The sequence below is a fragment of the Platalea leucorodia genome (genome assembly GCF_965183815.1).
Source record: "Platalea leucorodia genome assembly, chromosome: 4".
Classification (NCBI taxonomy): Eukaryota; Metazoa; Chordata; class Aves; order Pelecaniformes; family Threskiornithidae; genus Platalea; species Platalea leucorodia.
Window position 1 is genome coordinate 44,614,168 of NC_138826.1, and position 70,812 is coordinate 44,684,979.

At 43.0% G+C, this 70,812-nt stretch overlaps 5 protein-coding genes across 8 annotated transcripts; 3 read left to right on the plus strand and 2 right to left on the minus strand.

Annotated features, from left to right (window-relative positions):
* Positions 1-2,128: 2,128 nt before the first annotated feature.
* Positions 2,129-3,064, plus strand: LOC309589005 (olfactory receptor 10T2-like; the record flags this gene model as incomplete). The annotated part of the gene is made up of 1 exon (XM_082308840.1): positions 2,129-3,064. One exon carries the CDS (start codon positions 2,129-2,131, stop codon positions 3,062-3,064), a length of 936 nt encoding a protein of 311 aa, XP_082164966.1.
* Positions 3,065-8,412: 5,348 nt separating this feature from the next.
* Positions 8,413-8,919, minus strand: LOC309589346 (histone H2A-like; the record flags this gene model as incomplete). Its single annotated transcript, XM_082309408.1, has 1 exon — positions 8,413-8,919. The coding sequence occupies one exon, from the start codon at positions 8,917-8,919 to the stop codon at positions 8,413-8,415; it is 507 nt and encodes a 168-aa protein (XP_082165534.1).
* Positions 8,920-23,800: 14,881 nt separating this feature from the next.
* LOC309589589 (C-type lectin domain family 12 member B-like) lies at positions 23,801-33,074 on the plus strand. Of its 3 annotated transcripts, none has more exons than XM_082309861.1 (7): positions 23,801-23,942; positions 27,278-27,376; positions 27,633-27,776; positions 28,963-29,117; positions 30,600-30,715; positions 31,520-31,714; positions 31,812-33,074. In XM_082309861.1, the coding sequence occupies exons 1-6, from the start codon at positions 23,852-23,854 to the stop codon at positions 31,683-31,685; spliced, it is 771 nt and encodes a 256-aa protein (XP_082165987.1). In that variant the 5' UTR covers positions 23,801-23,851; the 3' UTR covers positions 31,686-31,714; positions 31,812-33,074. The 3 variants fall into 3 exon arrangements, with proteins under 3 accessions (XP_082165987.1, XP_082165988.1, XP_082165989.1); XM_082309862.1 differs by having other exon boundaries at positions 28,963-29,048; XM_082309863.1 differs by lacking the exon at positions 27,278-27,376.
* A 3,043-nt stretch (positions 33,075-36,117) lies between these two features.
* Positions 36,118-44,559, plus strand: LOC309589588 (C-type lectin domain family 1 member B-like). 2 transcript variants are annotated; one of them, XM_082309859.1, is made up of 6 exons: positions 36,118-36,483; positions 38,990-39,088; positions 40,359-40,445; positions 40,720-40,904; positions 42,870-42,982; positions 43,342-44,559. In XM_082309859.1, exons 1-6 carry the CDS (start codon positions 36,261-36,263, stop codon positions 43,460-43,462), a joined length of 828 nt encoding a protein of 275 aa, XP_082165985.1. In that variant the 5' UTR covers positions 36,118-36,260; the 3' UTR covers positions 43,463-44,559. The 2 variants fall into 2 exon arrangements, with proteins under 2 accessions (XP_082165985.1, XP_082165986.1); XM_082309860.1 differs by having other exon boundaries at positions 36,123-36,483; positions 40,720-40,874.
* Positions 44,560-62,131: 17,572 nt separating this feature from the next.
* LOC309589258 (C-type lectin domain family 1 member A-like) lies at positions 62,132-67,684 on the minus strand (the record flags this gene model as incomplete). Its single annotated transcript, XM_082309224.1, has 6 exons — positions 62,132-62,294; positions 62,572-62,690; positions 63,644-63,795; positions 65,446-65,595; positions 65,924-66,022; positions 67,594-67,684. The coding sequence occupies 6 exons, from the start codon at positions 67,682-67,684 to the stop codon at positions 62,132-62,134; spliced, it is 774 nt and encodes a 257-aa protein (XP_082165350.1).
* Positions 67,685-70,812: the final 3,128 nt, after the last annotated feature.

A 70,812-nucleotide genomic window follows, 5' to 3' on the forward strand; every position in this document is an offset into this window, starting at 1 on the left:
TCAGTTGTCTCTCTCGGTGCCTTCCCGCTTTGTGCCACTAAAGCCTGTGGAACACCCCCCCAGCTGTAGGAGCTCTGAAGTAATGCATCTCCTTATATTTCTTGCTATCGAATTATATTAACCCAGAAAACAATGCTGGATATTTTATGCTGGTTTTTTTTTTTGTTTTTTGTTTTTTTTTCATTTCAGTCCATTCAGTTTTGGAATCTGGAAAATCAGAATCTGGAAAATAAGGAAAATGTAGTTTGCTAAAAAGTTAACCAAGAAGTTACAGATGAAGGCAGGTCTAAGCTTACAAGGAAGGTCGAGATTATGAACTGTCAAACAAATCTAAATGACAAGGTCTGAGAGATGGCATTTCTTTGTATTCTGAACTCTCCAATGACAATGCTGACGGAGTTAACTCACGGGTTTCCATTTTATGTCATAACGGCATATTGCGTTTGGTTGACTCATTGATTTCCTGGCCCAGAAGTCTGCCTTGTGACTCGCAACTCCAGTTGCGCTAACAAGAATTTACCGTGTTAACGTACTCTGCCCTTTACAAATAATTCCGAAGAACTGTTAATGTATTCTTGAAAAATATGCATTTATTTAAGTTTGTGTGTTAGACTGTGTGGAAGGAATCTTCCCTGGCCCCCACTTGAAAATGAAACAGTCTTCCAGTCATAATATTAAAAAAGACACTTTTGATAATTTTGAACAAAACCTCCCCTCTGTTAGGGAGAAGAGCTTTGAATTATCATTGCGTTGAAGTGTTCCTTCATTTGTCTTCTTCAATTTATGAATTAAAACTGTGAAGTTCACAGTATTTTATTATGTCCCATTGATGATACTGTTACCAATTAGTCCTAGGTTTTGATTTACCACAAAGACTATGTCCCAGAGGTCTCACAGGACGTATAAAGGCGTGACTTGTTTGAATTGCAGGTATTCAGAAAACTCATTCTATACCCTGCATTTCTAACAGCTAGTTTTTCTCCTAGTAGGAATGGAGTTACGATGCCTATCCCCCTTTTTTTCCAGTCCTTGTCAGGGAGATAGGAAAGACTGCTACTGACATCTCAGGCAAGAAATTAATGGCGAGGCTGAGCAAAATTTGCATCAATCTGTGACTTTAGAGTTGTCATCAAAGGTATGTTTCTTTAGGTAAGAGCTTCCAGCAGCTTCTGCAAGTCGGCATTCGGTTTCTGATGTTACACATGTAAGTAAGCTGAACTGTAGGGTCCTGAGAACTACCAAGTTCCCAGCGATTTCTAGAGCAGTGCGACTAGTGTCAGTGACGAAGGATTTAGCCCTGTTTCTCTCTTTCACAGCACTATTGGTGTGAAAGAAACAGTTCCCTGGTTTTGCCTTTCCTCATATTTCACTCTGCGTTGTGGTGAAGCTGTTCGTTATAGCTAGGTTTTCCTTAAAACATTAGAATGTATTTAAATGGGTTGATACACGGCACTAATGGCACTAATGCTGAAACTGAATGAATCAGCAGTTTGTTTCATCTGACATTACGTGCTGTTGAATATGGAATTATAGAAAGAAATGGCTTGCTGGTTTTTAGTTTGCAGTGCTAGATGAACAGTGAAGATTTTGTCCAAGCGTAAAACCGTCTTTTCCTTCCCCTGTATTTAAACTGTCTGGTTTTGAATACTGTTGCACTTCTAGACCCTCTAGTCCCAGAATACCAAATTTTATTATGTAGTGAGATAAAAACCCCTGGGATTTCAGCCTCAAAAAAGCCTGAAGTGATTTTTGCCCTGCGTGTTCGGAGCTGTTAGACTAAGCTGCTACTCTGACTTCGGAGTAAGACACCAAACTTGGTTTTCTTACCCTTTTACTTCCTACTGAAGGAACAGCAAAGAAATGTTTCGTAATGCTACACTGAATAATATTCCTAAACTGAAAGGAGAGCGTGCAAAGAAGCAGGGAACTTAAAAGGAAACACAGTTCTCTGGCTTACTGTTATTATTGCTTCGCCGTAGAAGTACTGTCCACGTGTGTCAGAGGACTACTCCCCGCTGTTAAACCATGCTTTGGGAATTACAAAGGGAAAGTGGTTTTGTTACTTTTCTCACTATTCATGTCAGATTTCTTTTTGACAGTGACCTCTTTCTAGATCAGAAACTTTACGATGAATGAAACCAAAGTGACGGAGTTCGTCGTGATTGGATTTTCAGATTTTCCAGCTCTTCAGATTCCATTATTTGTGCTTTTTTTCCTGACTTACCTGGTCACCCTCACTGGAAATGTCCTGCTAATGACAATTATCAGGCTTCACCGTCACCTTCACATCCCCATGTATTTCTTCCTTTCCACTCTCTCTTTTTCAGAAACTTGCTATACATTTGCTGTCATTCCCAAGATGCTGGTAAATCTAATAACAGACGAAAAGTCCATTTCTTTCACTGGATGTGCTGTTCAGATGCTGTTCTTCAGTGGCTTTGGAGGCACTAACTGTATGCTTCTAACAGCAATGGGGTATGACCGATGTGTGGCTATATGTAAACCTTTACATTACAACGTCCTCATGAACGACAGAGTCTGTAGCCAGCTAGTGGCCTTTGCAACGGTCACAGGCTTTACCTTGTCCCTGGTAGATACCTACTTTATATTCACGTTGCCTTTCTGTGGAGAGAAGGAAATTAATCACTTCTTCTGTGACATGGCTCCTGTCATTCAGGCAGCTTGCACAGAAAATAATGGATTTGAGACAGTAATTTTTATTTTTTGCATCGTGGTTGTGTTTGGCTCATTCTTGCTGACTCTCCTCTCGTACGTTTTGATCTTCAACACCCTCCTCAAGATCCCTTCTACTGAGGGGAAACAGAAAGCCTTTTCCACTTGTGCCTCCCATCTCACTGTGGTTGTTGTGCACTTTGGGTGCGCCTCCATCATCTATTTAAGGCCCAAATCCGCCTGTTCCCTAGAGGGGAACACTCTGATTTCTGTCACTTACACCGTGGTGACTCCCTTGCTGAACCCTGTGGTTTATAGCCTGAGGAACAAGGATGTGCGCCTGGCCCTTCGGAAAGGCCTGGGAAGAAAATCGTGCACATGGATGAGGTGAAGGGAGCTCCTTGAAGTTCTGGGGTGAATGGGCTCTCCCCTTAGGCAGATGGCTTTTTTTGTACCTTGGCACTGAAAAAGCAGGGTACAATTCGATTTGGAATAACGCTGGATGTCAACCTGGGTAATCCTATGATAATCCATAATAGGAGAAATTGCATTACTAAAAGCTGACCTGCAGCCACCACTCGCTGCCAGCTACGTTGCTTCTGGTTTTGAGCTGGTAAGGGAGATGAAAACACCATCGTGAGGTACTGAAGAGTAAAGGATTAGCATGGTACCTACACCATTTGGATAACCGGGCCTGTAAGAGAGCTTCGCTGCCTTTGTTATCCGTTCTTATCCCCACGTTGGCTTTCCGTTCAGAGCCAGAGGTAATTCCTGCACACACAGACTCATAGAAGTTAGTTAGACTGGAAGGGACCTCTGGGGGGCACCTGGCCCAGCATCCCATTTCGGAAGCAGGGTACCTCCTGACAAATGCTCCTTTGCACGACTGTGTCATTCTTGCCAGGCCCTGAGATCATCAGTGTGGTCCTGAAGAACATTTTTCTGCTCCTCATTTCGTACCACCCTGTGGAGGGAAGAACGGTCTTGTCCTCATGACCCGGGTGGGTGTAGAGCCCTTCAGTGAAGCAGCAGTCTCCTTCAGCCCAGCTGATGATGGCCTCTCCTCAGGGAACAAAGCTCCCGGACTTTCACCGGACCTATGGCACAGCATGCCCCGGGGCCCTCGAGTTGGTGGCCGTTAGCTCCATGTCCATTTATGCTCCATTCAAACTGAGACTGTTGGAGAACATACCTGGGCTTGTGGCTCTTCTCCTCTTGGCCGCTTGGTGGGAGACCGAGGAATGCCTGGTTCATCTGGAGCGTACCAGTTCTCTGAACACAGGGAAACAGACTGGCTCTCTTACACCCTTCCACTCTGTGTCTGTTAGTTCCAGTCAATAAACCTGAAGCACGGCCAGAGAAAAGGACAACAGCGACTGTGACTTGGTCTTGCTATAGTGACTTGCGCCCATTGTCTTGGTGGGAGAGAGACAAAGCTGTTGTTAAGTCCAGCCGGGGAGCTGATCTGTCTCTGGTGCTCCTCTATCAGAAAGCATCTGCCCCAGTTAGGCCACACAGCAAAACACCGTCTGACCTCATGGTTGGGCTGCCTGCACACACCCATCTTAGAGTCTGAGGGAGCGGTATATAGCTCAGCGATGGGGATCCAGCATCTTGCTCGGGGGCTGGGGCTTTTTCTGCTCATGCCCAAGCCTTACTTCCACTTCCCTCCCTCAAGTCCCTCCTGCCCGGTCAGATTCAGCAAGATCAGAAGCAAACACCAAGTCACTCGGTGCCCGTGTGAGCACCTCTTTCCCATCTGAGAGCAGTGCTGTTTGAACCTCACGTTCTCCCTTCCTGCACGCGCGCAATCTAAGCCCTGCTAAAATCACCCTCTTTCTAACCACCACATCGCAAACCACGTTAGAATAACTCGCTCAGAGCACGCACTTTTGCTAGCTGCTTCAAGTGTGCCTCAAGATTTTCCCCGTTCCTTTCTAAAGACTGCTGCAGAACCTAAACCTGACGCATTAGCACAGGGACAGGGGTCACTACGAGGAAGTTTATCTTTAACCACATTTTGCTTTGGAAACTATCTGTGAGCTTAAGCCCTCCTGAGCTTAAGTCCTAGACGATATGGCTCCCTCTGGCCAAAAAATGTGAGCCTGCGCTCCACCCCACTGTTACGGTCCCCTGGACTCCCTGTGGCTGACCCAAGCCAAGCGCGCAAGATGCGGGTGCCTTTTTTCCCAGACCTTCCTTCAAACCACAGGGGGTATGATTGCCCCCACAGGCCAGGACTGCAGGAGCTTCACCTTTCTCAGTTCCACAAAGGCCCGGTCCACAAGGGCGTCTAAATTGCAGCTGATTTTTGCTATGCTGTGCAGTCAGGTGCTTTTTGCCCCTCTCCACTTCCCCACAGTCAATTGCAGTTTTCTCAGCAGCCATCTCTGTTTTGGTCCTTGGGGGCCAGCCTCTGGGGTTTGGGGTTTGAGGAGGGATTTCACAGTCAGTATGCGATAGGAGTCGCTTCATCCCTAAGACGGCAAGGGAAGCACAGCTGAAGAGCAGCACAGGGAAGGGAGGAGCAGGTGAAAATGGCTCTTCCAGGGAGCAGCTGTAGATGGAGAGGTGGAAGGAAGCACGCATGAGGAACTGGCTGAGAAGGGAACTGAACTTGAGCTAAGTAAAGGGTGAAATCCCAACTTTTATCTGACAGCGATCGGGCAACAAATGCTACAGCAGCGGCAGCAGTGGCTGTGCCTGACCTGCCACGCAGGCAATACGCTTGCCAGAGCCTGAACCGAGCACGTGGGTCACGCAGCCCTGCTCAGCACTTTGGGTAACAGAGCCTGCGGGCCGAGGCTCTGCCTGTCCAAATGGCACAGGGGAGGGTCCCATGGTGCCGGGAGAGGAGCCACGCGAGGTGTCATTAAGGTGTCAGCGTTTCAACGATAACAAGTCTGACGGGGCCTCTGCAAGTGGCACGGGTGATTCCCAGTGCTGCTGTTGTGCCGCGACACAGGCCACAGTGGGGGTTGTTAAAAGTTAAGATTTCTTGTTTTGCAAAGCATTTACATGTCTGCTGGAACACAGGCACATCAGGCGTAGTGGGGGAAGAAGGTTCCAGGCCTTAGCTGTGATTCCCACCTGCCTGCCTACCCAGGGACACTCATCAGTCTCGTAACACGCACAGGGGAAACACACCTCAGGACTTGCCTTGCCCGCTCTCGCGTCCATAATAAGTATCACCCTTCCCATGTTTGCAGGCATGCGCACAAATCCACCCACAAGTTTATTTTAACGGCAGCAGTCGGGAATAAAAGCTTGGCTCGTGCTGGCGTTACACTGAATCCAAAACTTTGTTACTGTGGTTGGGATTGCTGAACTGTGATCAGCACGAAGAAACAAGGGTCACCCTTTCAGAAAGACCAAAACTGCCCCATTTCATTTCTTTGTGTGTGAAAGGTGTAGCACAGAGGGCTCTTCCTGGTCACTGCCTCTAGCTCTTCCTCTGTCTTGCCCCAGAAAATACGGGACTTTGTCCTCTCACACTTTCCCATGTTGGCTGTGATAATTCTCTCTATAGCTCCAGGATCCCCTTTCATCCAAAACATTGACTCTGCAGCCCTGTGCTGACGCCTTTCCCTCTCTGCACTCATTTCCTTTCTTCCTGTGCACCTGTTTTCTCTCCATTCATGTGCCTCGAAGGCTCTGACGTGCCCCCTCTGAGTCCCTCTGCTCTGCCAAAGCTTGACTGTGCCCACATCCCCCGTTCGCTGGCCAGTCCCACTGATAAGGTTTCTCCCGCAGTGCCCTGCGCAGTGCAAACAACCCCTCTCGTTTGGAGTCGCCTGCTTCCTTCCGTCACCCCTAAGATTGAGAAAGAGTGCTGTTCTTCTCACGTCACGCAGAATGGGGACAAACTGCAGAGAGGACGGGAAGCCACTGAGCCAACAGGACCATTAGCAGAGAGGTTGTAAGCAGTGACAAGGCCTGCACTTTGAAAGTTTCAGAGGCAGCATCCGTTCTCCCCTCCTCCGCTCCAGTCTTGCCCCACAGCTAGAAAAAATCCCTTGTGATTAAACAAACACAGAACATGGCTATAAAGAAAAGGAGAAAGCAAATCCTTGTTGGAAATAAATGGTTAGAGAGATCCTCACCCTTGAAAAGTTTGAAAATTCCTTTCATAAACAGGAAATCTAGCGCAGATATTTAACACACCTCAAACTTAAGGGTCAAACTTAAGGATATGCTCTCCTGTATGCCTTTCTCATACCGGGTTATCTTGCACCACACACCTCAACACCAGGAAAGGAAAGAGCCACAACACGGGTTATGCGTGGCTTATTTTCAGATTTCCAGGTGTGGGGTGCCTTTTTTAACCTTTGATTGCCTCTATATACCGAAAAAAATTTGAATCTCCTAGTATTGCAGTAGTATCGACTTTGTATTTGACTCCTAGTATTGACTTTGTTGCATTTGGAGCACTGATTATTAGTCAGGAACACCTGTGGATTTTATAAATTCCCCATAGTATCGGTAGTTATATCAGTATCGTTTACATCAGCAACAACAAGTGTGTGGTGCCACTGAGATGATTTCCCAGGTATCTTAGAGGTGTGTTTATGTGCTACCTGTTGTCTCTGAGGCTTGAAGACAATGGGAGATGGATGTCTCTCCCCCCTTGCCTCCACTGGAAACCACTTCTGGAACGTGTTAGCAGAGCGAGATTGAAAGAAGAGTGTGTTTCAATCGTTCCTTAAGCCAAAGCGCTTCATGCCCCGAGTTTCTGTAAAGTCCCACAACGAGCTGGGTCACCTGTTTGTAGCAGTTTGGAGTGGAATGCATTTGCCTATGGAAACCAGGCAACACACTTCCCTGCGGCACGTGCGCCCTTCCTTTCTCTTCCCTCTCCTCCCATGGAGTTCCAGAGAACGCCAGCTTCAGCCTAGGATACATACTTAACATCCAGAAGACCTTGCAGTGTGGAAATAAATAGGAAAAGTGGGGGAAAATGAACAACAGTCACTGTCAGAAAGTGGCTTTTCCTGACTTCCCAGGATCCCGAGTGGGGACACGCCCGATGGGAAGATCCCACAGGAGGGTCTGTCCTTGCGTGCCTCACCTGCAAGAAAGGTGGGCAGTGTGCTCAGGCTGGATCCAGAACCTGAGGGCCCTGCGAGAGCCATGGAAAGAAAGGTGTGGAAGACACCGCCCGCCCATCGGGCTCTGCATGGGCAGGCAGCTGTGGGAATTGGGGTGATGGCTGTGATGAGCCCAAGTGCTTTCCTGCCCTCCCCACCCAGGAAGGGCAAACGCGGCTGGACTGCAGGGCCCTTGCTGTCTCTCCCGTATTGCCCCTTGGGATGGCGCAAGAGGAACCTCCAGGGCCCTTTGCTCTTCCAGAAACGTTCATCCTCAGCACCCCTCACAGCCTGCGCCCACCCTTTGCAGGAGGCAGATCCCTTCTTCCCCTCTCAGCTGCTTTCAGACCAAGTGCAAACCTGAGCTGGAGGCAGGTGCTGCCCATCAGGGCCAGTTGCCCTCCAGGCAGGTTCCTGCCCTCTTCCTCAGCAAGGGCTGCTCCACAGCCTCCCTCTGCAGAGCTTTCTGTCTGCGTCCAGCTGCGTGCCCTTGTCCAGCCAGGAGACGCTAGTCCAACACACAGCACAAAAGGCCCCGTGTCCCGCATGGCATTGCAAAAGCTTTTATTGTACCCTTAGAACATAGTGCCTTGCACATGTAGCAGTCCTTGCCTTGCCTTGCTGGTGTGCGGCAAGAGCTTCTACCTTCTTCTCACTTGACAGCAGCAGCGGTACGGGCAGGTGCAGCCCTTGGCGTGGGGCCTCTCTTCTTACTCTTGCCCATCTTCTTTTTGGAGGCTGAGGCCACGCGCTGGCTTTGGGGGACAGCCCTCCCGCGGCGCCTGGGCACGCCGCCTCGCAGGAGCTGCTTGAGCACAGAGCTCTTTTGCATCGCCATCTGCAAGTGCGATGGAGAAATGCGCTTCTGCTTGCTCTTCTTGGAAATCTTGCCAGCCACGTCCATGGTCTTGTGCGTCACCCACTGCAGCACCGCAGCCAGGTAGACGGGGGCCCTGGCTCCAAAGCGCCCAGCGAAGTGGCCTCTGCGCAGCTGCCTGTCTACGCGGCTCACAGGGAAGAGCAGCCCGGCCCGGGAAGACCGGGAGGAGCGGCTCTTCTTGGCCCTTCCTTCACTGCCTCCGGAGGGGCCCCCAGAACATGTCGCTTCAGGCTCTCTCTCCTGCTCAGGCATTGTGCAGACCTCCTCTGCTCCAGACATGCTGCTCACAGCTTGCTCCCGCAGATATCTCCGTGCTGCGCCTTCCCGTGCCCTGCCCGCCTTGCCCGCCTGCCCTTGCTTTCCTTGCTGGCCCTCGCTGGTGGTTCCTGTCTCTGGGCTTGGGCTGCCTGCGCTTGTCCTTGCTGGCCTGGCCAAGCCTTGTCTGTGGCAGGGCAGCCGGGACAGACCCTGCTTTGACCGAGCCCCTCGGAAGAAGGGCTCTGGCTCAGGCCCTCTCCTGCACCGGCTCAGGCCCTTTGCTCACCTGGGCAGCGGGAGCAAGGGTTCTCCTTGGGTGCAGGGACCAATAGGGAAGGACTTCCTCTGTGACCTCACCTCCCTGCTTGTGACATCATCCCTGCTGGCTCCGCCCTTTGCAGGTGAGCTCAGGGAGCAGCTCTGCCCCCCAGCTCTGCTCCTGTTTTCCATGGCAGAGGATTTCCCAGCGCTTGGCATGGGGGAGCCACTACAAGGCTCTCCTCTCCTCTGTGTTCCCCTCCCTGGCCCTGCCCTGCGACAGCTCTCTCTTCAGTGCTTGCCTCTCCTCTCTGACCCAAACTTACATTGCCACTCTTGGGGATAAGTTCTCCTTCCCTGTGTCCTGGGATCCCAGAGCCACAGGCTGCCCAGACATGGGTCCTGTTGTGTCCTGCCCATCAAGGCCTACCACCAGACCAGTGTCATTAATAGAGACGTATTAAGCAGTGACAAAGACTGGAGATTGAAAGTTCCAGTGCCAGCATCCATTCTCCCCTCCTCCATTCCAGTCTTGCCCCTTAGCTGGAAAAAATACCCTATATTTGTGTCAGGTGTGTGAGAGAAAAATGCAGGGACTCGCCATGCAAGTTAAGTTTCATCAAGTCATTGACGTTGTGTCTGAGAATTTGCACTTATATGAGACAAATTTTCAAAGATCTGTGATGAAGGATGTTTAAAAACAAACCTTTGGGTAAAGGAAACAATGCCTTATCTTCCCATAAGATATCAGCCTTGGTTTTGGTCTTATTTCCTTTGATTTTCATGTAAGCTTCCTCATTTTTATCTTTTTATGTAGGCCTTCATGTCACAAGGTTATTAGGTACATCACTTAAACTCCTCTGGAGTCTTAGTTGGGCAGCAAGTAAGTAAGAACCTGCAATAATTTATTATTACTATTATTACTCTTACAGTTATTGTCATGTGAAGGACTATTTGAAAGTGTGAAATGTTTTCAGTCCTTGTAACATTTCAAGGTATAATGGTGTATATGGGAAAAGATCACCTTTTCTAATGGATTAAGCTGTGATACTATTATTTCATTCCTTTGTCTTATGATTGTTCTTTGCAGCAGAACATTTTTGCATAAGTGAGAAAAGGAAATCAAACCCTCAAAACAAAATTAATCCTGCTCAAATTTTCCAGTTTTCTGGATGTGCAGCTTGTGCTTATCCTAATGTTTTTCATCATATACCTACTTACAATTGAAAGAAATGTCACCATTATGGTAATTATAAGGATTGACTGTACTCTCCCATTTATTTCTTTCTCTCTGTTCCTTCATTTTCATAGATCTGTTATTAATTAGTCATTGTCCCTACTGTGTTGGCAAATTTCTTAAAAGAAATCAAGACCATTTCATTTATTGCTTGTCTTATGCAGACATTTTTCTTCATTGGTTCTTCATGGTCAGTTTGTTTCCTTCTAGTAGCAATGGGTTATGATTACTGCTTTGCAATATATAAGCTTTCAAACTCATCCTCATGAACCCCAAAGCCTATACTCATCTGGTGGCCTTTTCAGCACTAATTGGGTTTGTGCTGTCCCTAAGTGAGACATCTTCCGTATTTAACTTAAGTTTCTATGGCCATAAGATTAATCTCTTCTTTTGTGACATGGCACCTGTGATTATATGGCTTACATGGACAGCAAAGGAACTGATTTTTTCTTGTTTGGTCTTAGCATGTTGGTTATATTTGCCTCATTCTTATTGATGCTGCTTTCTTATGGCTTCATCATTGTTGTGGTTTAACCCTAGCCAGTAACTAAGCAACCACACAGCTGCTTGCTCACTCCACCCCACTGGTGGGATGGGGGAGAGTATCAGAGGAGTAAAAGTGAGAAAACTTGTGGGTTGAGATAAGAACAGTTTAATAATTGAAATAAAATAAAGTAAAGTAGTAGTAGTAGTAGTAGCAGCAGCAGCAGCAGCAGCAGCAGCAGCAGCAGTAGCAGTAGTAATAGTAATAGTAATAATATACAAAGCAAGTGATGCAGGAGGCAATTGCTTACCACCTGCCAACCAATGCCCAGCCAGTCCCCGAGCAGCAGTCCCCCCCTCCTGGCCAATTCCCCCCAGCTTGTATAGTGAGCATGACGCCATACGGTATGGCATAGCCCTTTGGCCAGTCTGGGTCAGCTGTCCTGGCCGTGCCCCCTCCCAGCTTCTTGTGCACCTGGCAGAGCATGGGAAGCTGAAAAGTCCTTGACCAGTGTAAGCACTACTTAGCAATAACTAAAACATCAGTGTGTTATCAACATTATTCTCATACTAAAACCAAAATACAGCACTATACCAGCTCCTAGGAAGAAAATTAATTCTATCCCAGATGAAACCAGGACAATCATAAAGAAAATGCCCTCTACTGAAGAGAAACAAAAAGCTTTTCCTAAGTGCTTTTCTCATCTTGTTGTGGTTGCTGCGCACTTTGAATGTGTCTCCATGATATATTTGAGGCCCAAATACAGATCTATCTTGGATGAAGACACTTTTCTTTCTGTTACTTATGCTGTAATGACTTCCTTGTTAAACTCTGTAGATTATAACCTGAACAAACAAGAACATGCAGCTGGCCCTCAGGAAGACCCTTGGTAGAAAATAGTTTACTAAGAGCACATTCAGGGCTCAGTTAGAAAGCTAGTTTAATCCCTTGAGAACTCCTCCCCCAATCCAGCAGCTGACAGCTTCATGGAAAGAAAAGGCTGTGATATCAGCTGCATCATGGGGGAATCTTGCCTATTCAGCGTGTTCTGTGAATTAAGTGCTCCTCGGGAATCATTCTCACGCAAGAAAACCTTCAGTGAACAGAGGCTGGTAGAAACATGACTTCAGAAATCTATACAGGACAGCAGCATTTGCAACTCTCCTTCCTAGGCATCTGCTTGAACACACTCTTAGTTTTCTTTCCACTGGGCCATTTTTGTCCCATCTAGAATGTAGTCTTTCTAGGATGTCCACCTCCTTATGGTTGTTTTTAGGAAGTGATTAGGAGAATGCTGATACCATCAGGCCTGCAACAGGCATCAGTATGGTGATACCAGTATGCTTTATCCGTCTGTCTCAGATGTTCCCCTGCTAACCACTGAAAGCATCCTGCTCTCCCCAAATCTTGACTGAAGAAGTTGTTTTGACATGTGTTCTATGGTCAGAACAACATGTTTGCTTTATGGTCCTGATTAGGTTGTGGTAATCAAGGGCAGGGATGCCCAGCAGGTACTCTTGGACAGCCCAGATCATGATTTGCATACTTTATTATCCCATTCCTTGTCCCTCCCATTCTCCACCCCAATCTCCTCCCATACAAACAACCTGCCCGCTTTTGCTACTACATTTGTTACCTAATTTGAGATTTATGATACTGTTACCTAAGCAATTTTGGCCCTATATTGTATCACTCATATAACCTAACTATGGTTGGCCTTGCAAAATTCTTGCCACCAATACCTCCCTCCAATTATCTGAGAAGTGCAATGATTTCTCACATAAACTGCCCCTTAACCACCTGAGAAATCCAGCCATTCTTCACGGTGCTGTCTGTAACTTTTGTCAACCTCTCACACTGTTACTTGCCATGTTGGGCAATTTCTCATGCCATGGCCAGTAGTTTTCTATGCCTGGGTTGGTTAGTTTAACCTGAGGGCAGGGCATAGTCAGAAGCCTACATGTGCCTGCAGCCTTAGCAGTTGCCATGGGGGTATTTCAAACACAAATGCAGCCCCAAAGAACCACTCTTAGAAGAGGGAGCACAGCACCTGGGCTGAGAGTTCACCACATCTGCAACCTGAGGAGGCAGCAGAAGGAAGGGTTTCTTAGCCTCCTCCCAAACTAATGTCACAGAATTCTTCCTGATTTCTTCCTGAAAACTGGATTTCCCTGTTTCTCCATTGCACAAATTCTTCTGGTTTTGGTGTTTTCCTTCATGTGCTTGTCCGCTCTCGCTGGCAATATCTGTATAGTGGTGATAATAAGGGTTGATTGTTCTCTCCATTTCTCCATGTACTTCCTTTCTACTCTCTCCTTCTCAGAGACATAGTATACCTTTGTTGTCCCCAGTATGGTAGTAAATTTGGTAAGAAAGCAAAAGGTCCTTTCCTTCATGGGACATGCTATCCAGATGTGGTTTTTTCCTTGGCTTTTGATGCATCAATTGCCTGCTCCTAGCAACAATGAGATATGATCGTTATGCCTCAGTCTGCAGACCCTTGCAATTACCATGTCATCATAAGCCACACGTTCTGCCTGCTGCTGGCACCTTTTTCAGCGTGGACTGGATTTCTGTTCTCAGGAACAGAGACATGCGTTATTTATCTTTCTGCAAGTAGAATAAAACTAATAGCTTCCTCTATGATCTGGCACCACTTCTTAAGCTTGTGTGTGCCAGGAACTGTCTAGATGAAATGGTCATTTTTATGCAGCTGTTTTGGCTGCATTTTGCTCCTTCTGCTTGATTCTGCTCTCTTCCCTTCTTCTCAACACCATCCTGAAGATACCTTCCACTAAGAGAAGGTGGAAAGCCGCCTCCATTTGTACATCCCACTTTACTGTGGTTATTATGCACTTTGGATGTGCCTCCATCATCTACTTGCAGCTCAAATCCAGAGTACATCCTGAATGAGGATGTTCTGATTTCCGTCACCTACACAGTGTAACTTCCCTGTTGAAACCATTGGTGTACATCCTGTGGAACAAAGATGTGGAAGTAGCTCTCAGAAAAAGCTTTCTTGTGAAAAACAAATCTTTGAGGTCCATGAAATTTATCAGGGAATGAAGTTGAAAAACCTGTAGAGATGGAAAACAAGTATTTCAGCTATCTGAGAGGTGTGAGAAAGTCTTTTTCCCAACCAAAAGGCTTGAGACAAACAAAGGAAGAAGTTGCATGGGGGCAGTAGAGAAGCAGTGTAGTCGAAATGGGCAGCACAGACCCACTACTGCTGTGTCCCCTAGGTTGAAATATAAGGCATAGCCTCCTAGAAATGGTTAATTTGTGTGATTAAAGGCTCATCCCCACAACCCCAAAGGAACAGAATTAAGCAGAAGGAACAAGGGTAGGCAGGGAAACCCCAATAACCTGAGCAGAGCCACAGGAGCACCCTGACCCGGCTCCTCCCAGGGCTGCCACAGGGCAGGGACCAGCCCCATTGTGGGGAAGTGAGACCCACCAGGTGAGTCAATGGGAGGGACTCACTTACAGACTGCCTAGGGGTATGGGACTCATTACGGGATCATGGGAAGCACATTTTGAGATTGTGTGAGACATTTTATGGGATATTTAAGGGAAGAGCCAAAGGTGGAAAGGGAGGGATCAAGGTGATTTAGGGAGGAACAATGATGGGAAAAGAGAGGGAAAATGGGATAAAAGGGGCTGGTCACTTGTAAACAGGTTGCTGGTCAGTATGCTTGTCTGGCCATGCCCTGCACCTGGTCAACACAGTCTCTCCTGTCTTCTTATTAAACTCTTTTTCCTGACTGTTTTCGTGGGTGAGGGGCTCTCTATTCTGTGTGCACCTGTGTGTATGGAGGTCTGCATGCCAGCCACTGGTGAGCGGCCCCTGGGTCAAAAGGGGCCATGATTCTGAGGTGCCAGCAACTAGGGACACTGGAGAGTGCACCTATTATGTGGGTGTGGGTGTGTGCATGTCAGTGTGTAGTCGCTAGCAAATATCAAGTAGGGTAAGAGGTTTGACAGGTATTGGAGTGGCTGAAAGTCTGGATTGGATACTGGAGAGGCCAGAGTGTCTGAGAGTCAGATACTGGAGGGACCAAGAGGTCCAAGCCAGCTACTGGAGAGACTGGTCAGCTACTGGCAAAGCCAGTAGATCTGGACCAGCTAATGGAGAGACCTGTTGTTTGTGTGTGTGTATGTGTGAAACCAGGAGACAAGGAGATCCAGGAGCCAGGATTAAGCATCTAAGGCCAGAGGGATCCATAGGGTGTCTGTGCATGTATGTGTGTAGGTCTGAGTACCAGCAACTGGAGTGGGACTGCAGTTTATGGGCTCTTGTCTGTCTAGGTACCAGAAACTGGGCAGACCAGGGGTTCCCAGGGCCAGCTACTAATTAGACTGGCTAAGATCAGCTACTGAAGGGATCTGTATTTTCATATATATATGAAAAATATGTAAATATTATAAATATTAATATTTTACACACACACACACACATCCATATATATATATTTCGACTAACCTGTTTTCATCCTGATCAGCTGGAGAGGGGAATAGGATGAGGCCATAGGTGCTGCTTATGTTTATGTGAGTGCTGTTTTCTGTTTGTGGTAATCTGTGGCCATCTATGCATACAGATATGTGTGTATCATGTGTATGTGTGCATGTGTTCCTATTGATAACCCATGCTCAGCTTCCCCACTGTCTGGACCTGGGGACATGGAGCTGCAGCAGCCTAGCCTTTATTGGGCTGCCAGAGTCAGCAACCCCAGTGTTGAAACCACACTTGATTCTGACTTCAGCTGGTGCAAGTTGTCAGGGAGCAGCAAGGGCCAGCTGCTCTGCAAGGGACGGGGTGCTGGGAGCCGAGAGCAGTAACAGGGCTGGCAGAGGCAATGACCGTGCCAGCGAGGGCTCAGTCTTGCAGTACCCAAGCAAGGTAAGCAGGGCAGGTCCAGAGGCAGTAACTAGGTTCAGACACTGTCCAGTGATCATCAGGCAAGTCCACAGTGATGAGGCAGGTCCGAGGTCAGGCCAGGAAGGCAGTTTGTGGGTCAGTGTCCTGGCTTGGATCGATGGGCCTCATGGCCAGGCTGCGACGGTGCAAAAGGCTGCCATGTAAATGAGAAGCCATATCATCTCCCGTTATCCATGTGAAAGTGATGTGCTCGGCTGGCCAGACACCCTCACCAAACTGCAGAGTAGCAAAATGTGAGGTTTCTACCAAGAGTTTGGCAGAAAACAAGGGACTTTCAAAGGTATCTACCAGTGAGGCAGCTGAAGTGGGGTTCTCCTCACAGCCCTGAAGTGGTGCCTCCCTTCTCCTTTCTGTGTTCCTCAGGTCCCCCACCACTGCTTCTTGCTACTTCTGGTTTGCTCAAGGAAAGCATAAAGTCTGAAAAGGTTCTTGAGACCCTGCTTTGAGCTAACTCCAAGGTGCTCCCACTTGCGTTCCCCTTATTGTAATACCCGTATGGTAATGGCTGCCAGGGCCTGCAGCATCAACATAACATTAGAAAACCTAATTTTCTTTCAGATACGGTCTCGTATTCCCCCTTGGGATGGCGCAAGAAGGACATGAAGGTCCCTTTGCTCTTCCAGAAACATTCATCCTCAGCACCCCTCACAGCCTGCGCCCACCCTTTGCAGGAGGCAGATCCCTTCTTCCCCTCTCAGCTGCTTTCAGACCAAGTGCAAACCTGAGCTGGAGGCAGGTGCTGCCCATCAGGGCCAGTTGCCCTCCAGGCAGGTTCCTGCCCTCTTCCTCAGCAAGGGCTGCTCCACAGCCTCCCTCTGCAGAGCTTTCTGTCTGCGTCCAGCTGCGTGCCCTTGTCCAGCCAGGAGACGCTAGTCCAACACACAGCACAAAAGGCCCCATGTCCTGGCCACAGCAATAAGATGTCATTGACTCGTTATAGCACTCTCTAGCCATGGTCCAGGGAGGGCTGGCAAGCTTGACTGCCCAGAGAGGAGGACATCCATCTTTGGTCTGGCAGGATGTTTCCTGCCCACAAGTCCTGTCCTGCCTTCCCTCCTCCTGCCTGTCCCCCAAAGTCCAGGGAAGCTGCTTGCTACAGGGTGCAGCTGGGCTGCAACTTGGAGGAGCCCAAAGAGGACCTTCCAGCTGGCAGAACAGGCTTCTGGAGTCCAAGAGCAAAAGAAGTTTGCTTCTGCTCTGGGGCTCAAGTGTTCAAATGCCAAAACACAGCCAAGGACCCTGAACAATCCCTCTACAGACTCTTCCCTGCCAGGGCAGTGCTGGGTGTTACTATTTAAACAAAATGCTCCACTGATGCGGTGCTCTCTCCCACTAGGCAAGAGGCAGTTGCTTTTCATGCTTTGCTGCTGAAAACCTGCAAAGCGTGCCCCAGGTACAGCTGGAATTGCAAGGGCTTTTATTGTACCCTTAGACCATAGCATTGGATTTGGCAAGAGCCTTGCAAACAGGACAGCCTTTGCCTTGCCTTGCCAGTGTGGGGCAAGTTTCTTCTTTCTTTGTACTTAAAGGTGACACTCCTATGTACAATCCTTCTTATGGCTGATTGTTTAATATTCCTCTTCTTGAGAGGTGAGGCAACTGACTTCTTTCTTTGGTGTGCCCCTGCCTTGCAGATGGTGATGCCTGCCAGGAGTTTCTTAAGTTCAGAGTATCTTTTGACAGTCTGGAGAATATGCCATGAAGAAATGTACTGTTTTGCTTTGCTCTGAAATTTCCTTGTCCATGTCTACAGTCTCGTATGGCAAGTACCGGAGTACAGAAGCCAGACACACAGGGGCTCCAGCCCCAGTACATGCTTCCTGTTTCCCTTTGCGCAGCTGCCTGTCTGTGGCTCACAGCACCGGCCAGCCCAGTCCTGGAGGAGCAGCTCATTTTGGTATTCACTTCTTTTTCTTCCAAATGGCCTGCAAAACATAGTTTCACGTCCTGTCTCCTTCTCAGGCATTTTGCAAGATAATGCTCTGTAATCATACTTTCTTTAGCTTGTATTGGTATTTCTTTCTGGTTTTTGTCTTTCATGACTTTCTTTTCTGGCGTGACTGATTTGCTTAAGCATTTTTCTTTTTAGAGAGTAGCTCAGTTCTCTCTACCTGGCATTCTTACCTACCTGTGAATTGCTTTCCTTGCTTACTTTCTGTCCCAGCCTTGTAAAATAGATGTAAGCAACTCTTGGGCACTGGAGACTTCTTTTGTGATTGAGTCTGTCTTTAAATCAGGGAATAAATGTCCCTTTTGACTGGGTGGATAGGAACCAATGGGAACCTGTAGCCTTCATTACTCAAGCACAGAAGGCAGCTCATCCTTTTATAGTGTCACTTGCTCTGCTTATGGTGTCGCACCCTCTGCTGTGTACTGATTCACATGGTTCAGGGAAGTAAAATTCTCTTATAGGTTTACTAAGAATGTTACTTAGTAACCCACACTATTCTTGCATAATAAAATTTTTAATTTAAAGAGTGGTGGAGAATAAAGCAAGAGACACAAATTCAGTGCATGGCTGTAAGTGGCCTTTTGTGGGAGTTTTTATGAATGGATGCTATAGGTACTGGTTGTTGTTGATGGAGAAAAAGCTACCAGAAAACAAGACAAGGAGAAGCAAAGTATGTGCTGAGAGGTACTATGCAAAGACCTCCCAAGGTTTGATAAACTCTGGAGCGCAGGGGTTCTGCTGCAGCTGCAAGACCTGGTCAACCCAGAATGCCAAGAGCCTGCCAAATCTATACCACCAGCACACACCAGCACTTATAACACGCACAGTAACCCAGACTGCTGCCGGGCAGTGGCTGCTGTTTGCAACAAAGGCTACAGTGTTGTGCACACATCTGATGAAACTTGGGGCCCTCGAGGGACTTTCCGAACACCTGCCTAGAAGCCACCAGTGTGTCAATATGCCCTTTTGTTGCTGAGTGTCATGCTGCACTTGGCCTCGCTGCTGCTGCTCCGACCTATGAACGAGTGTGTGAACTGCATGAGGGGAGCAAGAGAATGTGCTTTGTGAATAGCCATCTGCTTCTAGTAATAACTGCTTGGCTCTACCAATAATAACTGTTAATTAATAAAAGGTGTTCTAAATAATGTTGGCTGTGATCTTTGGCTCCCCCAAATCTTTTTTTTTTTTTTTTTTTTTTTTAGTGAGGGAAAAGGGAATTTACAACAGAAAAGCTCATTTCCCAAAGGAGAACTGTTAGGGGCTGCAGAAACTCATTGTTCCTCTGAGAAGTATAACATCCTGAACCCATTTCTTGACTTAAATGAATCAGTGCTCAAACAACCAGAAATTTGTCCTATGCTGTTGCTCTGAAACATGCATCAAATACCACTTCTGTAGTTATTTTGTTCTTTGAACTGAATAACATAGAAGAGGTTTCTAACAAAATACGACACATCATAAATACTTGTACACTAGGAGGTGTGGTAACATGTTTGGAGAAACAAGAAGTCTTGAGAGGTCAAAGGGAAGCAGAATTCCAGACTAAGAAGCAGCAAAAGCAAGGAGAAAAAAAAAAGGGGGTGGGGGGGAAGAGAAAAAAAAAAAAAAAAAAAAAAAGACCAGCATTATCTAATAGGGAAGAGAAGATGTACAAGAGGAAATATCAACTTAACTAGTTAATTAACAGGTTGATCATCAGAGCTGGAAGCCCTCAAACTTTCCAACCATTAAGACCGAGCTTTGATCGTTAGTGTTGGTTTCTCAGGCTCAGGCCTCATTAGAGCTGTAGCTTCAAGCTTTTCGACCCTTAGAAAGTCTTAATGCTATTCAATAATTTGCAACAGGGTTACTTAAAACTGCACCACGGTCTGATGCTAGCTGAACTGTCTGCTTGAACTGAAGAGAAGCAGAAGCATTTCTTGCTATTCAGCAGTGTTCAGAAATACAGGGCCAGTCTTAGCAGAAAGGACTGAAACGCTCTCTTTCTTCCATGTGATAGAATAAACCAGAAATAATGGTGGTTCTATTTAGTCTGATAAACTGCCCGTGTTGCATTGTGGTGCCCTTATGGGGAAAGGGAAGCAGAAGAGCTGAGGGCATCCTCTCCTGCTCCTCCAGCTGCAGTCACTGCCTTTGTAGAAGATGTCAGATCACACAGATCTAAAGACTCGTTCCCCACTGATGTTTAGCCCTTCTTTATCTGTAAGAGGCCAACCATTTCCCTTTCCAGACAGCATTCTGCCAAACTAAATGAGACAAGATTTTCAGTCTCTCTCCTGTAAGAGAGACCTCACATTCCTGTCATCAGCACAGCCTTTTTCTGCATGCTAGTTTTTGTTTGTCTTTTCTGACCAGAAATGCTTTAACCATAAGGGAATTCCAGATGAAGCAGAGCCTGAGCATGAGCTTGTCTCTGTTGCTGTTAGGAACATATTTCCCAAAGTTTATCATGCTCACAGGATGCAAATGGTCCATATACATCCTGTGACCAGCTTTCACAGTCATTTCCAGCAGATGCACTTACCGTTCCAAGCAGTCCTTTTATTTGTCTTCCAAGCTCATGGCCTTCTATTTTGTGCTATTGAATTTTTCTGTTCTGTTGAGTTTTAGGAGAACTGCTTATGTACCATCAGCTAGTTGATCTTATTCACTCTTGCTTGCTGGCCTGAGTATATTACAGCAGGTCTGACTGATACATTTATTTCACTTCCCAACTCTTCTGAAGGCACATGTTGCCTCAGTTGTGGTATATTACATGCCTAGATGAGCAGCTGTGAGATTTAGGGATGCCGCTAATTCTGGTATAGGTTTTTCAGGTTTGAGGATTTTTTTTGATTCCCTTGTTTGCTTGTTTTTACTTTTGTAATATTGGGTTTGTGGTTTAGTTTAAAAAAAAAGTGCCCTATAATTGAATGGATCCTTCCCATGATACCTGACTTTGCATGGGTTTTTATGAGTACAATAGCAATTCGTGAACCTTATGTATGACTATATCAACCTGTATTTTGGGAAAGGCCTATTTTTCCAAAAGGGAAGATGAAAGCGTAAGATCAGCTTACATGGAGGGCTGAATTATAATGGATACTCGCATCTGAAAGCTATTACAGAATTTCACTTAACCTGTGTAAGAAATTTTTGTTCTAACTTACACCTTTGAAATATTCATAAACTGGGTTATAATCCTTTACTCCTGGGCAGACGTTCGTCAGGACACTCCTACAATAATCTTACTTGTCTTTAACTAGCAAGGATAAACAATCCAAGGTCCTTTAGTTTCCTGAAGTGTGACAGAAACTATATCCGACTGTTTTTACAGGTAGCCCTTCTCTACACCTATTCCAAACAGATCATATCCTTCGTAAAGTTTGGTGATCAGAACAATGAAGCAGAATATTCTGTATGTGGTGTCACTACTGCTTTTTATATCAGCACTTAAATTTCACTACCTCTGCTCCAGACACCACTTCTGATGTAACTGGTATAAGATCTTAATAGGCACAGTATATTCCTAATTCCTACTCAAACTCACAGGAAACATTATTATACCCAAGGTCCTTCTCTTTTTGAGCCCTTTCTGATTTGGAAGGTTCTGGCTACCAATTCCCATATATGTGGCCTTGCCATTTGCGTTATTGAATTTCACCCTGCTTTGATTTTTCCCATCCTTAAGACTTCAGGAAAATGATCTGTAGCTGTATTTGCTTACAACAAATTAGAAACGCTCTATGTTTTAGATTCAGTCAAGAAATCTTTCTCCAATTTACCTTCAGCACTGCTAACTGGCAAACGATCTTTACAACGCATTTTGAGATGCAGCACAACAAATTGTCTATTGACTAAATAAACAGCAAGGGCTTCTTCCTGTAACCTTAAATGGTTATAATTTTTTATTATCTGGAGCAATAGTCAAATATTAAATTATAATAGGCAATAAATAAATAAAAAGGATATTATTATACAAATGCTTATTTTTCTTAATGCCTACCTGAAAATGTTATAGCTTTCAGAGCTGCTGGGTGCTGGCTTGCCTCCTTTAAGTCAGTGAATAGCCTCTGAAACTTGAAATCCTTTAATCTGGTGCCTAAGAGAGGATGTAGGGTGGAACTTCCAAAAGCTCCAGAACCATCTTGGTGCACAAAGCTGATGGATCATTTTAGGTATTTACAAATAAACATCTTTTACCAGTGACACTTCCCTAAACAAGCACACTTGTGGAAAACAAACAAACAAACAACTCCCCCCCCCAAACAAGAATGCCCCCCCAAAACAGGTCAAGTTGATTTTGAATAGAGTTCAGTTTCTGGAAACCTTGGATGTTTTTTTGATATTTTGTATTAAATGTATTTTTTTTATGTTCCATTTACATGGCTGATCCAGTATTTTAACAATATAAATTTCTTTTGTTAATTTAGACCAGTCATTTTGATTTTAGCATTTATATAAAGAATAATGTTTTTGATTAATTTTCTCAGTAAAGCAAACAATGAAAGCCTAAGTCTCAGTTATGCAGGTCCAGAAGTACAAAGGAGGATTAGTTAGCTCATTTTTAGAACACTTTACACTCCTAATACGGGGTAGAATACTGTACGTAAGCCTCACGCTAATCACTCAGGTGGTAATGTGCATGTATAATCTATTTCTGTTCCATTCATCATGTTTGCTAAATTGCAAAAATTACACCGGAAACTCCAGACATCCTGTTTTTGTCATGCACATTTAAGGTTTCACAACTGTGGAAGTGCTAAAAAACATTATGAAGAAGGGCTTAAAACTCCTCAGATGATCTATTCTCCTGCTCCTCTTTTTATTAAGGAGTGTGTCTGCCTGCCTTTCTACTCCAGGTAGAATCACTGACATTTTGGCATCAACTGAATATTTTGCTCTTGCTCTAGAAGATCCTGCTTCATGGTCTCAGTAATGCCAGCTGTTACAAAATTTGCCCTAGTCAATTCTTTGGATAATAGCAATAGTCCAGCAAAGCACTGCCCTACCAGGATAACAAAGAATTGCTGTTATCCAGAGAAATGCAGTGACCAATAGACCTATGGGAGGCACACTGCAATAGAGCAAGTGGCCAATTTCTTGTGCAATGAAACATGTACTCCTTTCTTGGCTAACCAGGACTCCCTGTCATTTCTTTTCCTCTGTAGGATTGTTTGTTCACCTCAGGGAAAGGTAGTTTCTACAGCTGTGTCCATCTCTGTGAGGGAGATATATGAAATGTATTTTCTTGAAGACTCACTTTACTGTGCACTTGCAAAATCTGCATGTATGCTTTTCCACATGCCATAGATCTGGAGAAGAAACGAAGAATAAAGAAAGTTATTACATAAATGGAAATAAAACATCAATGACAGAAAACTGAGTAGAAGAAAATACCTTCTGAGATGTAGCCTTTGTCAAGAGGTCCTTCTAGTTTAGTGACTTAGAGCTCCCAGACCAAATGACCACTTTGGGATGTTGGCATGGAAGGTAAGAGCCAACACCCTGACATATCCTAGCTGATGTGCCAACCTCGAGCACAAGCGCTTACTTCTTTCAGATGAGAGAGCAATTTGCCAGCTTTAAGACGCAAGTCCACCTTCTGGTTTGCTTTCAGCACATTCCAGTAGGAAACAGAAGCTAAAGTGTGATCACATATCTGCTGCTTAAAACAGCTGTCCAAACTAAAGGACAACCTCAAAGCTGTAAAACATTTTATTCAGTTCTCTGTTTCAAGCCTGAACCTGATGTAATCAGGAATTAAATGTTGTCTTTCCAAAAGAAGATTTCTAATGAAAAGAGTTCTACAGAAGTGGCTGCGTTTTCTTCAATAATAGCAGAAAGAAATATATGTCTGTCAGGGAGGGCAGAAGTGAGGTAAAGAGGAAGAAAGAGAATATAGCGGCGAGTGTGAAAGGAACATTTTCTTGGCAGTACTGTGATTGAGGAACCTCAGATGTACCCGGATGTCTTTGTTGCTTCATTTGTGTGTGCCAATATAAGGAAACCCTGCAAAGGGGCAGATTTTCTTCCTAGCTTACTAGCTGCAAATGCTAGATCTTTTTCTACCTTTTTGTTCTGACACTTTTCTTTTTACCAACTATGACAGAAGAAGTAACATATGCCAATCTGAAATTTGAAAACAGCCACGAGCTGGATAATGTCACAGAGCCTGAAGACACTAAGGAAAAAGGTGTGGTATCTATGAAGCTTTTATGATTTATTCTTGCTAAAGTAGATGGGATGAGAAATACTTTTAATTATATGCCCAAGGGACCTTTGTTAGCTTTGTTACCATCAGAAAAGTTATACTAGTTACAAATGTGTCCTGTTTTTTGTTGCTGTCATTTCTGCCTGAACTTTTTAGAGTTTGGAAGGTATACCTGAAATAGTGATCTTATTATTTCACAGAAAAGCATAGTACTGAGAGTTATAGTAAACTCCACAAATAGTCCTAATTGTCTAAACCTCAAAAGAGTTAACTTGAACTAATTTTTAAAGTGAGTCAGTTCCATTTAATTTCTCCATGCATTTGCATTCAAACTTAGAACTGAATTAGCTTTAACTGACTCACTTTGTTTAACTTCTGAAGTTCTAGCCTGAATTAAGGCACTGGTCTTTGAAATGGCTGTATTTGTTAAAGATCTGAATACATTTTAAATACTATATTTTAAATACTAATTTTAAATTAATTTTGCTTAATTTGTGTTAAATTGCTTAAGAGTACCTGTGAAGATGAGCTCTAGATTTGAGTGGTGCAACTCATGGGAACAAAGAACATCATAGAAAGTGTGGGGTCAGGCTCTGGAGCAGAGGTTTACAAACAAGAGGACAATTTCCTTGTGATTCAGAAGGAATTCTCCGGGGAATTCTGTATGAAAGAGCAGCGGTTTTGAATGCTTTTATGTTTTTTGAACATATGTTATGTTTTTTGAACATATGTTTTTTGGACATTGTTACATTAAGTTATGGTTTTACACATTGCCAAAGCATAATTCAGGGGCTAAAAAAAAAAGTAAAAATCTGAACTGTCTTTGTGTTAAGCTCTGGTCTTCTTTTCCTTTAACGTCCAATGACATCAGTATCTTCATATGACTCCAGATGTCCTGCTTCTATGTCCCAGGGTAGACAACGCATATTTCATGATGAGAAAGCAACATTCTGAGAGGGCAAAGCACAGTCTGTGCATTATTTCACAAACTTCAAATTGAAACAACCACAATGAATAAATATATCCATTCTAGGACTATGGGAGTACTGTACAGGAAGGAGGACCCACCCCAAGGCCTCTTCAGCTGTGCTAGATGTAGAAGAAGCAGTGTGAGGTTACAAAGTACAGTACAGGGAACCATTACCTAAAGAAACTCTTGAGGCAATACTTTAATTAAAACGGTCAAAGCTAAAACTACTGCTTGGTCTTGATTCATATTACTGCCCAGAAAATATTTTGTATTTCTTTACGGTATCCCACTTTCAAACTACAAAATCTTTGTCTCTTCTCATCTAAAAGCTCCAGGAAGCGTGGACTATAATGCTTTCAGTCTTCAGCTTGGGGCTGTGACTTTGTAGAGGTAGGAGCAATTTTTTTTTGCCCTTTAGCTCCAATTCATATGAGTCTATTTAGCAGCCTGCCTTAGGGAGTCAAATTTCTATTACTGGCATCTAATATTCAGCTTCAGAGCATGTACAAAAGCACTTTGACCTTAAAAATATCTATATGTCCTAGCAGTCAATGTGTCCTTAAGTCTTGTTAGGATCTGTAAGGTATGTGATTTTCCTATGCAGGCTTTAACTCTGAGTGTATATCTATTGTATGCCTGAGATCAGACTTTGGAAAATAATGTAGAAGGGAGGTGTTCTTTCTCTTCATGAAGGGCCTGAGTATTTCTCTTTTATGCAATACCAAGCACTTTAGAGCACTTCCTTAGATTGGGGCTGCATTGTGTGATGAAATGCAGGTGCAGGGAGAGTGGCAGATGTGACATATATAGCGAGGCTTTTGTCAGTATCTCTTAACAGTATTGTCATTCTAAAGCTGAGGAAGTATGGGCTGGATGGTGGACTGTTAGGTGGGTTGAAAACTGGCTGGACTACTAAGCTCAAAGCGGAGTAATTAATGGCTCAACATCTGTTTGGTCGCGGAGTCCCTCAGGGGTCCCTCAGGGGTAAATACTGAGCCTATATTGTTTAATATCCTTATCAACGACCTGAACAATGACACAGAGTGTGTCTTCAGCAAATTTATAATGATTCTAAAGTAGGGGTGGTGGCTGACCCTAGCAAGTGGTAGATCTTCAGTACAGAGGAACCTTGAGAAACTTGAGGACAGGGTGAGCAGAAACCCCATGAAGCTCCACAAGTTGTTGTGCACCAAGGCTGGACTAATCCCAGGTGGTGGTACAGACTGGGAGCAGGCTCACTGCAGAGGCCTCTGCTGGAAAGGACCTGGGGTTTATAGTGAATGGGAGGTTGAATATAAGCCAGCAGTGATCTGTGCCCCAGTTCAAGACAACATCCATTGCTCAATCTTCTTTCACTTGTTATAATTCATCAACTTGAGTTTCCATACAGTGAGGCCTGGTACAACATTCTGCCCAGGATTGCTTCACCACAGAAGCTGACCACAGGTTATCTGTAGGAGAGGCACACTGCGTAGTTTCCATTCCTGTTCCTTCAGCTTGACTACCTAAATTTCAGTTCCTACTCCTTCAGCCCCAATTCAGTCCCCAATTTTAAATACCACTTTCCCTTTTCTAGACTAGCAATTTCCTCTCCACATTCCCATTCTGCTGCCTTTATTGGATTAAGTCAAGCTCATTGCAGCTCTCCACACAGTCCATATAGTGGCAACTTTAATATCTGCCTTAGATTTAGTGCTTCCCTGACAAACTGAACGTTTTTTCTCCCTCCTTCAGTGCATCTTAACCCATGAAATCTTCCAGTTCCTATAAACAAGGTCTCTTTTGGATGACCCACATGCTTAAAATTTCTTTTCCTCAGGAAAAAGTTTTTCCTTTTTCTCCTCACTGAATGCTTATTTCTGTATCTAGGCTGTAACCCTTGTTACAGAAAAATTCTCTGTGAATTCCTAGCTAGAAATCTCAAACTACCATAAAGTACCAGAGGAGTTTACTATAGTGCTCAAATTAACCAGATTACCCACAGATATATGCTGCATATCACAAATTACCACAACCGTGCAGTACATATTTGTTTTCAGCTTTCAGCAATCAACTTGCTAGATTTTGCAATATCTTCCTTTCTCAGTATCTTTCTTGCCACAGTCTATGGCCTTTGAAAGGACCAAGGCTGTCCACATTCTCCACTGAGCTGTTGTGATCTCTCATTCTCTTACTTTGGGCATCTTTTGCTGTGTGCAGAGACGCTGCAGCAGGAATATACAACTGTAAAGTAAAAGCAATTCTTTATTGACCAAGGCACCATGAAGATGTCTGCGATTTAACGAGGCTAATGTGTTCACCATTCTTTTAGTATTGTGCCTCCATTTCATGACTGAATTCCTCCCAGGGCCTCCCACTTCATCCCGCTCTTGCTGGCCAGCAGTCCTCATTTTGTTCACACTGTGCCTGGCATTGCTGATAGCGCTGGTGACCGTGGCAGTTTTACGTAAGTACTAGTGCATTTCTGTTTGCTGGGGGGCTCAAGCTACTGAATAACATCAGACTGACATCTCCTTCAGGTGCAATTTCTGGTTCAGCTGAGAACAGGCAACCAGGCAAACCAGATAGTTTCACTTGCTGCAACATCTTTGTCCTCTTCTCAGTGTGATGAGGCTAGAAATGAGCAACATGGAAGGGAGCTGGAAAGGGGTGGAGTAGGAGGTTCACTGCTTGCTGTGAAAATGTCTTATCGTGAATTTCAGTTTTCCAGATTACCAAGGACTACAGGACACAACTTAGAGACCTCAACATGACAAAGAATGAGCTGCATGCAAATTTCTCAAATACGCTGCAAGCAATAGGAAATCAGTTGTGCTTGGAAGGCGAAAAAAACCTTAAAAATAATGGTAAATCAACAAGTTTTGATAAGGGTTTATCTTTCAGCGTGGCAGGGAAGGAAATGAGATGTGTCTTCTGTGTCTACTCAGGTCTGTCTCCTCAGGTGAGCCTGGGTCTTCTCAGATGTGACCACCTAGAAAGTAGGCAATGATCATGTCTGCTTCATGCAATGCCTGGAGAGAGGCGCCCAGCGTGGCCATATACGTGCATTGGTGTGGCACCTGGCAGTGGTACCAGGGCTTCAGGATTTAGTTTCCATAAGAAAAGGGTCCTGTGGGATGCCTACTGGACATGCCAGTTGCCATCAGCTCTAGTTCAGGGATCTCAACAACCTGCTCATCTGCATCTAATAGACAATTTTACAGTGGTGCCTGAGAATTAAACAACTTACTGCACTCTATGTGAACAGCAGTCCACACACAGGACAGTGTGCTAGTACTGACCCCAGGTAAGACAGGAATATCCTAAAGTCAGAAGTGATGTGCGGTGAAGCATAGCTAAACCAACCTGGGAGTTCACTCCCTGTCTCCTGACTGTGTCCAGTGTAGGGCTGCTTCTGAAATCAGTTTGCAACAGCTTGGTTATTTAAGTAGCATCTGACAATGAGCCAGCCAGGGAATTAATTCTCTTCAGAAAGAGAATTCTCTTTATACTCTGAGGAGTAGGGGCATCAGGCAAAGGGATCCTATTGTGACTGTCGGGAAAGGGGATTTCATTTGTCCAGATATCGTTTCACAGACAAGCTAACTGTCTAGGTCTCCCTTTTAGTCAATGAAGAGAAATTGGAGAAATTGGTAGTGCAATGATACAGTCTGTTTCCTCCCAAGAAAGACACCTGAAATGACAGAAAAAGCATGCGTGAGACACACCTACTTCTGTCCATTGACTAAAATGGGAATCCAGATGGGTTGACTCATGTCACCTTTGTAGACTCCTAAAATTAGGCAAAATAAATCCCATTTGCAACACCTGCACCTCCTCCAAGTGTTAAAGGAATGGAAGAGATAGCAGGGTGATTCAGTTTTCATCTCTTTCATTACCTGAACCTTCTGGGAACACAGTGGGATTTTGACTGAATGAGGACCGTCTCAAACATCCTTAGCCCCTAATGGATCTTGTCATCACAGGCCAACAGTGATGTTCTGTGAGGCACAGCCTGGGAACAGAAACAGGGTGATGGTTTTCCTTTTCCAGGCCAGAACTGTGTACTCTGCCCTGCAAACTGGAAGTGGGAAGGTGGCGATACGTGTTACTATCACTCCAACGAAGCGAAGTCGTGGGTACAGAGTTATACGTTTTGTTCCTCACAAAACTCTACTATTCTTCTGATAAAAGAGGCAGCGAAGATGGTATGGACTGCTTTCGCTCTCTGTTTGTCATGGAGGAAGTTCATGCACCCTATCAGCTACTCAATTCACATGTAATTTTCTTAAACGGCACTGTGAGTAGGAGTTTTTCGACAGTGATCAGGTTGTCCGGGGCAGTGCTAAGGCATAGGACTGCTTATCACCACACAAAGCGCTGCCCTTTGAGCAGCTGGTGTTTGGAGACAACCCATCTTGCCAGGGCTCACTGTGGCTGGCTGCTTACTGGGATGACTGGTGAAAGCAGGTTCATGGCTGTTTTGTCACCGGCAGTGATTTCACTGATTTAGCAAGTATTACAGATCCATACAAGGATTTGGTAAGACATTAGTGTGAAAGCCTCTTTTAACCTGGTCTCCCCACAGGCGAACCATAGTACTCCCCATTTTGTGGAAATTCTTTCCACAAAAGATGATCTCATCTTTTAAATCAAAATTAAAATACTTGGCAGTGAGTTGCTGAAATCTGTCCTAATCTTTTAGTAAATGAAAACAAACTGAGGTGGGAAGCAAAAATGTCAGGTGTAGAGTGAAATAGCACTTTTGCCTCTGGATGCCAGCAGACATATTGGAAGACTGAAGGCAGAAAAGATGTCCCAAGAGCTAGCAGTCAGGGCTGCCTGTCTGCTCTCCAGCACTTGACAAATGCTAGTTCCCCTCTCACTGAGCTGCAGGCCATAAGGTTTGTCCCAGAAGGAAAGGGAAGCAGCTTTTTTCTCACTCTCCCAAATTGGTGACAGCAAAGATTGTGAGGTGCAGCCTGTCTTAATCTAGCTGTCTTAATCACGGCATTGAGAGGTATGAGGAAAAAGAGAAAATGGAGAAGCGCACTGTGAGTGACAATAAGTGAAGGAAGGACGAAAACAACAGAAAAAAATTAATTCAAATCTTCAGAGAATTCCCTCAAGCAGCAGTGAGAAAGGCAGCATTACTTAAGTTTACATTCTTACCTGTTCTGCTCAGAGCATTTTTTAAGAACAGAATATCTCTAAATGCTTAACTTTAAGACCTCCTTTACTTGTCATGGTCCAGCTTTTGGGAATAGGTAAATGATAGTACAACCAAGTGTGAAGGTTCAACAAAACAAACCCGACAGCTCCCTGCAGAGGCTTCCTTTTTGCTGTTGACAAATGCTAAAGACAGAGTAAAGGAGGAGGAATGATTCATGACTAAAGGGGGCAGAACGATCCAATGTTTCACCCAGAGGGTTTAAATCAGGTTGATGAGGGTGACATTGCTCTTCAGAACTATAAATGTATCTTCTCTCTGATTATAAACAGCTCTACTATCATTTCTCCTTTAATACTAGGCTTTTCCTGTAAGAGCAGAACTTGTCCTGACAGGTTAACAATTTGTGGTATTTATGTTCTTTAAGCAATTTCCATCGATACTTTCAGCTTCTGAGCCTAAATATTTATTTTTCATATCTTCCCGAATATCTGTTTTGAATTGTGCTCACTCTGCATAGGAACTGGTAAAAAAATTTCCTGGAAAAACATACTGGCTTGGATTAAGATATAGAACTCAACTGAGAGGCTGGTATTGGACAGACAACACAGTTCTTAATGAAGAACACAAGTCTTGGTAAGTAGGCAGCTTTCCCACAGTATGAAGTTGGTCCTCACGCATATGCAACTCCCAGTTTCTCTGACACAAAGGGAACATTGAAAATCCAACTTTTATGCAGCTTTTTCTGTATTCTGGGTCTCACTTTTCCATTTCAGATTTTTCTTGGCCTCATCCAGGACTGCTTGGAGGGTGATCTAGGCACTATTACTGGGCAAAAAAAGTACCTTGAAAGTTTATTTCCACAATTTTGTCTCAGATTGACCATCAATGTCATATGTTTCTCTTGTATTTGACATCTTATTTCAGTGAGGACACACAGAAAAAACTCTAGTGGAAAGGTGTTTAATTTCATGCTTTTGGTTTTATACTTTTTTATTTTTATATAAGACACTAATCACTCTCTAGAATAATTTCATTGCACTTTAACATGTTATTTCAGAAATACAATATATTTTTCTTCTTGCTTTCAAACCTGTTTTGCCAATTTTCCTTTTCATTATGGGAGAGTCTCCTCTTAACATTTCTGTTGAAACAGCCACTGGCACCCTCCAGCTGGTACCCAGGAGTTATTGTTTCTTACTGTCAGGTACAAGAAATGGTTTAGGATCCACCCTTAGAGTCTGCTGGGTGTGCTTGTTGGCATGTTCAGGACAGGGTCAGCCTCCTAGGAGCTAGTGCATGATATCACTTAATGCTTTATTTCTTTGCTGGGCGTATATGTTCTTCGTGAAAGCCACATAAGTAATTCTTGCAAAGACGTCTCTTTTTGGAAGGGCAAGGATGAGGTGAGATGTAACAATAAAGATTTCTCTTTCCTAGGACAAAGTATCTAAACCCCCTCCAAAGCTGCGGATATGTTTATTATGGTACCATATATAGCAAACCATGTACAGAAGAGTTTTACTATATCTGTGAAAAGCCTGCCATCCGATTACAGCGAGGTAAACACCATTGGCAGGCGGACTGGTTTGTCAGACCAAAATGATTATGAGAAGCTAGCAGACATTCTGCAAGGTTGGAATTTATTATTGTGTTTTTCAGAACTATCACATGAGAATTTAAATATGTTGAATCAGACCTATTACCTTTCCCTGTTTTCATTCTCTTTTAGACATATGTAATAATATCTTCATACTAAGGAAACAGGCATAGCGACCGGCTCCAGGAGCGACCCACGTCTGTCATTCCAGATCCAAAATTGTCATATGATTACTCAGTTTTAACCAACACAAGTCATGGACAAAATGGCCAAAAGTGATGGCCAGGAAGAAAAGCACAGTGATGAGGCAAGCACATAAAGATATTGCTTCTCTCCCAGCATCCACTGATACAGTCCTAATACCACTTGTCAGTTCATAACTGTACAGCTGTAACATAACACAGGTGATGAGGATTAAACATTTCCATTCAGGAGATGCTTCTGATGTCTTGTTGATCTGACTGCTTTAATACACTAGTAGGCTGGAGTATATGGCACAAACAGTGTTATCTTCAGAAGGTGGGCCAACGTGTTCCCAAACTGTATTTATAATTGTATTTACTCTGGAGCACAGGGATTCATAGTCCTCACAAGGACTTGTGCATGTGTCACAGGGTAAGATAACATTCAGCTATGAATGTCTAGCTCTCTTCCATGCTCTATAATTCCTTGTTGTGGTTTAACGCCAGTTGGCAACTAAGCACCACACAGCTGCTCGCTCACCCTCCCCCCCACAGTGGGATGGGGGAGAGAATTGGAAAAAAAAAAGTAAAACCTGTGGGTTGAGATAAAGACAGTTTAATAGGACAGCAGAGGAAGATGATGATGATGATGATGATAATAATAATAATAATAATAAAAGAATACACAAAACAAGTGATGCACAATGCAATTGATCACCACCCACTGCCCGATGCCCAGCCCATCCCGGAGCAGCGATCACTGCCCCCTGGCCAGCTCCCTGCAATTTCTATACTGAGCATGACATCATATGGTATGGCATAGCCCTTCGGCCAGTCTGGGTCAGCCCCCCTGGCTGTGCTCCCTCCCAGCTTCTTGTGCACTGGGCAGAGCAAGGGAAGCTGAAAAGTCCTTGACCAGTGTAAGCACTACTTGGCAACAACTAAAACATCAGTGTGTTATCGGCATTATTCTCATCCTAAATCCAAAACACAGCACTATACCAGCTCCTAGGAAGAAAATTAGTTCTATCCCAGCCAAAACCAGGACATTCTTCCTGGCACTGTTCTCTTTTTTCTTGATTTTTTTCTTTTTTTTTCCCTAATAATAATTCTTCTCTTCTTTCTACTTTTCTACTTTTTTAATCTATTGCAAGAGTTACAGTAGGGTTCAGTCAGAGGCATGAACAGAATCTCCTTTTATGTATTTTTAGGATATTTCCCGGAATGCCATACTACTGACTTAATGTGCTGAGCAAGAGTCTACAAACCCAACCATAATGAAAATACCCCAAGCTAACACTGCTGAATGAACAAAATGTCTCCCTCCACATCTCTGTAGAACAATGACAGTCAGGCTGAAATACGAAATCTCAGTCCCATAACAGTGTTTTCATTTGAGCGAAAAGTCCACAAATTCCTAGCTTGGTACCTCTGGAAACTTGTGTATTCCTTGTGGATTGCATCCTAGATTATTTATAGTGGATCATTTACCACTGGTGTAGCAGCTGGTCTGCTAAAGCATTAGTCATTCCCTTCAAGGGGCTGTTCTAGTGTCTCACTGATCTCAGCACTACACAGCAGTTTCTGATCACCAACATGAACATTTTGGGCGTTATTTTCAAATACCAATTTCACACTCCAGAAACCTTAGTGGATTTTTCTTCCTCACTGCTGTTTACACTCATCACTCGCATCTCTAACGTAACCTCTCCTAGCTGCTCCTCTCAGTTTCTCTCCTAGCTGTTCCTATCTATCTTTGGGGGTGAAAATGCAGAGTGCTTCTGTCCTGCAGTGCAGACACAGCCCTGGTGACTTCTCAGAGTGTCTCTCAGTGTTCATACCAGCTACACCGAAATAAGAAATCTCATGTGGAAGGTATTCTGAACTGTATTCATGGCACATCCTTTCTTGATAATGAAGGGCTTTGCTGTAATTAACCAGAAAAATTAAAGAAGAAAAAAACCAACTCTGATCTTGTTTTTTCTTACATTAGAGTGACTGTGAGGAAACAGGAAAGATATTTCCAGGATGTTTTGTCATTAATGAGGCATGCCTAAGAGCAGAGGGGCGAATCCTAGGTGTTTCTGCAGTTTGTTGAAGACAAATGTGAGCTGAGATTGACAGCTCCCCATGCTGACATGCAGCCACAAGGCTACACCATATCTTGCTGTGGCCTTGATCTTTTGGGTCAATTTACTGTCAGTCCAAAAGCAGTCTCTGGTGCTGCAACTGTATTTGTAACTGTAAAGGCAGGTGGGGTTAAAGTATGGTTTCACAGTGTGCCATGCTACTGAAACAGAAGGAGCTAGCTGCTTCTCCTCAAAAAACAATGACTGAAACATAAAAAAAAAATAAAAGAAAGAAAAAAATCACCGCAGAGAAGAAAGAGAGGAGGCAGGCAGTGTCCTACCATTCACTGCAGGCATTCAGAGTGCTGCAACAACCAACCTCGTCCAGCAAGGTTGAAACTGGCAAAGGACATACCCTGGTGATGGCATAAGCAGGTAGGGCTTCAGGATGCGCTGTCTGACTGTATCCCCTTTTCCATTGAAAGGAGCTTTTCCTTGTAGGGGAAGAAACATAGAAATGTACTGTTTGTGTATTGGCGGAGATGGCATTTTTGAATCACAGTTCCATACAACAGTGTGTTTCCCATGTCTGAAATCCACTCTTCCTCCCCATCATAAACTCTAGCTAATGCAATTTTCAAGGTTACACTCTAGTTAATAAACAGAGCTGTTTTGTCCAGCCTGCTGACAACATTTATACATGGGCTGTGTTCAAATGCAGACCCAAACTTCCTGCCTTAGTTTACCTTTCTTTTCTTTTTGGTCTGAAAAAACAAGAAAGTTTGCCTGCCCTGGATACTTAGAAGAACAGAGAGTGTGATGGTGAAGCTCCATCTAAACGCTTTTGTTACTTCCGTTCTTGCAGCAGGATCTGTTTTAAAAGGTGACTAAAAAAAAAAAAAGTTATATAATTAAGAAAGATTGCTTATTAGATTGCTTGAATTATTAGATTGCTTGAATTATTAGATTGCTTGAATTCAGAGCTAGAAAAATAACACAAGAAAATTATTTTACCTCTTGTTTTCTCTCCAGAAGTAAAATCAGGTTGGAGAAAAGTTTCCCCAAAGGAGATTCATTACATGCTTGAGAAGTTATTGCTAAGACTGAAGAGGTTACTGTCATGAAAACCTGCAACCAAATTCAGTAGCATAGACACACTTGACTCCCAGTTCTCTACTGAAAAGCCCTTTTTACACTAAGGTGTCAACATACAGTTTTCAGGCCTGATAAACAAGGATTTTTGCACCACATTTAGCACAAGATTTTTATTATGGATATTATGGATACACCATGAATACACAGTGAATGCTACTGCTTGTGTGCCTGTCTGTGGAACAAAACTGACTGTAAACACCCTTTATTCCCAACTTTTTCCTCACGCCTTCTCTTTGCATATGGGTAAAATATAATGCAAGAAATACATGCAGCCAGAGGTATTTCTGCTCTAGAAAAATCTATATCATCTGCACAGCAAGGCAGGAAGAATAGCCCAGTCATGACAGTGTATTTCCAGTCTGTTGGTATTATTTTGCAAATGGGAGACTGAACTTTACACACAAGAGCAGGAACAGCTACCACAGAAATTCCTCTCTTGCAATTTCCTTCTGACTCACCCTATCACCACGATGTGACTCATCATGTCTGGGCAAGTGCTCTGTTAGGGAGAGTTGGTGACTGAAGATGTTTAAGAACTACAGTTCAGCACTGGAGCAAGGCACTGCAAAGAGCTACAGATGGAGAGTGAGGATGGATAAGCCACTTCTGCACAGTGACTTCTGCATACAGTGCAACAGCAGAGAGGTCCTCACTGTAGTCTGGTCTTTCTCTGACACAGGCTGAGCAGTAACGTGAATCCTGACAAGCTCCTGGCCTCGCCACCCTTTCAGCTCAGCTTTTGCCCTTCTAGCATTTATTTCAGTGATTTTTTTGGTAAATAATTTCATTTTTCATTTATTTCATAACAGTGTATGGAAATCCAGCCTATTGCTCTCAGTGCAGCTGATGTGTTGTATTTGTGCCCTGATACACGATATCTTTCATACCTTAACTCAAAATAGCAACTATTTCTAGAGCATCTTATTTTAAGGAGATAGAATATCCTGATGTTTGCTGTATTTACAGGGTCACATCAGGTGGATAGTTAAATGAAACAGTCTTAGCTTCCAGCCAGGAACCAAGACTCTCCATCTTCACATTCAGGAAGAAAACACCCATCCTTGACAGTACCACTTTAACTCCTTAACATGCTTTCAACATACTACACTTTTACTATGACACAGTAATCAGAACAGAGCCAGCTTCCTCCGTGGTTTCACTGGAAATGCTGAAACATGAACCATTCCCATCGCTTCAGCATTGGTCTTGCTGCACTGTGCCCCTACTCCCAAAGTACTGCTATTGCAGGAAAGAAGTGTGACGAGCTGGAGATGGAGGATGAGGAAGGTTACACTGCTTTAAATTTACGACCCTCAGCTTCAGTTATTGCTCCTGGATATTCGAGCAGCAACAAATATTCCGCATTTAAGGCTCCAGCCAGTTGTGTTATAGTAGACAGTAAGTACAGATGGAAATTAGCTTTTTTATCTAAATCAGGGCATAATTTAAATTTGCATGTTCATGTTGATTGCTTTAGAATCTTTCTAAACTTTACAGTATATTCTTAGATAAATGTTCATAGAAACAGCAGAAAGAATAATCATAATGGAGTCTTGTGTGCTATTGTTTATGATCACAGATGATATTTTTTCTGAAGCCTATCTTTATTCCAATTATATTTTCCATTTACTTCAACACAGAAGACAAATTCCACCTTTCTATGGATTTTTTTTTCCATTTTCATAGGACTCATTTATTACAGCAGGGCACTACAGGAGAGGAAGGCACTATAGTTTTATCAGATAATGCAGGCCTTGGAAATGGAAGCAATTTCCTCAGCTATGAGGAGTAGAAAGGTGCCCTGTTTATCAGTGAATGTAAGCTCTGATAGGAGTATATATTTTTATTTGTTTATACTCAAAGTTTTTCTATAAACAAGCTGAGTGTTAACTAAGGTAGTGAATTGTGCCTGTGGAATGCCTGAGACCATAAAACGATGACTTGAGTACTTGTTGCTGCTGCTCATAAATTCACCACGTTGCTTATGTGTGAAATAAATATCATTGTTGCTATTTGCAGGTTGGGTAGAGTAGGCAAACACTAAATTAACATCACTCTGGTGCTGTCTGGAAAAGATCTCGGGCTATCCATTGAAAATGACCACTTGACAAGGAGGATGGAGGAGAAGCTGTTGAGAAGCAGCAGTCAGAAAACCAAGGCCAAAATATTAGGGAGTGTGATCTAGGGACAGAGCTTTCCAGAATGAAACAGGTTGGCAAGCTCAGAAAGCTTTGGCCTTTGGATACACACAACGAACATGTAAAGTAGATTGACTTATGACCAAATTAGGTTGGGAGAGACTGCTATAGTTCATCTTTTCCAATCTTTTACTCAAAAGGACGAGCTCTAAAGTCTGATCAAGTTGCTCAGGGCCTTGCCCACTTGAGTTTTGGAAACCTCCAGGGATGGAGATCTCACAGCCTCTCTGGGCACTTGCTCCAGTGCTGAAGAGGTAGAATTCATTTTCCTCACATCTAATTGGAAGTTTCCCTGATGCAACTTGTGACTGTTGTATTGTGTCCTTTCACTGTGCCTCTCTGAGAAGAGTCTGGCTCCCTCTTAGGTAGTGGAGGACTGAAATTAGGTCCTCCCTTAGTCTCCTCTTCTCCAGGCTAAACAAGCCTAGCTTCCTCAGTCTCTCTGTAGGTCCCTCACCAACTCAGTGTTCCTCTGCTGGACTCTCTGCAGTTAGCTTGACATCTATCTTGAACTGGGAAGGTCAGCACTGGACACAGTACCCCGACGTGGCTTCATGATTGTCAAGTAGAGTGGAATAATCACTTCTCTTGACCTGCTGGCTGCAGTCTTGGCAATGCCACCCAGTGATGGCCAGCTTTCGCTGTCACAAGGGCACACTTGAGGACACATGTTCAATTTGTCCACCCGAACCCTGAAGCATGGCTGCTTTCTAGCCAGTCAGTCCCCTACCTGTACTGGTGCATAGAATTGTACTATTACAGGTGCCAGACTTCACACTTGCCTTTATTGAGCTGTTGCACTTACAGCTCATTCCTAGGATTTTTAGGTTCTTTTAAAAGGAAGCCTTACCCTCCGGCATATCAGTCACCACCCCAATGTGGTGTCATCTGCAGTCTCTTCAAATTACCTTAACTGGTGAGGGTTAGGGTCATCTCCCTTAACTTTGGCTATGTAAGTTTTAGTTGCCAAGTCTATCTGGACTTCTGGGCACCTCTGGAGGGTGACTCTTCTCACCTAAAAAAGGTTAGTTCCCTGGAGATGCTTGCTCTGATGCACTGGACTAAAGTGAAATACTTGATATGTGTAATAATTTTCAATTAACCTGAACATTCTAAATAAATATGAAAGAGTATTACAGAAAATTGCAGAGCACTGCTTCCCAAAAGGGAAAAATGCGTGTGTATATATATATATATATATATATAAATATTTTAATCAGGGAATAGTCGGCTATAAAATTCTGGAGAACTATATTCCTGATTAGATGTTGAACAACAAAGAAAGATGCAATTTGATGTTCAAATATTGCAATAATTTAGAAATCCTAATCAAAGGTTCCAGAATTAATTATTCAAAACTAGATAGTAATTCCATTTCAAGGTGGAGAAGTCTTAGAGATTTTTTTATTATTTCTGGGACTGTGGGAACTGCAAAATCTAATCTGTTTACCTGTTTTATGAGAAGTAAATGAGGCATAAAACACTAGAGCCTAAGTTAATAAACATTCTCAGTGGATAAATAGATATTTCCCAAAATGACTGCAGGAAATTCAGAACAGTGATAACAAAAACTGCAGTAAGAAAAAAAGAGGCTCTGCAGATGGGATAAAGGTGACCTTGTGATGTTAGAGAGGAGGTAATACCACTGCGTGGTCAGGAGAGCTGCTATTTTTGTTGCTTAATGGTTTGGGTTTTTTTTGCCTCAGGAGCCTCCGCCTCATCTTCCGTATGGCGGCCAGTGGCCTTTGCTTTCCTCGCTTTGTGCCTGGTGCTGCTGACAGGGCTGCTAGCCCTGCTGGCCCTGTGTAAGTATTGTGGTGTACCGCAGAGTGAATTCCAGCTGTACAACTGCTTCTTCTCCCCCTGCAGACTGTCCCTGATGTCCCAAAGGATATAATACAAGAAGAAGGGCAACAGTACAGCTATCCCGCAGAAGCCCTCCCGCAACTGAATGTCAGCACTGGTCACACGGGAACACTAATATCTGCACTTATACTTGCCTTAAAACTAAGGGTTACACTAAGCCTAATGCAAGACCTAATCCTAAATAACACTAACTCAAAAATTAACGCCGAAGTTTAACCCTAACCCTAAACCCCTAACATAATGGCCCTAATCCTAACACCAAAGCTAATCCCTAACCCTATCCCTAAGCCTAAGCATAAATCTAACCCCTAAACCTAACCCCAACCCTAATCCTAAACCATAACCTTAACCCTAACACCTAATGCCTAACCCTAACCCATTATGAACCTAACCCTAATCCTAACCCCAACCTTAACCCTAACCCCAACCCTAACCTATACCCCTAAGCCTAACCCTAACCTTTACCCTAAAACCCAACCATAACCGCTGACTAGCCCTAACTCTAAACCCTGACCCTAACCCATTTCTGAAATGCTTAGTTTTCACAGCTAGAAGCTCATCTCGTTATCCACGCTATCTGGATAATGGTGCCCCCCTGTGACTGTTACCGGAATATTTCACAGTTACAGTTCCCTCCTTTTCTTGGACTGCAAACTTTTTGCAGGGAGGGCAATCCTGGCATCAAAGCGTTGAGATTGGTGCATTTGCCCAACTATTACAGCAGATTTGCCATAGAAACATTTCAATTAACCAGAAAAGATGATGCTACATTAAATTTGGAAGCAGAGACAGAGAGTCCCTGGCTTCTTTTTGGCAGGAGGGAAGCAGTTGCAACTGCCCAGAACAAACACTCAGGGTGGTCTATGGCATCAGAGAAATGTTAGCTCACAGGCAATTCTTCAGGTTTCTAGTCTAGACATCCACCTTTCCTCCCCAGTATTTGAAGCTGGACTATCATGAACCCAGATAAACTCATCTGTAGCTTTGTCCAGATGACTTTAAGGGTTGAGATGCCCCCACCTTCCCAGGTGACCTTTTCCAGTGCTGCACAACCCTGGTAAAGAAAATGCGGATGTTGTACACACAACAATGGACATAAAAATGAAGTAGCTAAAAAATAAAAGAATGCCAAAAGCTACAAATTAAAGCTAAAATTAAAGATGCACATTTTTGAAAACAATCTTTGATAAGCACTTTCATACCCTTCAGTTTTTCAGATTTCCAAGGATCCTGAGGAAGGAAAGAAGCTGCAGGAAATGAGGGAAGCATTGTGTTTTGAAGGGAAGGAGAAAAATGGTAAATGTGGTTGTTATGTAAATAAACACAAATCACCCGCTTTTCGGAGCCCATTGACGGAGAGACTTTAAAATCACAGGGAAAAGATCTCATCGGTTAGTGTCTGTCTTTAACTGTGGTAGTATTTGAGATGTGGATACGTGTACACTAACATGCAAAACAACTTGTCTCTCGCCGCTCAAGAGCTCAGCTGATTCATGGCTACCCTTAAGCTTTTCTCAGTCAAGTGTCAGTAGCTAAAGCCCTCCTGCATAATACTCTCTCTGATTTCTAGAAACAAAATGTGCTCTCTGTCCAGCAAGCTGGCAAAACAGTGGAGCTGACAGCTGCTTCTACATTTCAAAGGAGAAGAAAACATGGAAGCAAAGCCAGGAGTTCTGTTCCTCAAGAAACTCCACTCTTGTTGTGCTAAAGGACAAAGCAAAGATGGTACAGTCTCAACCTCATGCATTCCTTTATGTATGTCACGTGGTTTAACTTCCAGCAATCTTGCAGGCAGAAAATACTTTGGTCATTTACGGTGCATGTGTTTAATTTTCTCTGGGTCAAGTAGCCTTCCTGCAAGTCACAAGAGTGTCACAACTTGCAATACTTTCTAAATTGTGTGCTGTGAGAAATAGTGAAATTATGTATTTTGAGAAATAGAATAAGCCATTGTATAAAATACCTTAATTAGCTAATACTTAGGTTTTCAGAGAGAAAGCAAGTTACCAGCATGGAGGACAGACCCTGCACACAGAATGCATGTTTTCATTATAGCTTTCCACGAGTTTTATTAGTGAGGGCTCCCAGTATCAAACCCACATCTACGTGAAAACTAGAGAGCGGCCAATTCACCATGGTACTGTCATTCGCATGCTGCAGTGCAAAGTGGCTATAAAAGGTTGTTTTCTGACCTTGTGTTATACCCTCATGGAGTGGTGTTAATGACGGCACAAAGGCTAGGCAGCAGAGGATTATATTATGATGACTGAAAAAGGTTTAGGGAATTAATAAATTTAAGTAGTTTTACTAATCTGGGGGTGCTTTGCTGACTAATGAAAAATCTATAATTTGCTGTCAAGATCATATTTTCCCGTTTTGTACACACATATCTGGGAACCTCTTTTTCAACAGCTGTTAAGCTTACACAAAGCCCAAATATCCTTATTTTCTTTTTGTTACATAAAACTTTTAAAAGGAAACAAACTTCCCCGGAAAACACTCTCCTTTTTCCAGATGGAGTTATTTTCAGATGGGGGTTCTCAACTCTTATTTTAAGGCAAAAAGGCTGGCCTTTTGGATTGTTTTTTGTTAAGTGAAAATCAGATGGGTAGAGACAAAATAGAAAGTGGAGAAATGGTTTATTATTGAGTTTAGTGGAATCCTGAGATCAGAAGCGTGGTTCACACTGTTGGGAGACACCTGAACACCACACCTTCAATGCTGAATTCAAGAGACAATTTTGGTATGCTATATAAATCCCTGGATTTATGGGATTTATGGATTCCCTGGATAGTTTGATTCCAGATGTTCTGGTGCTTGCTTTTTCTTCCATGTTTGGTATATGCAGCTGCAGCCAGACTGAGGCCAGACCAGTTTAAGCCAGCTGTGGATTTTAGATTTTGGATGAGTCCCTAAACGTGCTACTAAGCAGCAGTAGAGTATCTGGAGGATCTGAACAGGCTAAGATGCTGAGGAACCTCTTAGGTAGCACTTAGACACCTAGAGAACAATTCAGGTGCCTAAGCACAGGTTGCTAGGGCAATCTGAGATGCCTGGGGGTATTCTCTTTGACCTCCAAATAATGCCTCAGCAAGGCACAGTTCTTCCATAGGTTTTGGGTCTTGTCCGTCAGCCATATGGGAAGACCTTGGACAGGTTGGAGAACCTCAAAAGGTGCTAGAGGCCTGTATTTAGGCAACAGGCTCTGCCCTTTAGGCTGGGATTCATCTCACCTAACTTCAGGCATCTACAGTGTAAGCGGTCTGCAACTTCAGAGCTACATCCTCAGGCAGTCAGTTGGACATTTGGCCAATACCTCACTATTCAGCAGCACTCCCACTGGGTGAGAAGAATCACTTCTCAGGATCCATTGTATCTCTTGGCCAGATCTCTGCTGACTCTAATTGGGGCTTAAATATCTAAAGGCAGTGTAGATACCTAAAGGCAGACCAGATAAAGCTGCATTTTTTGTTTGTTTATTTTCTTTAAGAAAGCAGTGTTTTTACAGATCCAGGGTACATTTGTCTTGTGGCAATTCAATAAACAACACTATTTGAATGATCCTATAATCAGAGCAGTCAGCACTGTCTCATGGACAACAGGTTACTCTCCTATTGAGTCAGTTATCTTCTTTGGTTGCAGAACCTTCACAGCTGGATGATAAAGGAACTTAGGTCTTATTTTTTAAATACTCTTGTGATGATTTTCTCATACCTACAGGTTTCTCTGCCACAGGATTCACAGTTTTACTGGGTTGGATTATCATACATATCTGAAAGGAGTGGCTGGTACTGGGAGGATGGAACAGCTTTTTCAAAAGAAGAAACAAATTGGTAAGCCTTCATAACTTGGGACCAGTGTGGTTCTACCTGATAGGCCTCAGTAAATTATGAGACTTGTGCTTCCTCTTACTTTCCCATGTTTGTCACATGTGCGATGACAAAGCAACATGGAGACCACAGTATCTGCTATGGATCTCCAAATTCATGTCATGTATAAGGAACGATGGGTGGCAAAGTACAGCTCGATCACGTGCACCAGACCCAAAAAGACCACCTAGCGCAAATAAAATAGCTCCAACGAGGAAATAACTCTACATTCCAATGGCAAATCAGTATGATTACAAATGGTCCAAATATAGATCACATGATGTCACTGGGACATCATTAAGCCATATCTTTTAATTTCCTAGGGTTATGTTATATGACCACATCTTCTGTGCCTCCTTATACGGACGGATGATTTATGCCACCCACTCCTGTTCGACAAAGCAATTCTGGATCTGTGAGAAAGTGTCCGTTTATTTCACCTGAAGAAGCATTGCAAGAAGGGATGTGGGATCTGCCACTGCGAGATATCAACTTTGGGAACTGGAAGTTTTAAATATATTTGTTTGTTTGTTTGTTCGTTTATTTGTTTGTTTGTTTGTTTGTTTATCAAGGAGTTTTCTCAGAATGGTGATTCAAAGGAACAGGTCATTAGAGACTAAATCTTCCTCTTAGTCTACATTTTCTCTCCCAGGCTCACAAATGAGAAAGAGAAAAAAAGACCTACAAAGCTAAAAACTACAAGCCTAGGAAGCAACTTGGAAGAATTAGCTATAGTTAAGCAAAGATTCTTCCATGACTCTCTAGGCTGACAACCACACATTCTCACAGATCTATATTCCTTGAGCTTCAGTCAGCATTTTACACTAACACCTGCCAGTCATAAACCAGTCCAACTACATCCTTGATGATTTTACTCACTGAATTACTTACTGCACACACTAACTACCATCCACCTATAATCCTTTTCTAGAGAAGTTTGCCTAAGCATGCCTTCTTTCCTAAATCTGTTCTTCCAACTGTTCCCCTGTTTGAGCTACAGGGATACAGAAAGAGCACAAGGCTCTATTTATCCCCAAAATTCTTTTCATATATGCATTAACATTTATAGAAACAAAAGGATGTTTGTGAGAAGACTACAGGGAATCCCTGGAAGCAATTTCTGTGAAAAATAGAGTCAAATGTCATGGTTGGATTAAAACATTACCTGAATAATTTCAGTGTTATCATAATATTAATTGCTATGCAAATAGCAGTGAGGATAATAATTATGTGCTCCATTCAGAGCTATACACAAGCAGTACTGAAACTGATGCAGAATCCATTGCCACAGATCTTACTTGAGCTCTTGTATTACATCCACAGTGTCTGAGATCTCTGGAGCCCAAGGTACACCCTATGCACCATGTGTTATTAAAGCACTTGTCATACCTCTTGAAGGAAAATGATGCCTTCACTTTTCTGGGTGGAGTTTCATTGCATGAGTTCTTTGAAGTTTTGTATGTCATCATCTGTTTTGTATTACATATGCATATATTCCTTGTATATACATACCTTGTGTCTATGTGTAGATGCCTTAGTACTTGGAGACTTTTCTTAAAATAAATGAAAAAGTAATGATATGACTTCAGTAGTCAGTATTTCCTTGGAAAATATTCTCAAAGACTGAAGCAGTTCCTTGGTAAAAAAATGAACCCCTCTTCCTAATGTGCCGAAAGATGTTTGTGAACTGAATAAATTCACTATACTCAGTACAGCCAAGTCCTAATTCATGGGCACAACAACTAGTTGAACTATCTAGAATTCCTTACCATTGCAGTCAGAAGTGCAAAGTACAATGCAAGTAAGGTATGACATTTCATCTGTTTCAACCCATTCCACTTGAAAAAATAATCCACAGCAGTCATCCAAGCTGCCAGATTTTACCCGTTTTACTTCCGATAAACTAACACTTGATTTTTTCCTAGCAATCTGCTATATGCCTTTGTTTGATGGCTGCATTGTGAAGACAAATGTTAGCCTCTGCTGACTGCTTGCTGTGACTTTTTAGGGAGCGTTCACTATTACCGCAGGAAGGTCAGGTCAGTGGTGATAACTTGCAGGGTACTTTTCTTCCGTTTCTACGGCTGGATCATCTTTATAAACTATTTCCATATCTTCATATCATAAACTCCATTTGGTCTCAGCCCAAGTCTTGGCCCCAGCAGCTTGAGAAGGGCTTTTCCCCTGTTAACAGTGGCATATTTCAGAGGGAAGAATTTATAGTATCTAGTATTTTAAATTCAAGCAAATTTATTATTTCATCCCATCTGCCTTCTATCTCAGAGGCTGTCAAAGTTCTCCTGACTATACATGTATGGAGCCCAAGACACAAGCTTCTTAGGGAGGTTCACTATCTTTGGGGATAGAGGAGGTCCACAATCCTTCCATGGCACTGGGAAGTTCAGAGAAACTGTTCATTTGAAGCACATTTTGTATGGAAAATAAAACCTAGTATTGTATACTAAGTGTGAGACATCATAAATCTTGAAAGGTTTGGGAACTAAATAGAAGTTGTTGGCTTCAACATCCCTTCAAACAGGACACAGACAGTGAAGAAGACAGGGGTTAAGTGAATAAAGGGGTGCATTGGAGGAAGGAGCCCTGCAGTGCCCCGTTCTGAAGTGGAAGGAGCATGACAGCTTCACATTTGCCCATCTACAATGAGATAACCAAGACAGTGAAATGGGAGGAGCCTAAATGTAAGCTGCTAGGTAGGAAAAAACAAAGTTCATGGATGTCAGGAAGACAGGTTCACAAATAAAAGAGTTGAACCAAACACCCCAGCTGCACAGTGCCTCTTCACAGCCTCCACTACACTCTCTGCTCCAGGCCCTACACTGAGTGCATCCTCCCTCATTCCCAATGGCCTCCATCATCCTTGTTATGATCACATTCGCTGCGCTGGGGGTTCAGACTTGCCAGTAGATGCCAGTGCTCACACGCTGAAATGCTCTGTCAGCAAGATGCTAAATGATATGGTGCCAGTCTATGTTCAGAGACTGTCTGTAGGAAGCAACAAAGAAAAATACCCCTTCCCTGTGAAGGCCAGTCAATTTACTAAAGAATTTGATGCTCATCTGTCCCTGGATCTTCCTTCTCTGTTTGTTCTTTCTATTTCAAATCAGAATCTTAAAATATTTAACCATTATAACATCTTTCACTGATATGCTTTTAAATCAGTAAAAGGTGACTAAAAGACTACAAGAAGGTGCCCAGCAGCACAGCTACAATGAGAGACATGGGACCATCACTATATAAGCAAGTGCTCCTTTGGAGCCCTCTATCTTGTCTCCATATTCATACTTACGCTCTGCCAGGGCTGATTACAGCACTACCAGAGGCAACTAACAGAAACTGTAGTAAGGGAAATCCCATTTAGACACAAGGAGAACATTCTTCACAGTGGGGGTGGCCAAAAACAGGAACAGGTATCCAGAGAGCCTGGGATATCTCCGTCCTTGGAGACTGCATGAACCTGACTGGACAAGTCCTTGAGCAACTTCATCAGAGTTCAAAGCTTCCCCAGCTTTGAAGAGGAGGTTGAACCACATGACTTCCAGAGGTTCCTTTCAAACAATGGCACTTAAGACATAAGTCTTAAGACACCATGGTTCTGCCACGCATCTTTTCTTGGGGGTGCCTGGACTCCTTGACACAGGTCTCAGCTTTGGCTCATGCATCTCTAATGACAGGTTTCCACTTACACAATCTCACTATCACCTTACAGATTCTCATCGCTCTAAGCCTGCCTGGTCTTTCCCACGGTATCTTCTGTCCTTAACAGGATCTTTCAACTGGTATCATTTTGTCCAGGGAGCATGGTCTTTCACTCTGTCCCTGCTTTCACTCGGTCAGTTTTTGTATTTGTTTTGTGTTAAATTAAATAAATGTCTACTCATCTGAAACATCTGAGGCAGCAGGTGAGGTGCCAACCTTTCAGAACCTTCTCTCTTGGAATCATTACTTTAATACATCCTATGTTCTCCTGGTAGGGGAACTTCTAGAGGAAAAAGGGAAGAGTGCACAGCACTGTGCAGAAGGGACAGCAAGCTGTGAGCCAAGCTTTGCAAAAAGAAAAATAAGCTCCTACTGTACTTGGGTGGTGCAGAGAATTTGAGTTACTAAAGAAAGTAGTATCCAGTCTGTTTCCCACTTTCTAAATTTTTCTCTCCAAGTTACAAGAAAGGGGAAGATATTATGCTATTTCAGGTGGTCTACTATTGTTCCCTTGGGCATTCTCATAGTGAGTCTTGCCTTCATAGTCATAGATCACAAAGTCATGGAAAGATTTAATTTGGAAGCGACGTCTGAAGTCCTGCTAGTCCAAACTCCTGCTCAGCAGGTCTAATTTCGAAGCTAGATCAGATAAGTCCAGGCCCTGTCGAGTCAAGCTCAGAAAATCTCCAAGGATGGAGATGACACACCCTCTCTGGGCATCTCTTTCAATATATGACCACCTTACCTGTAACTTACGACCATTACTTCTTGTCCTTTCACTGTATACCTCTGAGAGTCTGCCTCCATCTTCTCCATAGCCCCTTTATGCAGTGAGAGACTGCAATTGGATTCTCCTTAGCTTTCTGTTCTCCAGGCTGAACAAATACAGTTGTCAGTCTGTCCCTGTAAATCAAGTGCTTCAGCTCCCAAGCATCTTTGTGTCTCTCCCCTTGACCAGTTTTAGTATTTATGTGGTTTATGGGATTTTATTTTTTTTTTTACTGGGGAGCCCAAAGCTGGACATAGTACTCCAGTTGCATACTCACAAGTGATGGAACGAAGAGAATCATCACCTCTGCCCTATTAGCTACACTCTTGCTAGCTCGGTCCAGTATGTGGTTAGCCTTTGCCACAAGGTCTCACTTCTCTTATTTATTAAATCCTGCCTATGTCTTTTTCCCCACACTCTGATTTCCCATTTCTCCCTCTGAGAAGATGACACTAGACTCTGGACAGCACTTCCTACCTCCTCTGTGTGCTCAAACAGCTTCAGCAGCTATTTGCAGCTGCAAACAGCTCTCAGCCGAATACAGACACCTAGATTTTTAGCCCTTAACACTGAATAATGAAAAAGGCACAGAACTGAAGTTAGTCTGCCTCCGAGATGAATCAAAGGTGTTTGTTCTGTTTTAAAATGTGAAAAAGGAGATGAAAGTCATGGGAAGGCTAAATGGAAAAGAGGGGAACTACCAGGCCATACATTTACTGGGACTTACATCATCCCTATGTGTCTCCTGACCTGAGGATGCAGACCCAGGCTGGGATGTGATGGGTGGGAAGAGAGGGGATCTTCCCCTGAGGGAGGAAAAGGAGGAGTCACACATAACACTTGAATACGAATATCTTGCCGTCAGGCATTTGAAGTGTGACTCATTTCTCTATCCCCTCCCTCTTTCTGCTTTTCTTTTTGCTTCTCCTTCACAAATCATTCAGGTTGTCTTTTAAGAGGATCGTTATTGAACCACGAATGAGTTCTGAGATAATGCAGATGAATACAGCGGAAGAGGATGGATACTCTAATTTAAATTACCTGCCACAGCATCCAGCCAGACACTACATGTCCCTGAACATCAACAAAGGTATGACTGACACTTGCTCTTTGAACTTTCTGCACTATCGTAGACAATGACAATAGGAACAGTATCTTTTGTCCAGATCAGTAAATAAGAAACATATGTACTTGTAGGTTTAATGTTATAGGTTTAATGCACTATTTGTATTGTTTTGTCTGATAAAAATGAGCATGCATGAATATCAAAATGCATAGAGTGGAACTACTGCCATTACTTGCTCTACATTTCTGTATGAAAAGACAGTGGCTTCAGGATCAAACTATGGAATGTAGGAATCAGCTTTAATGTTGTTAGTTTTATTTATTGTTTATGTATTATTATGGGAAATTACTATAGAGACAGGACAATCTGATTTTAATAGGAAAAAAACTTTCACATTTTGCCTTCTGGACCTCAGTTTTTCAGAAGATGCTTACGATTCGTAGCCTTCAAGGCCAGACGGGATGAGGCAGCACTGGGCCTGAATGCATAGGTCATGTCATTTCCCTTCTTCAAGTCCCATAGCTCTAGCTGGGCTAAACCATGTACTTCAAGAGGGTATCCAGTCTTGAGTTAAATATTTCTTCATCTGAAAGGTCCATCGTATTGCATTGCCATGACTGTTTGGTGATGGTAACTCTCAGGAACTTTTGAATCTAGGGAAACCTCAGTGGATATTTTGGACTTCAGAATTTTCCTGAGCTGGGCTTCAGCCTGGAGCTGGCACGTAGCCTGAGCACTGTGTGCCCTGAGAGCAGGAAGGATTTGTGCAAAGTGTAAGATGGTATGCAAACACTTCCTTACTCTGTTCTGACAGAGCAGAGTACTACAGTACTGCCAAAGGAAAACAGGAGCATCACCTACTTCTAAATCAAAGGATCACTACAATGTTTCATAGCTTCATCATTTGTCAAAGGCATGGAATCCCCCACCTGTTCAGTTTAAACCATGTCCAGTGTCTCCTTTCAAACAGACCTCTTTAAGAGGCACCACAGCTTTTTCTCAACCTGCATTTGGGTTGATCCTTAACATATAATACAGCCTGGATGGGGAACTCTTCACCAGATGTCACAAGAGTCACCAGATGGCTCTTCATGGAGGGGTGGAGGGTTGGGAGTGCTGCTGAACAGGGTGCTTGCCCTCAGATAAATTGTTGGTTTCTCCCAGGGCGCTCTCTTCCCTTTGCTGTATGGTGGCCAGCTATCTTCACTTTGTTTGCACTGTGCCTGGCCCTCACCATAGGAATGATAGTCCTAGGTAAGTTCTGAAATATACTGTGTTCCTTTATTCATATTAGCACCTTAGGAATAACTGCATTGAAGAAAGGTGGCGGACTGACTGCAACAAGGGCAGTCATAGCTCATCCTCCCCACATATGCTGCCCTCTCCTCTCCTCCTAATTGCCTGCGATGAATACCCTGCAGCTTGGTGTACATAAGGCTGTGAAGGAAGCAATTTTTTTAAGTCTTGACCTGTGCCCAGAGCAAGGATACAGAAGTCAAGATGATATATTTTGGAAAGAGTGGGAGGAATGGATTCTGTACTCATCCATCTATTACTCATTTATTTGCTAATTCAAATTCAATTATAAAATTCTAATGTTGACTTTCATAAATCAGTTTGTTGTTTCCCTTTTCCTCTTCTCCTGTTGTTCAAGTCTCTCTGTTCTACTGGAATAGCAGTTCTTGTCTCATTCCTTTGATAAACCTTTCATGTTTGTAGACTACTGTCTTAAATTAGTTCATACTAGTATGCTAAAAATGGACATACTTCTAGCACTGAGATTCATGAGGAAATCTCACTTTTTCTGTCTGTTTCACTCAGTCATCCCTGTTTACCTGAGATGTGCAAGAGAACTGACGACTCTCATATTTATATTAGCTTTTATCATGTGTGACATGACTGTACCTATACTTTCTATCACAGATCCTGGACATAGTCATTCTGAACTGTTGCTACCAAAAGCCAGTATCTAAATACTGTTGAGGAAGATATATAAAAAAACCCTCCCCACTTTCTTCAGAGAAGTTTTACCAGCCTTTAAGAATAAAATGGCTTTGTGATTAAACTGCATTTAAAATTTGGAAATCTCCTTATCCATCATTTTCTCATCTTCTAATCTCCTCACAATATGTGACACTGTAGCATCAGAGTTGCATGTGAGCACGATATTGCAAAAAGTGAATTTGCAATATATGATGAAGCATGTATCATGCAGTAGCATCATCACAGCTTTTTTGTCTCATGAAGAATATCTTTATAAACTCCAGGTCTCAGAGGTTCTCAGGCACCCGTGGAACATAATGAAAACTTGCAAGGACTAAAGGAGAGATTGTGCTTGATGGGTGATGCAAACAGTAAGAACGATAGTAAGTAGAACTACTGCTCACATAGCCTGAAATCTATGTGTTAGGCCTTATACCAGATTAAACAAAGGTGTTACATGCTATATCACATTAAATAATGAGTTTAAAAAAAAAAAGAATGAATGTAGATGTGACCCATAAAGTGTCACATACATTTCAGCTCTGCATAACTTTGACTTTCCAGGCCTATGGGTGTAGACTCCTCTACTCTTCCTTTGGCTGTTTACAAGGGACTGATGGTTTCTTTCTGTTCTAGGATCCATATGTTCACTCTGCCCTGTAAACTGGAAATGGGTTGGAGGTGATACCTGTTTCTACTTTTCAGAAAAGGAGGCCACATGGCAGGAAAGTGAAGACTTTTGCTTCTCCCAGAATGCCACCCTTCTTATGCTGAAAAGGAAAAGCAAGTTGGTATGGTTCCAATCATACTGGTATTTCTTTGCATTGGTATCAACTATTCAAAACTCCTCACCAGTCAGCAAGTACCTCTTGATGTTGCATAGTAATAGAGGTACTGTCCCCAAGGTCTGAGGCAATGCAGATTGCAGAGCATTTAACCACAAATGTGTAATGATGAGGTAGCTAGCAACACAGGATATTATTCATCCAAACAGTGGATATGAGTGTCATAGATCCTGTGAAAGTTACAAGGAGTGAGTCTTTCATTCAGGAAATCTCTTTGAATACTCTGAGAGATAGGGCTCTAAAAAGAATTGTTACCCCAGTCTTACATTTAGTAGAGATGCCAGACACAAAATATTCCTGTTTGCATGCCAAATAGAGATGCTGTCTCTTGGAAACTTATGAGGGCCTGATGAGGAGTTCAGAGAGTCATTGTCAAATTACCTCCTTTGGTTCTTTCTTGATCATCTTCTCTCTCAACAGCAGTTGTTTAGGTACAGCAAAAAAAAATACCCACAAGCTCCTTGGTGATAAAAGTTTTGCATTTTTATAGATTAGCATATCTCAAATATCACAAAAACGATCCTATTGGATTGGATTATCTTATCGAGTTGATGGCTGGTCTTGGATAGATAATACGAAACTTTCTACAAAGAGAATGGACTGGTAAGTTTTCTGAACTTGGTGGTTTTTAATCTCTTCTTGCGTGATACCCTCCCTGTGCGCTGAAGGAGGAGGGAACCAAAATCCTATTAATGGCAAAGCTTCAAGGCAGAATAGAGCTGCAGATATATTTGGAGTCAAAATACCCTTTTAGGTGTGGAGTCCCTGAAATAGAGAAAGAGTCTCAGAAAACTAGAAGCATGAGCAGAAGGAGTCAACAAACCAGTGCCACCAGTGACTGCTCTCACTATTTAAACCCGTTCACTTTGTGAAACATGCCACGACTCTATAGGAAGCAACGCACACTTCCTTCAAGGCAGCCTACCTCCTGCAAAGCATTACTGCACCTGCCTCTTCTACTAAGCCACAATTATCCCAAATTCAATTCTCTGTTCCATCAACATTTTGAAACCTTTATTACACAAAAATAGTCAACATTAGGTGGAGAGAACCTGTAAAATCTCATCAGCTTACTCAGTGTGTTTCTCCTTTACTAACTGTGGGGAAAAAATCAAATTCCCATTCTGTTTTGTGTGAAGGGATCACTGTATGCAGTAATATGAGAGTCCTCTTCAGGGTCTGGAGAACCTTCTTCGAGTGAAGATTCTCCAGTGCCTCCTTGATAACACATGCTCATTTTGTCTTGCAAACTCTTAGACTTCCTGATGCTAGTAGACATGAAGCAGAATGATCTGGCTTCTTGTTCAGTAGGACCACTGCCTTTCAGTTTGCAGACCCAAACTACCACTACATAAAGCAATGGTTGGAGTGACATAACCACTGGTGAGGCACTAGTGCTATTTTCTGCTTTGATGACGCTCCATATTCAGGCTTTCTTTTTTACATCTTCAAGCTGAAAGCAGGTGGCAGAATAATTATAGAATCACAGAATCATAGAATAGTCTGGGTTGGAAGACACCTTTAAAGGTCATCTAGTTCAATCCCACTGCAATGAGCAGGGTCATTTTCAATTCGATCAGGTTGCTCAGAGCCCCACCCAACCTGACCTTGAATGTTTCCAGGGATGGGGCATCTAACACCTCCCTGGGCAAACTGTTCCAGTGTTTCACCACCCTCAGAGTAAAAAATTTCTTCCTTATATCTAGTCTAAATCTACCTTCTTTTAGTTTAAAACAGTTACCACTTATCCTATCACCACAATAAGGTCTCCCTGGAGCCTTCTCTTCTCCAGGCTGAACAACCCCGGCTCTCTCAGCATTTCCTCATAGCAGAGGTGCTCCATCCCTCTGATCATTTTTGTGGCCCTCCTCTGGACCTGCTTCAACAGGTCCATGTCTTTCCTGTGCTGAGGACCCCAGAGCTGGATGCAGCACTCCAGGTAGGGTCTCATCAGAGCAGAGTAGAGGGGCAGAATCACCTCCCTCGACCTGCTGACCATGCTGCTTTTGATGCAGCCCAGGATATGGTTGGCCTTCCGGGCTGCAAGCTCACATTGTTGGCTCATGTCCAGCTTTTCATCCACCAGTACACCCCCAAGTCCTTCTCGGCAGGGCGGCTCTCAATCCCTTCATCCCCCAGCCTGTATTGATACTGGGGGTTGCCCTGACCCAGGTGCGGGACCCTGCACTGGGCCTTGTTGAACCTCATCAGGTTCACCCAGGCCCACTTCTTGAGCTTGTCCAGGTCCCTCTGGATGGCATCCTGTCCCTTGGGTGTATCAACCGCACCACTCAGCTTGGTGTCAGCTGCAAACTTGCTGAGGATGCACTTGATCCTGCTGTCTATGTCATTGATGAAGACATTAAACTGTACTGGTCCCAATATAGACCCCTGAAGGATACCACTTGTCACTGATCTCCATCTGGACATTGAGCTGTTGACCACCACCATCTGCATGTGACCATCCAACCAATTCCTCATCCACCGAACAGTCCACCCATCAAACCCATATCTCTCCAATTTAGAGGGAAGGATGTTGTGGGGGACTGTATCAAACGTCTTACAGAAGTCCAGATAGACAACATCCGTAGCTCTTCCCTTGTCCACTGATGCAGTCACTCCATCACAGAAGGCCACTAGGTTGGTCAGGCAGGACTTGCCCTTGGTGAAGCCATGCTGGCTGTCTTGAATCACCTCCCTGTCCTCCATGTGCCTTAGCATAGCTTCTAGGAGGATCTGCTCCATGATCTTCCCAGGCACAGAGGTGAGGCTGACAGGCAGGTAGTTCCCAGGGTCCTCCTTTCTACCCTTCTTAAAAATGGGTGCAATGTTTCCCTTTTTCCAGTCTCCAGGGACTTCACCTGACTGCCATGACTTTTAGAATATCATGGAGAGTGGCTTGGCAACTCTCCCAATGCCCGTTTCCCAATTCCATCAGGATTCTAGGACGCATCTCGTCAGGGCCCATAGACTTATGTACGTTCAGGTTCCTCAGGTGGTCATGAACCTGATCTTCTCTTACAGTGGGATGCTCCCCCAGTCCCTACACTGTGGTCAATCCACTTGAGAGGTGTAGAAAGAGAGGTTGCCAGTGAAGACTGAGGCAAAAAATTTGTTGAGTACCTCAGCCTTCTCCTTGTCCCTTGTTACCAGCTTGCCAGTCTTGCTCATCACAGGGCGTATGCTTTCTTTGACCTTCCTTTTCTGGCTGACATACCTGTAGAAGCCCTTATTATTATTATTTGCATCCCTTGCCAAGTTCAGCTCCAGCTGCGCCTTGGCCTCCTGACCCCATCCCTACACAACTATACAGTGTCCCTATATTCTTCCCAGGATACCTGTCCCTGTTTTCACTGCCTGTGCATTTCTTTCTTGCCCTTTAGTTTGATCAGCAGGTCTTGACTCATCCATGCTGGTCCCCTGCCTTCCTTTCCTGATTTCTTACACCTGGGGACAGAGACCCCTTGCGCTCTATGGAAAGCATCCTTAAAGATCTGACAGCTCTGTTCTGCTCCCTTGTCCCTGAGGGTAGTTTCCCAGGGGGTCCTATTGACTAATTCCTTGAAGAGCTGGAAGTTTGCTTTCCTAAAATTCAGGGTCCTGACTTTACTCTTCACCTGACCCATATCCCTCAGGACTGCGCACTCCAGCAGTGCACAATCACTGCAGCCCAGGCTGCCTCCAATCTTGACATCACCGATTATCTCATTTGCGTTGTTTGAGCAACAGGATCCTTCGGACTTGAATTATATGAGCTGTTATGTTCTTCAATATTTTGTATAAATCTTTATAAACCTTAAAATGACTAAGCAACTTTTGCAATAAAGTATGATTGTCCAAAAGGGCCTTATGTTTTTTTTTTAAATTTGTACATGAGAATTTTTAACAAGATGGTGTGTTTTTTTTCTAGGATTGATTTGTCCTCTAAGCAAAACTGTGCATACCTGTTTTATCGTAAGCCAAGAGTTTACAGTGAGAATTGTTATGAGAAATATCCCTGGATCTGTGAGAAGGCAGCAGTCCAGCTGATCTAAAAAGATCATCAGCAGAAAAAGAACTGGAAGAGTATGAAGAAGATTTTGATGTTCAGATTTTTCAAAGAAGGGGTGTAAAACAATGGTTAATACAAATTCAGAGCAGAGTCCGTCCTTTCTTCCTAGTGTATTCACACAAACACAAAAAGAAAAAGAGATGGAAAGCCTTTGCAGATAAAAAGAACCAGCAGTAACAAATATCTACATATCAGAGATGAGACATTAATCTCATTGTTCTAGTTCAGAAACTACTACCTTAGTGATGCTGACAATCTTAAGCATTACTTACAGCCAAAGAAACTAGAAGTGTAAAGGCCTGTTGGACCACTTCTTGTCGCTCTGATTGAATTTCATGTGTATCCATTTCTACCAAGGCGCTCTGTTTAGTCCATTTGACCTTACTCAGATGATGAGTCTTCTCTCTTGTATTTGTAAAGATATGCTAACCTCCATTAATTCTTAACTATTTCCAGCCCTCTCTTCAGCACACTCACTTTCAGTTATTCTGCATTCCTCTAAAACTCCAAGGCAAGCTCTCCTCTCCTTTACTACTCAGAAACATGTGGCTCCCTTGTTCACTGCTTGGCAGTGAAGCATCATTTGCTATCCTCATCCTCTTCTTCAGGGTATAGTATATGAATTTTAGATATGTTCAAATTTTACTTCCAGATAACGATGCTTTTCCTTTACAGGCAATATGATCTTTAAAGAATGCCCAGAAGTCAATGTTAAATGAGTTTTAATAAACAGTATGCTATTACCATAATAACCTTTGCAGTTATGCAGGGAGAATGGGAATAATGATTGAATTTTTCCAAGAATGCCATCTGAGGGCCATTAGTCTTCAGCTAACATAGAATATGCCCATCCCTTTACCTAATGCATCTCATCATATGAAATGATGGATATATGGCTTGAATGGCTGAACATTGAATGAATATGGCATGAATGGCTGCACTGATAGCTGGAATGCTGTGACGATATTCAGAAAAGTATTAATTGCTGAATGGGGAACTGAATTTTCCAATGTATTGGAAACCACATATTTTTGGTATTATATATTAATTGTCTTTTGGAATGGATGATTTTCTAAATCTAAGTAACTGTATCTGGTCAGGATCCTGCCGGGAGGGAGGTGGGTAAAAAGCAAGCTCACAGCCCTGGACTTCAGGAGAGCAGACTTTGGCCTCTTCAAAGATCTGTTTGGAAGAGTCCCATGGGATAAGGCCCTGGAGGGAAGAGGGGCCTTAAGAAAGTTGGTTAATATTCAAGGATTACCTACTCCAAGCTCAAGAGCGGTCGTAGGAAATCCGAGTAGGAAATCGGGCAGGAATGCCAGGAGGCCTATGTGGATGAACAAACTGATCTTGGCAAAACTTAAACACAGATAGGAAGCATACAGAGGGTGGAAGCAGGGACAGGTAACCTGGAAGGAACACAGAGACACTGTCTGCGCATGCAGGTATGAAAGCAAAGCCCAAAAGGAATTGAGTCTGGTGAGAGGTGTCAAAGGCAACAAGGAGGGCTTCTACTAGTAGGAGGGATTCTACTAGTACATAGGTGACAAAAGGAAGACTATGGAAAATGTGGGCCCATTGCTGAATGAGACCAGAGACCTGGTCACATACATAGGACCTGGAAAAGGCTGAGGTACTGAATGCCTTCTTTGCCTCAGTCTTTACTAGCAAGACCGGCCTTCAGGTATCCCAGGTCCTAAAGACCAGGGAAAAGTCTGGAGCAAGGAAGTTGTATCCATGGTGGAAGAGGACCAGGTCAGAGAATACTTAAGCAAGATGGACATGCAAAAGTCCATGGGCCCTGATGGGATGCACCCACGAGTGCTGAGGGAGCTGGCAGATGTCACTGCAAGGCCACTCTCGATATTCTTTGATTAATCATGGCAACTGGGAGAAGTGCCTGAGGACTTGGAGGAAAGCAAATGTCACTCCTATCTTCAATAAGGGCAGGAAGGAGGACCCAGGAACTACAGGCTGGTCAGCCTCGCCTCAATACCTAAGAAGCTGATGGAGCAACTAATCTTGGAAACCATTTCCAGACACAAGAAGCACAAGAGGGTGATTTGGAGTAGCCAGCATGGATTCACCAAGGGGAAGAGATGACTGGCTTGGTAGACAGGGAGAGAACAGTAAATATTTTCTACCTAGACTTCAGTAAGGCTTTCAACACTTTCTCCCCTAAGATCCTTATAGAGAAGCTATTGATGTAGAGGCTGGATAAGCAGATGGTGAGGTGGATTGAAAACTGGCTAAATGGATGGACCTAGAGGGTGGTGATCAGTGGCATGAAGTCTACAGCTGGAGGCCAGTCACTAGCGGTGTACCCCAGAGGTCAACACTGGATCTTCTATGCTAAGAGTGAGCATTTCTCACTCTAAGAGTGAGCATTTCTTCTTGCTCCGTTTCCTGGTGGGCCTCCAGAATGGTGAGGAGCAGGGAGGGTAGGTAAGTTTTCAGGGTAGCAGGCATATGTGTGACTGCGAACCACTGACTCTGAATTTCTGAAACAGAAATAGAAATAGGCTTCTCTGGAAGCATTTAGACAAGCTCTGCATTTTAGTTTTCAAATGTAAAATCACAAGTTTCTTTTTGCTAAATTTACAGGATAGGAATCTTAATTTAGCAAAAGGAGAAATCCCCACGTGACTCTAACCAGAGAACTGGAGGATGAGTAACATTTCCTTTTTTACTTCTTTTTTTAAGCATTAAAAATAGTGCTTTTATCCAAGAGGGTTAGGGATGAGATGGTGGTGGAAAGAGAATCAAAGATTAGAGAGAGGGCAAAGATAGACTAAACAAGCTTGAATGTATAGGTTTAAATGCAGGTTCCCAAAATCCTGACTCTGTCTGCAGAATTCCAAGTGCACAGGAAAAAAACTCTCTTGACTGTCATCTCTCATGGCTTTGACTTTGATTTTAGGTCTAGGACATGAACACTCATTTTAAACAAAACTGAAAACCTCAGAAAACTTAAATATTTCACTCAGAGCACCCAATATGCAGCTGCATTTACTGTGATATATTCAGTAAATCACTGTGCTTCTCTCCTTGCTTCCTTGTTCTCTCAGCAGTCCTTAGCAGAGGTGATTTAGCAGCATTTTCCATATATCATGTGGCTGTGCAACTTGAAAAATGACAGTATATTTTTCAAGGCCTGCTGTTTAAAGACAGCAGCTTCTGTCTCCACATGAAATCATAGATGCATCTATTTTCTCTGCTATTTATGAGTATTGGGATCTTGCTGCAAGAACATTCTTCCCCATTTGGATTTGTTTGTTTTTATGACACAGGTGGTTTACTGACTGTTTGCCACCAAGGGTAAAGAGCATGACAATTCAGAGAAGAAAACTCATTAAAAAGTAAAGCTGTGACACTCCATTCAAGGTTGCATCTCTGAGCTTTGCCAAGAAATGAGCTACCTGTGCAGCTATATGTCAATATGAAGCAACTGAAAGCAATATAAGAAAACTAATTGAGCAGAACAATTTATCATTAAAACATGTAGGCGCTATGAAGAAAAACATTCATGAGTTTGGTAGATCTATTGAGACAAATACTCATTCTTGGAAGAGTAGGGAAATTATTTGCCAAGAAGCACTGAGAGTGGTTTGTGAGCTGAAGGCTTGTTTTGTAACAATGTGGCATGGGTACAATGCTTGTACTCTGATTTTAATGGACATTGTATTGAACTGAAAAGGGTAATTATAGACTCGAGACTTTTTTTATCAGTGTGAACCACATAACATCAAGAATACAGAACTGGCTGTGCTAATAAAACCTTATGGCAATGACAGACAGAAACTAATTACTAATCTAGTGGTGGCTATCAAAAAAAAATTTTCCCTCTTTGCCTTTTTCGGTGTGCAACAAAACCTAAAGGTTTGCCTCTGAGCATTATATGACTTGAAATGACTCAGTTCATTCGATTAAAGGTATGATTGCATGCTGCCTTTTGAACTTTGTCAGTTTTAAATGCTTTCTGCAGCCAAATGACAGCAGAGATGGCATCGCTCTTAAGACAAATTAACATTGAAGTTGTGGTAATTTTGAAGGACCAGACTTTATGGGTAGCTGTGCAAAATGCTATGGTTAGCATGACTTGTAAACCTAAGTGGAAAGACTGTTTCTCTAACTCATTGCTTACTGAGAATATTCCCTTTACTCAGCAGCACAGAACAGACTCCTGTGAGCCAACTAATTAACTCCTGTCACCCTGGGCAATCTGAGAAAGATTTCTAAAGAGGACATTTCAAAGAGAGTTAAGAAGAATTGCATGAAGAACGCATAGAGTGATTTAGAAGATGGCCTGATGTGTGTAGGTGGCTATGGGAAAGGGTAAAGTGCAGAAGATATGTGCATGAAATTGCTTAGTTCTGAATTGCTTTAAAGTTCTGAACGTTTTAACCTCATATAAGAAAAGATATGACAGTTGTTAAAATGATTATTGTATTGTGACTTCAGTGATTATCTTACGTATAAGGCTAAATTTTTCCCTCCTGGTTTAAGCTGAAATACAAGAACTGGTTTACACTACATATCAAGGAAATTCAGGGTTAGGTATTACTCAAACACACACAGTAACAGGTTGTACACTACACATCTCAGGGCAATTACTGGATGCCATGTGCTCTTCTATTCTGTGCAACTTGGCTCGTCATGTAGCGGTTATAATCATGAGTCATTGAGGCAGGAAGATGTGGTATAAAATGAAAAAATCCAGACAGCTATGAGGACCAGGAACTTACCCCTTGTTTTATAAGTTCCTGAGCTTATGAATATTCAGCAGCCAGGCACGGGGACCAGAGCTTCATGCCCTGCACAAGGGGACAAGACAGGCTAGTGGATTCTCCTCCCAAAGGCAGTATAGAACAGCAGACTTTCATTCAACATTTCCTTCCTTCATTTTCTGCAGCGTTTCACTCCCAGCAATAGTCCATAATGCCAGTGCTTTTCACATGCAACACTTTTCCCTCAGCCAGGCCCCTACAATCCACCATTGCTCCCCTCACTGGTCTGCTGACCCCATGCCCATCACACCAGTTCCCTCGCATCAGTTTCACTGACTGCTTCAGCTCTTCAGCAGCTCCTCCTCATACCAGCCCCCTCAGTGAGGGCTATCCTGCTTCCTTGTGGTGTGATCTTTAAAACCTTCTTGTATTACCAAGGGTTACAAGATGGGGCCTCCCATCTGCCCCGCATGTGTTAGAAAAACAGCCCTGTATGGGTTACCCCTCCTGTCATTCACGTCGTACCTGCATCCCTTGTAGACCAGTCGGTGCTGGGATCCCAGGTAGTGTCTTCGGGGCTGCTGAGGCCTCATGCTTAGACTTAGAAAATGCAGCATTTCCGGACTATGAGATAGCTGTGTGGCAAGACACCCTCTGTTGTCTCTGCTCTTCTAAATTGCTTCTTCATATCCATAATTAAGATAATTGCCATATTGCTAAACACTCATTTAGTGAGGGATACAGCACACTTGTTGGCTGTTGCTACTGCAGACTTCTGATGCACAGCTTTATGTCTGAAATAAACATAATTAAAGGCTTGCCTGAATACCTCCACCTTCCCCGACTTACAGTTCAATTTTCATTGAATGGCTCAAATTAGTGCAAAATACACACAGGAACAAAAGTCCTAAAGAAAAACCTGACTGTTCCTGAGAGATTTCAAATAAAGATCTCTATTGTTTGCTAGTGCTGTAGAAGAGAGACGCTCTCTGATGCAGTCTTCTCTTTGAACAGCCTCCTAAACAGCAGCGAATCAGCAGGAGGCTTTGCATCATTAAAGGCCCTGTATTTGATGGTTGTTGAGCCTACTGTGCACAGTGACTTACTAAAAAGACACACTACAGAAAAGGTCAGTAGCAGCAATATTTATTCCAGTTGTGAAATTCTGCAACAGAATGGAAAATGGATTTGAGAAATCAAAGAACTGGATCAGATGTGACATGGATAATTATTGAGACAGATGTTTTAGAGGAATGCACCTTCCCCCCAACACCCGAAGCAGCAGAACAATCCACTAGCAGCTGGACTCGCATTCCTGGGTATTAAATATTGCTGACTTGCCTCAATAAAGATGTGTTCTGTATTTGCCTTCTGTATTTTGAGCCCATAGGGCATACAATCCCATCTGACAGCTTTTCTCTCTAACCAGGAGAACTATAAATACTTTTATTTGTCTTTTAATGCAGACTCTGATTCTGTTGCACTTTCTAGTTATCGGTAGTTGGGGGGTGAAATTAAATAAAATATTTGGGAATTTATTGTAAATTGGGAGCTTACATCTGTGAATGGATGGATTTTGAAAACATGATGTGTTGTTCTTACAAACCGCCATTGATTCCTGTTTCTGGGAGATGATAGGTGTGAATCTTTAAAATAGAGTTCTGGGAATCATATACTTAATTTTGTTTCATTTAGAAAGGAATTTATGAGAAGTGGATAGAAGTGGTTACACAAGAGTGCAAGGGCTGAAAGAAGAAAGAGGGAATGAAGTTGTTAAAGAAAAAGCCCAAGGAGTCTGGCTCATGTGCATCACCAGACGGCAAGTTAAGCTTAGATTATCACTGATGTTACATTAACCTGAGCTCAGACTCGTTTTCCCTATCGCAAACCCTGGGGCAGAACTCGCCCCCACGACGGTGTATCCCAGGACAGGGCTCTGTGCAGAGCTCTGCACACTAGTGCCTGTCCGAGTAGCTCAGTTGCTCAACCACTGCAGGATCCACCACTTTCTCACAAATGTAAAATTTGTACTCGCCACACCGTGCAGTGTCTATGTTTGCACCTTGAAGCCACACACAATCTAGGAAAGGACTTGCACTGGCTTGTTGGATCTGAAACCTGTGAAAAAATAGCAGAGATATTCATCATCCCATGGAAAAAGTCACAGGCTGATAAAATAATTCCCAGCTGGTGCTACCCATTTGATGCACAAAAGCATACAAGCACTCTCATGGGGGCTTGCCTAGGTTGATAAGCAAGTGAGTGATGGGTAACCTGTCTGCTGGCAAGCAGGTGGGGGCACAGGCAATTACTGAGTGGTGGTTAAAGGTTGCTGCTTTTGGCTCATAACAAATACACCTGGATATGGTCTGTTCCTACCTGTGCAGCAACTTACAGATCAGGGGAGAAAGCTGATCCATCCTCCCACAGCCAGGGCCCCTCAGCTCCATCGCGAGATAGCCCAATCCAGAAAGAGTAAGAACCGTAAGACTGTGCTGATCGCATTGCGAAGTCCTGTACGGAAAAAAATGCAAAGCCTGTGAATCACATCCCTGCTTCAGTCATAACGGCCTATGATTTGGAAAAGGAGAGAGGCAAATGAAAGCAAGCTGCTCACAACTGTGCATAACAGACTTTGTTTTGCAAGTGAATCTGGGCAGTGCCTCCTACTCCTGGCAGTCAGTACTGTTTTGGAGATAAGGAAAAAGAACCTGCTGAGAACTTTCAGTAGCTCTCAGCTAAAAGGACAATCTTCAGTTGAGATAACCAAAGCCTGCACATTAGCTGGGTAATGGGTATAGGATAATGACTTCCTTCCAACACTCTGGTTGCATAAGTCAGGCAGGAAAAGGCCTTTGCATCATTTGCTATCATTGTACACAGGAAATTCAAAATACAGACAATAAAACCACAGAGTTCAAGACAATCCCATTGCCGTTAAGGGTCTGGGTAGAAATTCCTTCACAGTGAAGAGCTCTTCTGGCTGTGCTTTATCTGCTGCTTCATCTACAACTTAGGCATCAGAAAAAGATATGGATCCTCTTCTGCTCATGTGGGAAAAGAGGCCAGGGATCAGGCCAGGCTGGTGAGCTTTCTAGTTGTGGACAGCAACAAGCTGAAGGCCAGGCTTCTGATGTTTGCTAAATAGTTTGCTCCAGCAAGACAACAAAAGAGTTGCCAACCAGTACTAGCTAAGTTATATTTGCCCTAAGGTGGGATGAGGATCTAGAAGTAGAATCAAGCTGGTGTGTCTCAGTTAACTCCCTTGAAGTCAGCAGAGATGCACCAGGGAGGGTGCAGCCACAGTACAGCTAGAGGGGCTCCAAAGGAGCATGGACAGTTTTTGCCACTAGGTCCAGCACACGCATGCCATAGCATACTGCACCAGTGGAAGGATGGCATGGCTGTTCAGGCCACAGTAAAATGCAGAGTGTATAATTAGAGAGAGAGAAAAAAATAATCTTTACCAGCTCTTCCTTACTCTCTATCTTAAGAAGTCTGGACTCCAGAGCAGAGCATTGAGCCTTGCTTTCTTGCCAAGTTTTCCATTCCTTTGAAAAGTGGTAGCAGTTCTCCCCATACTGTAGCCAGTTCTCAGGACAAGGAATACATTTATGTCCTTGAAAACAAAAGAGCACCTGATCAAGTCTGTCAGTGACAACAGCCTCTTGTGGTCTAGTGGATCCCTGCAGGATCACTAGAGCAGTGCACGGCCTCTCTATCACAGAGGAGCAACAATTCCTCCTTCATTCTGCAGCTAAATTCATGTCTTCATTGGAGACTTAATAAACCCAGTTGCCAAAAGACCAGAAAAACATTTCTAAATGAAACTCAGCAAAACAAATAATAAAGATTTTTTCAATCTGACCAGCAAACCTGGAGAGTGCTAGTAAAACGCAAATAGAAGAAATTTTGGAAGGTTGAGCCATGTTCACAAAGACATGGATCTAGGTGGATGTAAAGGGAAACAGAGACTTTCAGTCATATGGGTACGTCTCTATTCATGTGAACTTACTTTTAACTCCTTGTTAACAACATCAGGGCCAGCTCTTCCCTGCTATATGCTTTACCAGGTAATTTATACTTAAACTTCTCTGGTAGCATTTCATACTTGCTGTGGATTCAGTGTGCAGGAGTCAGATAGTGATGGCCAGCCAAAGTGAAAGATAACGAGCCCTTTCTGGCAGCTGCACTTCGACTCCTTCTGCCACATTATTCTGTTAGCTACCTCTTGGGACCCTGAGTAATACTGAAGCAAGAAAGACCTCAAAATGTTGGATTTTTCTTTCATTTTTACACCTTTTGGGAAACTCCATTTCTAGGTGGAAAATGAAATAATCGCAAGCACCAAAAAGACCTGCCAGACAAAATATTTTGGAGATCTCTGGGAACCAGGTCCCAACTATAGAGTGAATCACGTTTGTTGCTCTACAGTTCACAGGATCATTTTATATTTATAACAAGCCAGTGCCAGCTGGGAATGCCAGCACTTGATGCTGGACAGCAATAGATAGCACAGCATGGTGCCCTTGACTCTTACGAGTAGCTTCTGGTTTGTGCTAAATTCAAATGCAGACATTTACATAGATTACCTTGCCACTCTCTCATAAGATTTTAATTTACTATGATTCTCTTCCCTCTGCTATATGATAATCTAGCATATTCAACTCACCCATCATTAAAGTTTCACACCATTATTTTGCACAAGGAAAAAAAAAACCTCTCAGCATATAGTCTGTAAACTGTTAAAGCCAGTGATTACAGTCCCATTTGGTAGAGAGCAGCAGTATTTACACTTCTGCATCCACTACTGCATAACAGAATGAAGCCATCTTGAGGAGTCAAAGCATTCCAGACAATTAAAGCCAGTAGGAATTTTCCATCAAATTTTTTTTATTATAATTCACTGAAACTGACTATAAAAGAAGGAATGGTAGCATCAATTAATTTACCTATTAGAAACATTTTTTTTTTTTAAAGTGTCATCATCATGGTATTTTCTGCATTAAAATGTTTATTATAGGGTATAAACCAGCTCCATCACAAAAATTCAATAAACATACTTCAGAAAGACTGATACTTAAAAAAATGATCAAAATGGAAATGTAGCCTTTTGATTGACTCAGTCAAAATTCATTTTTAAATTCAATAATTGAGGGTAATTTTAGAGATCTTGATTTTTTCCTTCCAATACAGGTGACAGAAAAAAAAAAATCCATCTGTGGCTACCACAATGCGATGGAACCACAATCTTCCCATCACTATGTACCTCTGGAGGTGGCAAGTTGCTTTACAGTCTCTGTCAAGTTCAAATTCTGAGCCTGGAGGAGCTCCAGTTGCTGGTTGAGGCTTTCCATAATTGCCTTTTGCAGGGTGAAGTTTTCATCCCTTTCATGTACAAGGTGGCAGACCAGGATGACTTGAATCACAGTGAAACAAGAATGAAATTGTTCCATTAATATTAAAGCTAAACTACTCAATGCAACCTGAATAAACTTACCAAAGACACACGTACCTCCCCATGACTGAATATACTTGACCTACTACAGTTTGTGCACATCTATGAGCAAGACATAATACATCCCAGTTTCAAAGACTGGGAGATCTCTTGAGCAGGTAAACTCTTCCAGCAAGGGACACTTTTTTGTATCATTAATCCCCTAGGCTAATCCTTTTCCTTAACTAATGTCCCAGACTTTTAGTTGTTCATACTGAACTCTGAGCACCCCTTCTGTGACCATACTTACACCTGGCAGCCAAGACTCCTGCAGCTGCCACTGAACTTAGGCAGAAGACCCCAAGTGCCACTGTAGCCAGTCGCCAATAGGAAGATGGACTGAGGGAATCTGGGATAGACAAAAAGAAGGAAAGCAGCAAGAACAGGAACCACTCATCTTTGTATCTGCAGCTCCTACATTGCACAAGACAAGGTGTCTGCCCAGCGAATTGCTGAGTTTCAGACCAGCATATGGTATTACATTATGAAAATTGTCCCATTGTTTGGCCATGGCCAGTCCTTCTTAGGAGTTGGGGGCTGGGAAGTGAGCAAGCCATGGAGACTAGCTTAGCCAGGAGCTTTTAAGAGAAAATGAATCGGACAAATAAAGCTGAATAGCACAGAATTTCACATGTGGGAAAAGAACACCAAGGAAGTATTTGTGCTTACAACATAGCTGAAATTTTCATATGCAGCCAGATACTAGGGTGTTTTTACTTTTCAGTGCCTAACCTGCCAAATTGGGAATGAATTCACCTTGTCAGAAAATAAGCTCAGAAACAGTCATCAATGAAAGCCAGGCCCCTGCAAAATAATCTGAAATTAGGGCATACAGATGTGAACAAGACCATATACCTGCAGTTGCACAAAAACAGTCTCACACCTGGAAATGCACACACCCATTCTTGCAATGTGGGCAAATGCAAACACTCATGTGAATTTACACAGTCCCAAAAGACAGATGAAAGGATTGCTTCCAATTTATGACTTTTGTGGTTTTTTACTAGACTCCAGTACAAAATTTCAGTGGGAATACTAATATTATGTTTAAGTTGCCAACAGAAATAACTGGCATACCAACCTGTGGTAGGTCTGCCTTTTATTCCCTGTGTTCCCTAACCCTTTAACCAAACAGTTACGAAGAACCCTACTAGATCACCGGGAGTTCACCTTCAGCCTCCAAGTATAAAACTCAAGGACCCCTCAAAAAGTGAGAATGAGATAATCACTGGCTAGCCAATAAGGGGAAATTTCCTTCAGAAAGAGCTCTTTAATCTACTAGATTATTATCAAATTCATCTCCAGACATTTAGTCAGGCTGGAACATAACACCTCTTTGCTTTGCTACTACCTTGCATACAGAGCAATTCCAAAGCACTAACGCATAGCATAAAGACTATAGATTTGGGATCAGTCACATTCCTCCCTTCCTCTGTGAAGCAATGTAGCATAATTTTTATGATTTTTAAGTACACAAAGGTACTTGTCCATCTATTCCTTCCCTTGAGAGAAAATGTATCTTTTCTCTAGCATTTACTTCATTCAATTAGTCAGATTTAAATTAGTAAAGCTGAAAGACTTTTGCAAGATCCCTTAGCCAGATTACTTCATTAACTTCCAGGAGCTGACACTTAATGTCTAACTGGAACATGTTTATTTTTACTTAACTGCATCCCACAAACTTAATTATATCTCTCCTCTCAAATCTAAACAGTTTTTCCACATTCTCCAACCTTCCATTTTTCTTAATCTCCTGCTGTTTTTCTGTCCCTCCAATTTCCTAGAAGATTTGAGTCCAAAGGGCTCACAGAAGCTAAGACGCAATATGCAGGTGGCATCCTCCTCCGAGTATCACATAAAAAATGTTCTCCAAGGTAAGAGTTTGCCTTGGAGAGAACTGCCCCCCAACACCACCACTACCTTTCACTCTGGCAGTCCGGAGCTCCTGGTCCTGGGATTTTTCCGGTGTCATGAACCTCAGGTCTGCATACGTCACTTCTTCACTTGTCATTTCTGGCAAGGTTACAGGAGAATTCAAAAGTTGGGTTGCTCCCACAGGAGAAACAGGGATAAGGTTCTGGCTGGGATCAAAGGAATGGTCAGTGTCACTGGGAGCTAACAGAGTGATTCATGCAAAAGTCAGAAGGGTTTTTTTGGCTCATACTAAAGGATTTCATGACACAGTGATGGTGGGGGTTGTTTACATGCAGCAGAGTCCCAGAATAGTATTTAACTCTTCTGTGTGTGCAAAAACGCAATGGAGCACGGAAATCTCGCAGTTCTTAGTTCCTAGAACAGATGCATAGAGTCACTCATTTTGGGCGTACATCCTTTCTTTAGAAAGAAAAAGAAGGAAGGGGAGAGGTGAAGAGGAAATGACATTAATTTTGGATTAAATCTAAACAATTCCTTGAAGTTTTTCAGCATCAGGGGGGTTTGTTTCCTGGCTTTATTATACAGTGATTAATATTCAGTAAATTCAGCCAGAAGGGCTCCTCAGTCTCTCAAGTGGCACAGGAGGACTGGAGGTAAAACAAAGTGAGAAACATACTGATTGCCTTTGCTTATTGCTTGTAAGCACATCGTGCTTGTCCTGATGGAGTAGCACATAGACTTGTCACAGCCATTGCCCATTCCTAGGACACAAAGAAATGAATGCAGGTTTGCCACCTGCCATTCCAAGTATGTCCGCAACGTCAAAGGGAATGAGCCGAAGAAATCTGCTGAACTAATGGGGAGTCTGGGTAGAAAATTCATGTACCAGAGTATGATGCTGTGCTCCTGGACTAGTTCTGGCCTGGAAGCAGTCCAGACAAAGTCACATGTGATAATCCCTGCCTTTTAGCAGGGATTAACAGAGCACAGCAGCATGCCATTGCTCTAGGGCTGCCCACTGCATCCAAGGAGGGGTCACCTGTCAGCTTGAGTGCCTGCACCATGCTCTCTTGAACTTTGAGCACCAGGAATAAGATGGAGAAACTTAACTGGTCCTACGTTGCCTGGTATTTCTAGGTCTGCTGGCGAAATGTCAGGAATGAGACCTGAACTTTCAGTTTTATTTCATATGGCTCTACCGCACGCAGCCCAAGAACTGCTGGTCTCACCAGCTCTTAACTCGGGAACAAGGATGAGCACCAGGTAGCACAGAATACTACCCTCCCTCACCAGGGGCTTTCCCAGCTTCTGCCAACCCAGGCTGCTGGAGATCAAAGCTCCCTGGGTACAGGGAAGAAGGCATTCCCAGACTTTTATCTTACAGCAGAAAAATTGAGAGCAGTGACTTGGACTCCAGCATCTGGCAGATATATATAGACTAATACATGTTAATTTACAGGAGTGCCTTACCTTATCTCCAGTGAGCTGCTGCTTTTGAACCCTCTGTCACATTTTCTGTCAAAAGGAGGTAACAACTCTTATGTCCTCAGTGGAAAGAGTACGAAATGTGGGAGGGAAGTGTTCTCCTTCTTTATGTGCAGTTTGTTCAATAATGATCTGGTTTTGTTTTACAAGAAATGGAGCCCTTTTGGATTATCATCATTCAGTGTAAAATACATGAAAGCTTTGATAATGTCTCACTACATCTGCAAAAGTATCAGGGATCCTTGTGAGCCCCAAATGTGTTCCCATATTTTACATTTCTAAATGCTTATGGGGAAGTATTGGGTATGACTAATCAAGTTGGCTCTAGCAAAATACTCCTTTGAAGAGCAGTAGGGAACAAGCAGGAATTTCTCAACAACTTCTAAGAGCACTACAACAGCATTTTTTTCAGCTCTTTAAGAAGCTTTACTCCCAGTTCAGATCATGCTAACTAGGAAATAAACGTTGGAATGGGCTTGAGATGCATCCCTTGATACAACCAGAACAGGGAAGCAGAGAGGACAGGAGTATTTTCTGTCCATACCACAATCTGCTTTCTCTGGTATCCAAGGAAGGGTATGATCAAATGACATAGCTTACTATGGAATGGACTCTTAGATTTTAAACAATGGCAGTGAAAAGTCAATGATGGGATATCTTTGTTTTAGCAGTTCTGTAAGAGTCTGATCACATTTTTAAAATCTTTTGAAAGGTGGCAAGGGGGAAATATGAAAGAGAAAAGTCACTTCAATCTAACATAAAACAAAGAAAAATAAAATATTGAGATAATTGAGGCAAAATACCAGGGGAATGTGGAGAAATTTAAACCATTGTTGGATGATAGGCTAGCAGGGCCATAAGTGGATTACTAGAAGCACAGTATTAATGACAATGCCATAGAAATAGAAAAAGAATGAACAATAAATTTCAGCAAGAATGACTAATGATAGGCTTTTGGAGGGGTCACTGTTTCATATCACAATGCTGCTTTTTCTTTAGAGAATTTTTTAATTAATTTATCTGATATTTCTCCAGTTTGATCATTCTAGAATTTGAAATTCTCATGAGACTGAAGTTCAGTTAAAAATCAAGTGATAATCTATAGAATTATCACAGTGATAATAAAAAGCCCCTGAAAAACATTGGTAATTTGCACTTCTTTTCCATATTGAATCCCACCAGTTTTAAAAGTCATACATACCAGAAAGGCTATTTTACAATTCTGCTGAGTCTTTTCTTCTAAAACTCCTGTAATACACAAAAGAATTTAAGGAGAGACAAAAAGAATATTGGGCAATTCCCATGTAAATACAAAGCCAATAGCTCATGTTTCTATGTTTCTTATTTGTCCACCAGGACTCAGAAACCTTCTTCCAGTAGCAGACTAGTTTAGATAGATAGATACATAGATAGATAGACAGATAAATACATAAAGAAGTGCATGCTAAGGCATGTTTATACTGCACCACTACTTTTAGAGAATGGTAAATGGTTTTTAGCCTGCCTTGGGAGAATACATTATGTTCCTTAATCCACTGGTTCTGCTCTACAACACTAATATGCATCACCAAGGCTAATGATTCACCAGTTTAATGTGAATGCATTGTGATTGCAACATGGGGCAACAAGTTTCTCTAGTTGCTCTCCTGCCCTTAACATATATTTATGATTCGGTCCCAGGTGGTTCCCAAACACAAATAGTAACACATTACTGCAGACCATTTTTTTCTCTCTCAGCTATTGAAAAGAGAAAGAGAAGGGGAACACAATTACATGCAT

Coding starts and splice junctions, on each gene's coding strand:
- LOC309589589 (XM_082309861.1), top strand. CDS start 23,852: ATGACAGAAGAAGTAACATATGCCAATCTGAAATTTGAAAACAGCCAC. Junction 27,777..28,962: donor AAAAAACCTTAAAAATAATG/GTAAATCAACAA, acceptor TTCCTTTTCCAG/GCCAGAACTGTGTACTCTGC. Junction 30,716..31,519: donor AATGAAGAACACAAGTCTTG/GTAAGTAGGCAG, acceptor TCTCTTTCCTAG/GACAAAGTATCTAAACCCCC.
- LOC309589588 (XM_082309859.1), top strand. CDS start 36,261: ATGAACCATTCCCATCGCTTCAGCATTGGTCTTGCTGCACTGTGCCCC. Junction 36,484..38,989: donor CAGTTGTGTTATAGTAGACA/GTAAGTACAGAT, acceptor TTTTTGCCTCAG/GAGCCTCCGCCTCATCTTCC. Junction 40,446..40,719: donor TGAAGGGAAGGAGAAAAATG/GTAAATGTGGTT, acceptor TCTGATTTCTAG/AAACAAAATGTGCTCTCTGT.